Source organism: Gastrolobium bilobum, unplaced genomic scaffold, assembly GCF_033153095.1.
Source record: "Gastrolobium bilobum isolate Gb01-03AN ecotype WA unplaced genomic scaffold, APGP_CSIRO_Gbil_v1 utg12365, whole genome shotgun sequence".
Classification (NCBI taxonomy): domain Eukaryota; kingdom Viridiplantae; phylum Streptophyta; class Magnoliopsida; order Fabales; family Fabaceae; genus Gastrolobium; species Gastrolobium bilobum.
Genome location: NW_026896861.1, coordinates 159967 through 232055, shown reverse-complemented (window position 1 = coordinate 232055; position 72089 = coordinate 159967). Strand labels below are relative to the sequence as shown.

The 72089-nt window shown below is 32.1% G+C and overlaps 4 protein-coding genes across 4 annotated transcripts; 2 read left to right on the top strand and 2 right to left on the bottom strand.

The window, feature by feature from the left end:
* Nucleotides 1-4670: 4670 nt before the first annotated feature.
* On the top strand, nt 4671-12497 carry LOC133302444 (CDPK-related kinase 4-like). The gene is made up of 11 exons (XM_061502217.1): nt 4671-5382; nt 6952-7082; nt 7336-7377; nt 7511-7619; nt 7761-7839; nt 10155-10451; nt 10594-10703; nt 10836-10940; nt 11180-11242; nt 11831-11998; nt 12092-12497. Exons 1-11 carry the CDS (start codon nt 4849-4851, stop codon nt 12236-12238), a joined length of 1785 nt encoding a protein of 594 aa, XP_061358201.1. The 5' UTR covers nt 4671-4848; the 3' UTR covers nt 12239-12497.
* Nucleotides 12498-14505: 2008 nt separating this feature from the next.
* On the bottom strand, nt 14506-15375 carry LOC133302438 (auxin-responsive protein SAUR32-like). The gene is made up of 2 exons (XM_061502208.1): nt 15193-15375; nt 14506-15057 (listed from the first exon to the last, which is right to left on the bottom strand). Exons 1-2 carry the CDS (start codon nt 15267-15269, stop codon nt 14700-14702), a joined length of 435 nt encoding a protein of 144 aa, XP_061358192.1. The 5' UTR covers nt 15270-15375; the 3' UTR covers nt 14506-14699.
* A 32841-nt stretch (nt 15376-48216) lies between these two features.
* LOC133302426 (zinc finger BED domain-containing protein RICESLEEPER 2-like) lies at nt 48217-54613 on the bottom strand. The gene is made up of 6 exons (XM_061502192.1): nt 54370-54613; nt 50016-50023; nt 49686-49819; nt 49187-49600; nt 48372-48913; nt 48217-48269 (listed from the first exon to the last, which is right to left on the bottom strand). The coding sequence occupies exons 1-6, from the start codon at nt 54611-54613 to the stop codon at nt 48217-48219; spliced, it is 1395 nt and encodes a 464-aa protein (XP_061358176.1).
* A 15696-nt stretch (nt 54614-70309) lies between these two features.
* On the top strand, nt 70310-71697 carry LOC133302442 (homeobox-leucine zipper protein ATHB-12-like). The gene is made up of 2 exons (XM_061502213.1): nt 70310-70740; nt 70832-71697. The coding sequence occupies exons 1-2, from the start codon at nt 70366-70368 to the stop codon at nt 71189-71191; spliced, it is 735 nt and encodes a 244-aa protein (XP_061358197.1). The 5' UTR covers nt 70310-70365; the 3' UTR covers nt 71192-71697.
* The last annotated feature ends 392 nt before the right edge of the window (nt 71698-72089 follow it).

The following is a 72089-nucleotide window of genomic DNA, read 5'->3' as shown; positions in this document are numbered from 1 at the left end:
TTGCAATTAGAAGCAAGGCGTAGACTTCAAAGAAATATTTTCTCTTGTGGTAAAGATGACATCCGTTTGCACTATCCCGGGTATAGCAGCCTCAAAGGATCTTGAAATAAAGTAGATAGAATATAAAGACAACATTCCTTGATAATGACCTGGAAGAAGAAATATACGTGGAGCAACCTAAAGGGTTTCATGCTCCGGATAAAGAAATTTTGGTCTGCGTTTGAGAAAGAGCCTTTACGACTTTAAACAAGCAGTTCGACAATTATATAAGAAATTTGAATCATTCTTGATAAAGCTCAAGTTCATAAAGACAAAGGGAGACTATTGCGTATACATTAAAAGGTATGAGGGCAGAGATTTACTAATTTTGCTTTAATGACTTGATTGTATGCTAATTGTATCGCAAGACGAAATGAAGACAATCATCTTCCTTGGCGATGAGGGACCTCGACCTTGCAAACACTCTCTATTAATGAAAAGTTTATTGAAAAAGATGAAAAATTTGTCCCATCTATAAATTGGGACGAGACTCATTTGTAAAGTATTAACTTGTTAGGTAGTGCGTTTGCAGAAAATACCTCTATTAGAGACGTTTGAGAAAATACCTCTTTCAGAGAATAGTCTTTGTATTTCCATCCTTTTAAGGTGAAAAAACTAAGTGTACCTCTAGTGCTTATCATGGAAAAACCTTTTTTAACCACATTATTCATGTAGTGGAATATTTTATTGGAGTAGGTTCCATTGTTTTTACTCTTCTACATTAAGGATTATTTATTTATCTCATTATCCATCATTTTTGCTTTTATGAAAATTTGCTACTCATATTGGGCTGACCTAATAAACCAAATTCCAAATACCGAGTTTCATAACTCGACTTAAAACTTACTCATTTTCGTCGAAACTAGAAGACTTGAAACATTGTAGGTACAAAAATGTGAAATGTTTAAAATTTGTGTGTTAAAAAACTATATAAACAAGAAAGAAACAATTATAAATAGAGTACTATCTTATGAAATATTAAAGCATGAATCTTTAAAAGGAAACAAATATATATAACATTAACATTTAAAACCAATTTCTTAATTTTGTTCATAATTGTTCTCTTAAAGAAAACATAAGATTCTCAAAAATTTATTGATGCTCAAAATTTTTAGTATAGAGAAAAATTATTTTAAAAATAATAAACTACGTCAAAATAAATATATTATAATTTCTATTAGTTTGAGAATAAATTAATTTATGTTCAAAGTTAGTTTAATATAATTACATTGAGAAAATATTATTGAAAGCATTTACATTCCGCAAACTAATACGTACATAATCTCATCCACTCCAACTCAAGTCAAATATTGCACCTCACATTGCAATACTTTGTTGGGTTTGCTCTTTTACTAAAGCCTAAATGGATTATTAGTATGAGAAGAGCCCAAGGAACCTAGAGCCCAATGAGCTAGGGTTTCTTGGAACCCATATAAATAGTACCTCTTAAGTCATCAGCCTCCTAGGTCTTCTTTGTGAGAAAGAGGCAAGCTCATAATCTAATCAGTGCCCACACACTTCCCCTTCCTCCTCGAGAGATAGTTTGGAAGATCTGCCACAGTCCAGCTTCAAGGAGGTTGTTCGTGCTGCGGCGCTGAGGTGAGCTGTTCGTGAAGAGGAATCCTACAAGGGAAGATTCTACACGAGACCTGCGCACCGAGAGGTAATTGTGAAACAAGGATGATTCGGTAAGCATACCAATGTACTAGGTCCTAAACCGCTTCCGCATAAATCTAAGATTTCCTACATACTCAACCACAATTTCGGCCTTTTTCCAAATTTCAGTCTAGAGAATCATGGGCGGATCGAGGGAGGGGTTACCATTGGAGGCTACTCCTCCTTAATTTTTTTTTCTTCTATTAGTTTATGTATAAAATAATATTTTTTAATAATAATAGATTACTATTAAGTACTTATAGTTAGTCTCTTTGTCCAAAATATTTATAATAATTAGTATCTCGTACTAGTTTTAATAATTCTTATAATTTTAAATTTTTATTCCCCTCATTATAATTTTTTTTGGATCCACCGCTATAGAAAATGGAATATAATTTAAATTTATAATTTTTTTATTATAATTCAAAACTAATTATTCTTTATTCTCCCACCACAATTTTAATGGCTTATCTTTACAATGTAAAATCTTAACTAATTGAAAAAATAAACAGAATTAAATAAGTGATTCAGTATTACTCTATGCTAAAAAAACTAAAATTACAGCATCAACTAACATTATAGTTTAAACTAGTATTTTTTTAGTATCATTTTTGGTAGGAGATTAAAATCTTATTTTTGAACCCATCCCGAATAGGATCGTCTTCAATGGAAGATACCTGTGGTCTATTCAAAAATAAATTAGTATTTTTCTATTAACAACTGGTCTTTAATTATATAAACAAAAAATTTAATATCTCTCATGTTATAGAAAATAATTTTATCCCTTATATAAAAGTGCGGAGTTAATATTTTCTTTTTCTTCTCTTCAGGCACGTTACCCCAAAAGTCCACTTAGGAGGTAAATTTATCTTCTATTGAACCCATAATCAAAGCATATTAAATTTCAATGATTTGAAATGTTTTATTATAATGAATCTCATTATAATTTTCATAACAAACCATTACTATTGACTATTTGACTCACAACTCACGCCCAATAGTAGATTTTTTTATTTTATTTTTATTTTTTTGGGACTGTAGAAAAAAGTAACTAATAGTTATTTAAAAGTTTGCTTGAACGAAGTTAGTTTTTCATTTATACTGCATCATGCTTACGTTTCCACGTTGTTTTATTCCACCGAAATCGCGTTTTTTATTCCCAAACGCGTTTTTCCCCTGAGCGTAGTGTTGGTACATAATAAATAAATTAAATAACGTAATTAGGATATTTGCGGTATTTGGTCGAATTTCCTTTTATTGATTATTGCCTATTCAATATAGTTTATACTAAAAAGAAAATTGTTAAGTTTTAGTAATGTTCAACTCGTATACGAGTCAACTCACTTCTCTTGCGCTGCCCATATGTCCTATGTCTTCTGAGTTCTTTCTAATTATTGATTGCCGAGTCTCAGACTTCATTTCCTCACTAACAACTACACCATCTACTAAATTAAAATTTGTATTTATTGAATTTTAATCCCGTTAATTAAAATTGTCAATGCAATTGATAAATGGAGAAAAAAGGTAAATCTCTTTCCTATCTTACTTATGATCAAATTCATATTTTCGTCCTTGTCTTATTTATGGCAAGGAACATGTTTATAACCTTTTTTTTTAAGTATAGTTATAACCTGTTTTTTAAAAGCAGTTTTTATAGTCTTTTATAGTTTATATACCTTTTCCACAAGCATACAATATATAGGAATATAAGTTCCTACAAATTTACAATACATAGAGAAGAAAACTTTCTTTAATAACAAAAAATAAATACTTTTTTATAAAAATAAATAAAAACTTATACTTGTAAAATGAAAAAAAAGGGGGTCCAATGATAGGATGACTGGGTAATTTCGAGGGATGTTTTAGTCAACTAGGAAGCACGGTGATATTATTTTGTGTTTTAGAAAAAAAAAAAAAAAAAAAAACTTGTCTCTCGTCAACCCGTAGACTTAGTAGAGATAAGGAAAAGTACGCACACGCAAACCATTTGCGAAATTGAATAATATATATATGTTTCACATAAAGCGTATGTGCTTACTGCTTAAGTTAACTTTAAAAAATGGTTAAAATTTGATGGAAAAATTTGAAAATTGTAATATTAAATGGTACGTTACTTATAACATTTATCAAAATTTTCAGTTTTTAGCTTAAACCGTAAATCCATGTGTCCTAAAATATATTGCAAACACAATTGTATCCAAGTGTTTTCCTCCCTCTTGAATAATGTAATAAATGTAGTTCAACAACATCAAACCCCAATTTGAATGCTTCACTATCATCATTTATTTGTTGAAAGAGCCGCTACAAGACGAAAGACCAAAAAAAAAAAAGAGCAACCACAAAAAGTTCACGACACACACGAAATGTCAAACGTTCATGTGATGCCGTTCCTTGATCAACGAAAAAATTTTCAACACCAAAGAATAAGAGTTGATGTTAAGCAACGAGATTTTGTTTCCTGGCAAAATCCTCGTATATTCGTCTGTCCTCCAAGGTCATTGGTAACTATCTCGTTTAGCTTTATTTGACAACAAAAACGTATTTAACTGCACATTGTTTCCCAGTTACATATGTGATATATGTATATTTTTCAATACATGGTATAAAAATAGAGAAATAATTATCTCATGCAATAGAGACAAAGTAGTAGGGTCTACATAACTTTTTATTTTTTTTTACAAATAGTAGACCTTATTATCTTATTTATGTTGCATGAGATAACATGAGATTAATAGATCTCATAAAAATATTAACAAATAAGCAAAAGTAGATAACACAGCATTTTTATTATCATTTACAAAAAAACATGTGATAAAAAAAACATATTTTCAAATTAAGAAAAAAAAAAAAAGACAACAACGAAGGTGCATGAAAGATCCAACCAACGTAGGACGCAATTTACTTTCACACATAAATGAATACAGTTGGACTGTGTCGTATTAAGCTTAAATTAAATCTCTCTTTTCCTCTCTGACCTTCCAAATTTAACTCTTTCTTTCTTCTTCTTCTGTTCTTCTGTTTCTGCTTTTACTTCTTCACCTCTCTGTCTATATCTCTACAGTGTCTTCTCAATTTCTCCGGCGACGTTTTCTTTCTCTTGTCGGAGCCTTTGACTTTCTCCGATCACCGTCTTTGCAGCCTACCTAGGCGGACATGGGCCATTGCTGCAGCAAAAACGTTGCCGTCAACAACGAAACAGTCTCCGCTGATCACGGCGGCCTGAAACCGCCTCATCATGCGGCGTCTCCGCCGCCTTCCGGCCACTCAGTCTCCGGCGCCAGCGATGCGACCCCCGGCAGGCACACTCCGGCGACCTCCTTCTCCACCAGCCCCTTCAACAGCCCTCTCCCGGCCGGCGTGGCTCCGTCGCCGGCTAAGACTCCGGGCAGGAAGTTCCGGTGGCCTCTTCCGCCACCGTCCCCGGCGAAGCCAATCATGTCGGCGTTGCTGCGGCGGCAGGGGAAGGCGAAACCGAAAGACGGGCCGATACCGGAGGAGCAAGGGGAAGGTGGTGAGGGAGAGAGGTCACTGGATAAGAGCTTTGGATATGGCAAGAATTTTGGGGCAAAGTTCGAGATTGGGAAGGAAGTGGGTCGTGGACATTTTGGTCACACTTGTTGGGCCAAAGGAAAAAAAGGAGAGCTCAAGGGACAATCAGTTGCTGTGAAAATCATATCCAAAGCTAAGGTCAGAGGGTTCATAATTGTTTATATAAATTTTGCATTTGATGATCCCCTAAAAAATAGAGCTTCTGTTGAAATATAAACTGTCAATTGTGAACATTATTTGATATGTTTTTATTTTGGTGTTGGAGATGATATACGTTGACTCTTGGTCAATTCAGGATCAATTCCTGACTTTCATGATTGTTTCGGCACTGGAATTTCATGTTACATTGATAATTTGTAGTGGTAATTGTAACATATGATTAGTGATTACTTATTTTTTGAATTTCTAAATTCAATTTAGTAGTCATGTCAGCTTCTTGGGAAAACTATGGTACCGATTTCGCTTTTGTTTCAACTTTGGTTCATATGTTCTGTATATGAATACCAATGTCATTATAGAACCTGGTGAGGTAGTAGTTTTGGACTGAAGTTCCAAATGGTTTTATTGGTGGGTTGCTTTGCGGTCTACAGTAACTGACCATTGTTATTGTCATTTTTCAAAGTTAATGTTAGTACCAGAAAGGAAAATGCCATGGAGACCTGTTCTTGAGGAAGAATATGCGTAAGTTCCAAAAAAATGGAATGCAAATCATATCAGGATTAATTATGTCGGATAACACTTCTTTTAAGGGGAAATTCTGGGAAAAAGCAACGATGATGAATGATTTTGGCTGCAACTGGTGCTTTATCTCTGGTTGTTTTCTTGGGAGCATTACAGAAAGCTCTTGAGAGTAGGTGGCAGAAATTCCCATAAGTTTTGGGACAAGTAAGCAAAAGGTGAAGTTTCAACATCTGTTGCAAGGGCAACTTATTGGAAAATGTGGCTTTTGCTGAAGTTTTTCTATATGTCAAGACTGGTTCATCAGAAGATGTATACATTAGTTCTATCAACGGCCAATTAGTTGTGATCCAAACGGTAGAGGCTCCTTTGTTTGAGTTGTGAAGCTCAGTGGTTATATCCCCTTGTTGCCAAAGCACAATGGTAGAGAGTGGGAAGTTTGCACAAGACCATTCAAGTTACTTGTTTGTTTGATAAAAGCTGTTTTATGCTCCTCAGTTAGATCATTAGTGAGATTGTTTGTGCTTTATTGTTGATTGAAGAATGCATATGGCGAACCTGGGTGTTTATTGTTTTGCATTCTCCATTATGAGCTAAATTGAAGGATTGTACATACCCTTAAAAAAAAGATGAAGAAGAAAATTTATATTGTGGAGAAAGGGAACAAACAGCAAATTTCTTATGGACTAATGATGAATGTTTTAAGAACTGTCTCTTTATTGCAAGCCCTATGGGCATCAGTTAATGTAAAACTTTCATTTTACTTGACCTCTGATGGCTGATGTTTCTGGGAAGAGTAGTTGGCAAAAGCTGACTCTATACTTCTGCACCTTTTCAAATTGGAGCATGAGAGAAAAAGTTAATTTTGGTGTGGGGATTACGTATTGTATTGTTGTGGTTGTAGCTTCCATAGTTTGTTTTGACGTACATCAACATGAATTGAACTTTGATTTTCAAGTTGTTGTAAATCTCACCTTATAATGTTTGCTTGATACTGGTTATTGTAATTAACTGATTTTTATACGGCAGATGACTTCAGCAATAGCAATTGAAGATGTACGGAGGGAGGTGAAAATGTTGAAGGCCTTATCTGGACACAAGAATTTGGTCAAGTTTTATGATGCATTTGAGGATGTCAATAATGTCTACATAGTGATGGAGTATGTGTAGAAACAATTATTTCAGAAAATTACTTTCAGTCCTGCTAGGATTGTATCGTATTTTTATTTACTGGTTGATTTGTATGCATATCTCTTTTAAAGTTATTGGGTATAAATGAATTCATCATACGTTCATGTTTCCAAGAATATTCATACTATGGGCAGAATTTATAGCTGGGTAGTACAGGCATATACATTAATTGTTGAAATAGACATTTATTCTAGAGTAATGAGATATTCTTGTTCTTGTCAGGTTGTGCGAGGGTGGAGAACTACTTGACAGGATTCTAGATAGGTAGAATTGAAAGGCTATTTTTCATTTGTACTATCTTTTAACTTTTGTGTACCTCCATAATTTTCTTACAGAAGTTTGGTATTGAATAACGTGATTATAATAGGAATTTTTTTATATTAATTATTTGTTAAAGAGGTGGAAGATACCCAGAGGATGACGCGAAAGCTATTCTTGTACAAATTCTAGATGTAGTTGCCTTTTGTCATCTTCAAGGAGTTGTTCATCGCGATCTAAAACCAGAGGTATGGCATTCTGAAGATTGAACAACTTAGAATAATTTGGTCATGCCTTTCAATGAATAAGCAAATTTTTTTTTTGGTATAATTACCTCTCTAGTCTCTAATCTATAACTTGTCACGCTGAATGCTTTGCCTGCTTTGCAGAATTTTCTTTTTGTCTCAAAAGATGAGGATGCTGTGATGAAAGTTATTGATTTTGGTCTATCTGATTTTGTTAGACCAGGTAATATGATTGAATAAACCTATTATAGTCAGTACCAAGCAGTATAATAAAGTTTCTAACTTTCTCGTATTTAGTATCGTAGTTTTAGTTCTGGTATATAGTGCACTGGCTTGGCTGAATTCACGTTCAAACTGCGGGAAAATAACCAAGGAATCAAACATCATGTGGTTTTCTGCAACATGGTTGACACTTTCAGATTTTTTGATACGGATGCAGCAAAATTGGTGAATAGTGATATTTTATAATATCACAATTCATCAATCATCAATTTGGTTATAGACATCTAAAATTTAATTGTAGCAGTTGAAATTAAGAACTCAACATGCTTAAGATTTTTTAAAAATATTTTTCATCTGCTTGAAATATCTCATACATATCTTAATTTTAATATTGATAATTTGATATGATATCTTGATGCAATTTATAGTTCCTTGAGAGTAACATTTTTAAATGCCTTTTTTAAGCAGAATTTTAAATGCTTTTGTTTCCTGTAGACATCTTGTACGAAATTTAGTTTTCTCCCTAAGTAAGGTTTTTCTGGAAACTAAATCGAGATCATATATTTAGAGATACATGTAGTACTTTTCTTGAAAAGGAAGATCTTATTTATTATATGTCACTTATTCCTCTAAAGCCTTTGGTTGTATTCATTTTCCAAATTTATGACCATGTTCTTTACAAAGCTAGCTTTTCTCATAACTTCTGCAATTTTGATGCTTGACTACTATAGTTTACCATTGCCTCAAATATTACTGGCTTATTTGATATAACACCCGTTTACTACCAAGTGTTTATTTGGATTAGATTTCAGTGGAATCGGTGTTAAATAGTTAATTTGTGTTTGGGAATGATATTTTAAAACTTGGTTTAGAAGAACTGATGTTTGGAAAAGTAAATAAAATTACTTTTACATAACCAAATTACCAGCAAAGCCACTATATTATTTTAGTTTTGAAAAACATATAGATATGAGGGTTATTTGAGTAACCATACCCTTTTGGTTTACTTCTTTTTGGAATTGTTTCTTGTAAAAGCTAACTTATACTCCTTCCAAAATAATCAACTATTCTTACCTGCTGGGTGAGTTTAGAACAATTAAAAGAGAAGCCAAACATTTTTTTAATTTTGTTAAACAGTGATAATCCCCACAATCTTCGTGACACTTCAAAATCTAAAACAATTGTTGCTCATGGGGTAACCATGTATATGTGTATATGGCTATATGACTTCTGATTTTTATAATTTTATTCAGATGCCTAGGGTGAACTTCTATCTATAAATTTCTAACTAAATGGAGCTCCACATGCAATTATATCTCTTATTTTTTGAGAATGAAAATTTAATATTATGATCATTGAATTTGTAAGAAAGCAATTTCTTGTTAAATGTTTGGATGATCAAATTATTGATTGTTATAGAAGAAAGGCAGCTAGTAAATAATCCTCAAGTTTGAATGCATAAACTTATATAGCTAGTGAAAAGGGGTGGTTAAAAACAGAGAAATGAAAATGAGGGATGTGTCTAAACTTATATTGCCTCAAAGTGCCTTGTCAATTTTCACTCCTACGTTTCTTACTGTTGAGATATATAAAACCATTAATATAGCTTCACCCAACAGCTTAAGCTTTTGGGTTGAATTGGTTCTTTACGTGGTATCAGAGCCTCGTGTCCCGGGTTCGATCCTCACTGCCTCCCACTTTCTTTTTAGTGAAATTTTTTTCTTCGCACAGGTAGGTGGGCCTGTGCATTGTTCACCCTTCAAGCCCAGTGGGCTTTCGTGTGAGGGACCCAACAGCTTAAGCTTTTGGGTTGAATTGGTTCTTTACACTTACGTTCCCATTTTCTACCTTCTCATTTTCACCCTTACCCTGGACGTCCTTAATTCTCCATTTAAAATCAAATATTTTGCCCCTTCCCTTTTATATTCTTCCAGACTGTATCGATTGTAGTCTGGCAAATACACTAGGGGAATATTTATTGGAAAAGTTTGCTGATATCCATATTACTAATCAAGTGATGTTATTCTCTACTTTGGTCAAAATCATGGAGATATATTAACAATACCTTGTTTCTTTTTTACCCTCACTTAGAAATTTCCTTGTTCCAAGCTCTGCTATAATTATATAGGTTTGCTTGTCAAATGCTTTTCACTAATTTACTGGTTTAAATGAATCTCAGGACTTGCATTAATTCGTGGTTTAGGATTGCCTCCATTGTTCAAAAATAAATATTTATCATTTATTCTGTCCTACGATCATTCCCCATCCTCTTTTTGATTTTTGCACTGCTAGCACTGACTTCTAATAAACATGCAGATCAACGCCTCAATGATATTGTTGGCAGTGCCTACTACGTTGCACCTGAAGTACTCCATAGATCTTACAGTGTTGAAGGAGACTTATGGAGTATTGGAGTCATATCCTACATATTGTTATGCGGAAGTAGACCATTTTGGGCACGCACTGAATCAGGAATCTTCCGGTCTGTGTTAAGAGCAAATCCTAACTTTGATGATTCACCTTGGCCATCAATATCACCGGAAGCTAAAGACTTTGTTAAGAGACTTTTGAACAAGGATCACAGGAAAAGGATGACTGCTGCTCAAGCTCTAGGTATATTTCACTTGAATGTTTTACTCAGATCCTGTTTAACTTAACAATTGATTGCTTGTAATAGAAATTCTCTCTCACACACTTGCACTCCTAAATCTTTTTTATGATCCTTTCTAATGAAGAGTTACCTCCATATTTGCAGCTCATCCATGGTTGAGAAACGAAAAAATTGCGATTCCTTTAGATATTTTGATTTACAAGTTAGTCAAGTCATATGTGCGTGCCTCACCTTTGAAACGTGAGGCATTAAAGGTAGTCATCTGCTACTTTGCCATTAAAAAAAATGCATCTTATATCCTCCCCTCCTTTCCCCCTGTGATGGGGGCAGGGAACAACAGAACAAGAGTAATGTTTTCTGTTTTGCTTTTCTTTTCATTAATGCAGGCTCTCTCGAAAGCATTGACAGAAGATGAGCTTGTCTACCTTAGAGCACAGTTTAGCCTCTTGGAACCTAAAGATGGATACATTTGGCTTGAGAATTTTAGAGTAGTAAGTGCACGGTTTTTGCAATTTTATTCCCTCTGTGACTTTAAGATGCGTTCTTAAATGAACATACTATATTATTATCTGTTAACTATTAAATTTATATAGTGTAAATATGTTATACTCATCTGCTGCCTTCATTAAATTAATCTGTATTAGGTTAGTCTTTTATAATTTAAACTTTGTACTTGATTTTATTTGCTGTTTTTTCCACAATCTCTAAACTGATATTTGAAGAAATTCAGGCTCTCATGAAAAATGCAACTGAGGCCATGAAGGAATCAAGGGTTCTTGACATTTTAAATTTGGTGAGTCATCTTTGATTTGAGTTTAGAAGCATTTATTTTTCTTCAACCTCTCTCTCCATTCTGATATTTTAGTAGCCCTTTTGCTCCCAAACTATCATGTACCATGTCTTGATTGGTAATCATATAGTAAACAGTGACACTAAGTGTGAGGTGACTTAAATGCTGTAACTCGTAAGTCCTGCACATTTCCTTGACACCAGCATTTAATGAAAATAGGTGTCAGGAAGGAATAATTATTTGTTTATACTTTATAGTAAAAATGAAGGGCAGCCTTGGTACAACGGTTGATTGTCGCCATGTAATTCGGAGGTCACAAGATTGAATCATATAGTCAGCCTCCTACAAATAAATGTAAGGTCCTATAGACCTACACAATGGGTGTGACCCTTCCCCTCTAGACCCTGCACATAGCGGGAGCTTTATAACACCAGATTTCCCTCATTATTTTTTATATGTGCAAAAGCTTACACTGTTTATCAGTGCCTAAATTGTTATATAATTTTAGTTATTTTCTTTATGAAAGTGCATTGTTTTCTTTGAATGCGTTTACTATACTGAAAATCTGAAATGCATATTTCTTGAAATAAGTTGGAGCCACTCTCCTATAAAAAGATGGACTTCGAAGAGTTTTGCGCTGCCGCAATCAGTGTATACCAGCTGGAAGTTCATCAAGAATGGGACAAAATTTCTACCACAGCTTTCGAGTATTTTGAGGAGACAGGAAACCGAATCATTACAGTTGAGGAGTTGGCACAGGTTTGCACATTCTTTCAAGGGCACACCTACTAATGTTAACTTTGTCTTAAAAGGTCATTAAATAACCCACTAACTTTTGGATAATGTTTTCAGGAGATGAGTTTGGGTCCTTCAGCTTATTCTTTAATGGGAGATTGGATCAGAAAATCTGATGGAAAACTCAGCTTGGTCGGATATACAAAGTTTTTGCATGGTGTCACAATGCGCAGTTCTAATACAAGGCAACGACAGCTAGTATGACAAAAGGGATATTTTATTATTATTATTGTTATAGTATTTGTGGAAATTAGTTCGTGTCTTTTTTTTTTTGTTCTTTTTTAATTTGAATTCAAAAGAAAATGGTACAGATGGGTCTAAGCAATTTTTTTTGGGGTTTTGGGGATTGGATCGTGGAAAATCAGAACTAACATATTGTTTTGTTACTCATGTGATTTGCGGTGCAAAGTAAAGTTCTCTTATCTTGCTTGTGAGCACAAGATGCCACTTGCTTTTTTTGTAAGATTTCGTGTGAAGATTAAAGACGCTTCTGTTTGCGTCAACTTCATCTTATGGTAACAATGTCGCACTTTGTTTTGTTACAAAAGAAGATTAAGGTCCAGAAATGCAACGGTGAACATGGTCAAGTTATTCCATGGCTTAATGAATTCTGGGTATTTGGTCTAAATCCTCGTTTAACACGATGCACGTTTTTTCTTCTTAGTAATTGGTCAAAGGACGAGTCGTGTTCGTAAATGGTTACGGGATCACTTAACATTTTATTTTTTCCTTAAAAGTAGCATTGAATCACATTTGCATTTCCATGTTTTCCCATTATTCTCACTCGAATAAAACATAAGCTAGGAAACAAAGAGAATATAGAAAGCAAAATGCAAGTTAGGAACTCCGTGAAGATAGAGATGCACATTAAATAATTGGAAGTTATTTATCTAAAAAATTAATAAAATAATTGGAAGTTAGACAAACACTTACCCAATTTAACTTTGTCCATATTCCGATTTCGAAAGGGTCTGGGTCCTGATGACTAAGTACGTTACGTCATCATTTATAAGAAGAGTTTAAAATGAAATATTCGTCAAAATATGCCAAGTTGACGGGGGAGGAGTGATTGACCGTTAGATGAAGTAAAAAGCTGCTAACTGCAGTAAAGGATCAAAACTAGATCGGAATTGGCCAACAAAATTGCATAAATGTTCACGAGATAAGACAGACCTAAGTAATTTGGGTAGGTTTATCTAGTGCCAATCATAAATGGTGGAGTGCCCCAAATTTCTGTTGAGTTTTTTAAACATATAATGAGCGTATATAAGAATTTTATTCGTAAGTGTGAACGACACAAAGCGAAGATGTTTTCCTAGAAAACAGCAAATTAAGTGAAAGAAAATGTCATGACACTACAAATAAAATACTAGTCCACCATAAATTATTGAATTACGTAACATTTTTTTATGTTGCTAGCAGGACTAAAACATTTGTAATATTTATGGATCGAATAATGTAACATTTATTATATATATATATATATATATTTTGTATTTAACCAGATTTTGTAACCTGATTTAGTAAATGATAAATTTTCTAAGATTTATGTTATAGTTTGAGATTTTTTTTGTCTGGTGGTAGTTATATTATTTTTAAAATGGAACATAATATAACTATTTTTATAATATGCTCGCGCTTACTTTTTAACAAATCAAATGTGATGATTTTTGAAAGCAATAGGTGACCGCCCACAACCATAAAACGCGAGTATTTTTTAATTTTAGCACATTATTTTAACATTAAAAATGGATAAAGAAAATAGATCGCAAAGTCAAGATCGCGCATATTCAGAGGAAAATGTGATCGCCGCTGTGTTTGTTTTGTTGACCTCAATCTGTGCTTGATTTTGTTTGACAGTTTATAACATGTGCAAAACTTTGCTTCATGAAACCATATAATCTGAACTTGTTAATAGATTCATTAATAAATTGCTTAATAAGAGTTCCTTGAGGAAATTATGAACGAGTCCTTAAAGTTTTTTATTCCATGCTTAGCTTCAACTTTCTGGGAGCATATATAAAGGACAAACGTGATGAACTAATGATCGACTTATACACGCCAAGTCTTTCCTTGGTCCACAACCATTAATTCCACCAAACTCGCTATGAATTTCCTAATCATATATAACCATATAAATCCCCACCACTAAGAAATGCTTCATTTCTAAGTTAATCTTTCTCTTGTGTAATCCAAACTTAAGGGCAAAAAAACAATTAAAGAAGGAAAACAAAAAAGTCCACGCTTATCTTTATTCTAAATTCCAACCGTGTCTTTCTCACTTGCAACTTCCAACAAATTAACAGCTATCTCATATCTACAATCTTTTTTCTTTTTAATTATGAAAACGAATCTACTTTAATTCGTACACACTAAACAAAAGATTGAAATAACAAAGAGAGAGAAAGAAAATAAAAAGATAACAAATAATACAACATGGATCAGATCACAATATGATTCTCATTTCATATCTCACCGATCAAACAATTATACCCCAAAAATAATACAAATTAGGATCCAACTTTTTCGTCATTATTATCATCATATCAACACCACATTCTGGTTGTTGAGGAAAATTGAAAAAATAGAAAATAAAAATAAAACATATATGACATGTACACATATATATATATAACTTTAATTTGCTTGAGTAATTCATGAATATTCAAACTTTAAAGCACCAAGCATGATGATGATGATGGTGGTGATGGTGAGATTTCTCCCTATCAATCATGCCTTGGACGGTGTGGAACTCTTCCACGTGGCAGGGAATGGTAATGGGGCCTTTCTGATCGAACCCGTATTCTTCTTCAGCTTCTTTCAACAACTGCATGAACAGTGGATGGTTCATGTACATCACAGGGATCACAAACCTCTGTTGCTCTTCACCTTGTCCCACCAAGATTGCCAAACACCCTTTTGGGATGTCCTTCAGATCTTTCTTCTCATGGTGGTGATGAAAGTGAAGGTGAGGAATGTGTAGATGAAAGCTCATGTTATGGTGCTTCTGATTATGATGATTACTAGCAATCCCCATATTCAGAAAACTAAAAGAGCCAAAGAGAAGAAGAAAAAATGAAAAACAAGGTCCAAACCTTGTGTATATAGTTGAAACAAGAATTTTAGTTAAGGGTTATAAGAAAACAAGAGAGAAAGGCCAGGGATCAGAGGCTGATATGGCAAGGTTGAAGAGAGTTAGGGAAGAGTCGGTGAGAGATCTTGGGATATTGCTCATGATAAATTGAAACTAGAGAATACCTACATAACAATTAACGTTGACAAAAAAATAAGAATGAGGAGGATTTACAAAGGGTGAGATAGAGTTGTTTATATAGGGGCAGGGTCGGTTGTGTAACAATATATTGATATTAATGTGAATGTGAATGTGAATGTGAATGTGAAGGAGAGTGTGGTGTGGTCATGACGCTTCTAGGGTTTACTTACTTTTTACACAAAGATTGGTTGTGGAGAAAAAAGAGAGAGATCCCAAAACCTAGAACAGTCATGTATCTTTCTTATTTTTAAGACGATGAGAAGGGTGATCGTGTCTTAGTTTTATTGGATGGTCATCTAAGAATATATTCTCTGCGTAATTAAAGTAAAAGAAAAGCTAATTGTTTTTGAATTTTGATTCACAGCTGGACATTTGAATTTGGTATAGGAAAGGCAGCATGAATTGGCAAGGTAAATGGATGCAAGAATCGTAACTTGAATTAAATAACATTCAAAATACACGATTGTTCCGTTTCTATAGACTTGTTTTTTTTTTAGGGGAAGACTTTGCTTAAAAATTAAAATTATTATGTATTACGGCTCACTCTATCCACACGTCACCATCGTTGTCCTTGCGTAATAGTGACGCGGGCTCTTATTAATGTTGGAATTAAGGAACCCTTCTTTAGTTTCGTTTTTTTTAATAATATTTTTAGTAAAATAAATATTTTATTAATATTTTATCATATATATCTTTTTTAATTTTTCATTTCGATTATTCAATTAAACCTACTCAAATTGAGAAGAACACTAGACAAAACTCTTCATATCGATCCTGGTTGATTAGAGATTGGAGGGTTTGCTTTCAACATACCCTTAAAGAAGCTAATACCTGTGCTTATTATCCAAGATGCTGTTTCTTTTGTTTTCGTGGCGTTTAGCCCTCGTACTGTATTAAAACAAAAAAACTCTTCATATCACATTTGTTTTTTATACTTTGAATATATTATATTACTTTTCAATAAAACTATGCATGAAACTGAAAAAAAAAGACGATCAGAATTAATTTGTAGTGTTTGTGTGTGTTTCAATGACATGTTTATTTGATTTTCATTTTTTATGTTACCTATTTGTTGTTTAATTCGTTTTCCTTTCTTTTTCTTTTTCTTCTACCGTGACTTAATTAAAGTTCGTGACCTTTCAATTTTTGTGCAGTAATTTTTTTAATAAATGTGGATCCCATCTAATGTGTTTGCAATAGGAGATAACTATCTACTGAAAATCGAAACCATATATATATATATATATATATAATCTCGAAATGAAATTTTTAATTAATTAATGTAATAAAGTTTAAGTAGACTCTTCCACTTTAGAAAAAATGATTTTTTTTATCATTGATCAAAAGGAGAATGTCATATATGTTTGGACGAACTTATTTTATATTTAAAATAAGGGTTCGTTTTTTCTGCCGTTAGTGCAGATAAGTTATCTGAAGTAAGCTCAATACGACGTCGTTTTGGGGCGAAAATCATGATATTTTTGTTATTTTAATTTATTTCAGAATTATAATAGACTTTATATTTATAATTTTTTAAGATTTCAATACCAAAACGACGTCGTTTTGAGAATAAATGCAGATGATTTATCTGTATTAACTGCAGAAACATTTTTCCCTTAAAATAATTTATAATTAATACATTTTAGAGAATGCTTTTAAAAAAGGTGATTTTACTCCCAAAAACAATGCAATGTTTTTTCTTATATGAGAAAACCAATAAAATTTTCTATTAATATAAAATATTAACTATAAATTTTCTCAAATAAAATTCTCCACTTTTTTATTAAATTAAACAAGTCACGTCACGCAAATAAATTCAATAAAAACTTATTTAGAAAAACAATTGCCCATATTTTTTTTAATAATGTGTTGTTATGCATGTGTTGATGATCAAAAATATTATGGAAATCAAAATAGAACGAATAATATGTGTCATGTGCACTCCTAATTTTTTTTAAAAAAATATACTACAAAATGTTTTCCATGAAAAACTGAAATGACTTTTTTCACTTCGAAAAAAAGGTAATTAATTATTTTCATAAGATAAAAACATAATGCAAAGTGGAAAAATATTTTCTTGTAATGTAAACCATAATTGAAGTTTGAAGTTTTGGTTAAGTGCTGAATATACATATAGTACGGTAAAAGTGCAGCGAGTTTCATTGTGAAGTTTTCTAGAAACTGCAAATATGATTATAGGCTTTAGTTTTTCTACGTAGATAAATTATTTATATTTATTCCAAAATAATGTTATTTTAGGTTGAAAAATAAAAAATTATAATGAAATAAACTATTATAATTCTGAAATAAATTGTAATTATAAAAATACATTGATTTTCGTCTTGAAACGACGTCGTTTTAGACTCAATATAAATAAGTTATCTACATTGACTGTAGAAAAAGCAAATCCATGATTATATATATATATATATATAGGCTTTCATGTTTCTATAGTGAATGTAGATAAATTATCTACATTCATTCCCAAAACGACGTCGTTTTGGGTTAGAAAATTAAAAAATTATAATTAAAAAGACTATTATAATCCTTAAATAAATTATAATTACAAAAATATCTTGATTTCAGTCTTAAAACGACATTGTTTTAGACTCAATGTAGATAAATTATCTACATTGACTATAGAAAAAGTGAACCCATATATATATTTAAATTATATTGTTATATATTATTAAAAAAATATAATAAAATTATTAATGTGACATTTGCCCACCAATTTTAGTTGCTAGGTTGAATTTGTTACTTTAAATAATATATATCAAAGAATTTTATCCTATCCTCACCACTCTCCTTTAATAAATAATTAAATATTATGAAAATTTTAATTTTATCATATTCTAATGAACTCTAATATAAGAAGACATATTAAAAAAAAATATAATATAAAACTACTAATATCACCTTTACTTATCAACTTAAGTTATTGATTAATCGAGTTAAATTGTTTGCTAAACTAATACATTTTTTTTTTATCGATCTGAGTAATCTAAAGTTTACATGCTTCTAATAAATAAATAAATTAAAATAAATTTCACTGGATCCAACACCACCGTGGGATAAACCAGCTTCGTAGTAAGCTAAGAATTCACAACTGCGGCCATGACAGCAGATTTCCAACAATCAATGCGAATCACGGGGGGAAACGAGTTTTGAAAATATCAAACTCAGGTGACACAACAAATTTTTTTACACACATAATATTTTGTAGGGTTTACATTTTTTGAAGAAAAAAGAAAAAAAAATACGACACGCAAAACGAATCTCTATAACATTACACAATCACTTTTTCTACAACATAACTTTTATCAAACCTAATATCAAATACTAACTAAATATATTTTTAAGGAAATAGTGTTTGTATAATTTATTATTTCACTCTCACAAAGAGATGAAACTCACACCTTTGTATTTTCTTGTCCACTCTCTCATCCTTTATCTATCTATTTCTCTCACTTAAAATAACACAACTTTACATCATTTAAAATGATACACATTTTTTCCTATTTTTAAATTATATGAAGAATAACATTCTTTTTTTTTGGAGTTACCCAACCCTAATTATCTCTTTGAGACGAGTTGGCTCCTTCCGGTATCCCCACGAGCTTCGACTCTTTGAGCCGGCTATGAGACTAATCCGGAGTGCGGGGGAACAGTGATGGCTAAAGGTTCAGCCCCCTCCCCAAGAATGCATTCAGCGGGAATCGAACACATATCCAACCCCACTAACTCAGCGCCAAGTTACCAACTGAGCTGCACCAATTGGGTGAAGAATAACATTCTTCTTTAAAATGTTCTTGTAAATATTCTAATCGCGTATGCAAATAATATATATATATATATATATATATATATATATATATATGAAAAAATATTTTTCTGATAATTTGAGATAAATTTATCTTCGGTCACTCTAGAACTACGTTGTTTTGTTTATTTATTTTCTTATATTAATTGATTCATCTTTAAATGATATAATTTCCTTTTTCTCTTTTTTCATTTATCATCATTGATTCATCTTTGTATGATTATGATTTAGTAGCCAAAGATAGAATTATCTCACGTATCTTGAGAAACGGTAAGCCCTATATATATATGAGTTCGCTTTTTCTGCAGTTACTGCAGATAAATTATCTGTATTTATCTGTAGTAAGCCTAATACGACGTCGTCTTGGAGCGAAAATCATGATATTTTTGTAATTTTAATTTATTTCAGGGTTATTATAGTCTTTATAATTATAATCTTTTAATATTTCAATCCCAAACGACGTCGTTTTGAAAGTAAATGCAGATAACTTATTTGTATTAACTGCAGAAATATTTTTCTGATATATATATATATATATATATATATATATATAGAGTTATATTTATCTTATGTTATAGGAAAATGATTGTCTCATGTTATAGAAATAAAATTACAAATGAGATCCACAAGTAAGAGGAGAGAGAAAAAATAAATGTGGGACCCACCTCCACTTTGTGTGTGTAGGAAGCTTGTTTATGTTATGCAACATAAGATAAATATACTCATATCATAGAAACAAACTTGTGGGCTCCACCATCTGAAAAGAAAAAGAAAAATGTGACACAATTATCGAAGGGTGTGTAAGAGAAAAAACTTATCTGATATAAATTGAGAATAGTTTTTTTCATATATATATTTATTGTGAAACAAATACTTCTTAATATTCTCGTAAGATATTAATATTTTTCTAGCCAATGAGGTTTGGCATCAATCTGATTACAGATTATTTCCATAGTTTTTTATTTGTATTATTATTTAATCAACTTTAAGCAATATTTTGGGAGAATAATTTTGTTTTAGGGAAAACAAATTTATAATAAAACTTGGAAGAATATTTTTGGAGAACAAAACTTGGAATAATAATTCATAATAAAATCACAAAAAAAAAAATGTTCATGAAAACAATTTATTTAAGAGAAATATATTTATTATTATTAGAGATATATAAAACCATTAATGTAGCCTCATTCAATAGAGCCTTGGTGTCCCGGGTTCGATCTCGTCATCCCTAATTTTTTTTGTGAAATTTCTTAGGATAGATAAGCTGGACCTGATATATTATCCATCTTTCAAGCTCAACGAGCTTTCTTGTGAGGAACGTGTTGGAAATATATAATTATATTAATATAGTCTCACCCAACAGTTTAAGCTTTTAGATTGAATTAGTCTTTAAATCATTTTTTTATTTCACTCTCTTCTACTTAATAAATTCTACCCACTTTTTTTATGTTATATAAATAATGGAAAAAGTATTTATCCAGTCACCACCGGAGATAAAGTTATTTCCAGTGAGCTTAAAACGATGTCGTTTTGGGGTTACGCAATTAAAAAATTATAATGATAAAGACTAATATAACCCTGCAATATATTATAATTATAAAATACCTTGATTTTTGTCCTAAAACGACGTCGTTTTAAACTTACCGGAGATAACTTATCTCCATTGACTGGAAAAATTATTTACCCATAAATAATTTATTTCATATAAATATATTTTCTTTTATTTAATTGCGTAAAAAATGCCCAAATTAGAGCACGGCGTGGTACCCTGAAAAACACGGCTAAGAAAAGAAAGCAGGTGGAGCCCGATTAACGAAACTGCCCTTGAATTTCAGGGCATATTCTCCAGATCATGGGACCCCTCTAACAGTAGTGCAGCTTGATCCAGATCCAAAGTCCAATTTAGGGGCGGAAGTGGTGCCACATTTTGTTGCATAATTGTTGTGTTGACAAACATTCTCAATTATTTTGTTTCATTGGCCAACATCTTCAATGGAATGGGCTCCATAGTTACTTGATTGCTTCATTTTATAGCTCTTTTTTATGTGGTTTCATTTTACGTTTGACAAAAAATTTATACGATTGAAATTTTATTTTTCCTTCAAAAGTTCTTTTTGATCTTCACTCCATCATTTGAGCTTTTATATTAAGGGAAAATTTTATCCATATAAAACTTTTGTCAAATAAGATACAACTCATGATTATATAATGGTATTCGTGTTATATCTATAACTCATGATTGAGGTAGCTTGACTTGTTTTGCTATCCCTAAACAGGAGACCTTTCCATGCTCTTTGAATATAGAATAATATTAGAGTATAATATAAATCATTAAAGAGACACTCACCTAACAGCTTAAGTTTTTGGATTGAATTAGTTATTTAATGGTGAGGGTCTCTTTAATAGTTTACATTATACTCTAACAGATAAGTTTGTTGGTTTAATGAAGTGATTCAAGTAGAGCTGTAAATGGATTAGGGGGGCCTATGGAGACTTATGATTTAGTCTATATTAGGTCATGATTGGCATATTACAAATAGAACAGGCCTAGAGTTTTTAAAAAAACCTATTTAAAAAATAGATCATAGGCTTTTTTATATATGTCGGGCCTATAAAGCTTACATGCCGACCTATATTATTTTAAATAAAATTATTTTTTTCATAATTTGAATAATAAAGTAATATTTTTTAGTTAGTTTTTTAATTATGAAATGTTTAATCGGAAAAGTGTGTGTCCTTTTAAAGGACACGCATTTAGGTCATTTTAGGAGAGAGGTAGACACAAAGAAGTATTGGTTCCACTGAAAAAATAATAAAAAATAATAGTAAAAGTGTGGGTCTCACCTCTTTATGTCTACCTCACTCCTAAAATGACCTAAGTGTGTGTCTTTTTTAAGGACACATACTTTTTTCATGTTTAATAGGCTTAAACAAGTTAACAGACTTAGGTAAATATATATATATTTTTTAATTAAAAGTCGGCCAGACTTGTAATTTGAATCTACACAGGCTAATAGGTCATCTAAGATTTTTTTTTAACACAAACCTAACTTATTTAAATCAAAACCTAACCTATTTACACCACTAGTTTTCAAGTGACCATCACATTACAAATTAAGACCGGCAATGAGATGGATATAACTTGACCCAATATTTTAATCTGTCCAGTTAATAGATCAGATTAAGTCATGATTTGATCAATGTCTGGCTTGAAATTCGACCTAATTGGTATTTAAACAAAAATTAAAAGTTATGCCAAGCCATGAAATTTTAGGAGTAAAAAACTAAAACTAAAGGGCTTTTGGTAGATGAATTTTTTTTATTCGAAAATCATGATTCTCAAAAATATGAATGGAAAATAAATTTTTTGGAAATATTACCAAAAAGTTATTTGGTAGGTCAAAATATTTCTGGATTGTTGGATTAATTTTTCTGATACTATATTTAATTATTTTTGTTTGAAAAATTAATCCATATTTTCTCTTCATCTGGTATTCCTGAAATATCATTCTCAGGTGGTATTTTGCTTTAGAAAATATACACAAAACGGAATCCCGAGAAAATAATTTTCTCGGAAAAAATTTCTCCAATATAGTACCTAATATGGGATTCTAAGAAATCCATCATCACTTTCTCATCATCTAAAAATAATCCTCCTACTAAACACCTCTAATGATATTGAGATGAATTTAATCTGATCCAGTATTTTGTTCCGTCTAATTATTAAACCTGTCTAGTCATGATTTGACCAACGACCGACTTGAAATTGGACCGATTTGATATTTTAACAAAGGGATATGCTATTCTGCCTACTTTTATTTTACCTACTTTGCCTATCCCTTTTAATACCGTTAGATTACAATCCCATCCAATGGTTGAGATTTACTATATAAAATAAACTTTTTTACTCATTTCTCTCTCCCACCGCCTCTCATTCTTTCTCTCTCCTCCCATTTCTCTCTCTTCAATGACACTTCAACATCAGAAAAATTTACAAGCTTTTTTCTCAATTCATCCCACCTAGCCATTGTTATGAGTATTTACATAAAAAATTAAAAAAAGGGTGTCAAGAAAAAACAAACCGAAGTTGGGATGGGTCTCTTTTTTTTTTGAACCTATTTCAAACAATCCCAAGTTGGGATGGGTCTTGAATATCTTTATTGTAAGTGTTAACGCTTGCCCCCTTAAAATTTAATTTATCAACTATGTCACATCTTGTGGTTAACTTTAATGTTTATTTCGGCTCGGATCTGTTAAGCATGTGGTCCTTAATTAGGTCCTAAGATTTATGTCTATACAAAAAATAATTAAAAGAAAATTGGATTCAATAAAATTATTTTTTTGACATTGCAAGTGGGAAAATACTCTAGGAAATGTCAGATGGAACATAAAAAGCACATTTTTCTAACAAAAATTATCTTGTTAAGTTAAATAATGTTGTCATTGATATTATAAAAAAGCTTAAAGCATCTTACTATACTACCTTGATAGTTAAACATGGGAAACAAATTATACTACGTAATAATGAGTATACTATAGTACGATTGTTTTAAATTAGATTGAAATATAAAAGAGTAAATATTAAAAGAAATATGATGTTTTCTTAAAATAACTTAACTAAAAGAGTTATGATATATATAAGGGGTTTGATTTTCTCATGTTGCAAGAGAATTCAATTCTCATGTTGTGACTCAACTAGTGGTGGGTCTCACATTTATTAAAAAATAAAAAATTAAAGAAAAGCTTTGCACGTAAATCGAAGGGTCACCCACATGAGAATTGAATTCTCAATTTCTCATGCAACATGAGAAAATGTTTTTCCTATATATAATAGAGAAAAATGTGTATCATTTTAAAGTATGTAAAATTGTGTCATTTTAAGTGAGAGAAAAAGATAGATAAAGGAGAAGAAAGAGTGGATAAAAAAATATAAAGATGTGGGTCTCACCTCTTTATGAGAGTGGAAGGATATAAGTTGTGTCATTTAAAAGGACAAACACTTTTTCCTATATAATAAGGGTAAAACTAATCTTATGTTACATAAAATAGTGTATCTCATGTTGTGAAACAAAATCAAGATGGATCTCATCTTTATTTTTTTTATTTTTTATTTTTTAGTGGGTCCCACCTTGATTTTGTTTCACAACATGAGATACACTATCTTATGCAACATAAGATTAATTTTACCCATATAATAAAGGAAAATATTTTTCTTATGTTGTAGGAAAATAGTTATCTCATGTTGTAGAAATAAAATTATACGTGGGGCCCATAGGTAAGAAAAGAGAGAAAAAAGAGTGGTGAGACTCAATCTTTTTTTGTGTATGTAAAAAAATTATTTATCTCATGTAAAATGATATAAAAATAACCCTATAATAAAAGTGCACCCTTTCAAATCTTACAATGCATTTTATCTCCGTTTTCATCCCTTTTTTACTTGTACTTCCTCATGACCTATTTTACTGATGAGTCCTCACCTAAATAAAAAAAAAGGATATTTGTTTGAAACAAAAAATGAGGACATGCATTATAAGGTTGAAAGATAATTTGTAATTTTAAAGAAAGCTACTATTAATAAAAATGTTCAAATTTAATAAATAAATATTTACTTGATTTTTTTTAGCAGAAAGCAAGTGAGATTACACGCAATTTCTTAAGCTCTTTTTGATTATTATTTTTTCCATGTATAGGAGATTCCACACGACTTGATCGAGAAGTTAAAAGGTATTTTGCATATTGTATTGTAGAAGTTTCCCCCGTCGGCTAGTGTTAGCTAAGGCATATGAAAAATTCTTAACTTGTTTTATGGTTGGGATCAAACATCCCAAACAATGGGAATAACAATATTAGATTGTAACATGAGGGATCGATTCGCCTAAAAAAAAATAAAAAATTAGGATTAGTATAATTCTTTTTTTTTCCTGTGAGAAATAAAAGTAACCATTGGATGACCCAATGTTGAAAGCACTAGTGACGTTTGATATAGGAATTTTTTTTTTTACTGGAAACAAAAATTTGTTCAGAATATGTTGGGAAGAATTTTTTGCCGGATAAGTTAAAAAAAATGTTTGGTAGGTTAAAATTTTTTCGAAAAAATTAAATGAATTTTATTGATGTTATGTGTAAAATTTTACCACCGCGAAGGTAAATTTTTTTCCACCAAATCCATGGTAAAATTATAATCTTGTTCCATGTATAAAAATTTAGATGAGAAACAATTGTGACCAGACCACTAAACATGGCCATATATTTTTCTCTACTCTCTTTTTTCAGATAATTTTTTTTTCCATCCTACCAAACACCCCCCTTGATTTCAGGTTTCGAATGCTTCCCAGTTTTTTGTCATAAGCATTAAGCAAAATGATTATAGCTAAGAATAGGTTTGGATAATGCCGCTGAGCGAACTTTCGTTTTTATCCTTCTTTTTTGTCCCACCTACTTCCAGATGGGGCATCTTTTTCCACAAATTTGGTGATTTTAGAATCTGATTAAAAAAATGAAGTTTCGCTTGGGCTTTTGATTTGACAGGGAAATATCACCTCTTTTTTAATTACACATTTTTTTGTTGGGAAAAGAGTGAAAGTACGTGTATGTAATGTAAAAGGGTTTAAAGTTATAATATTTTAAGAATTAAAATTATTTTCTATACATGTAAAAATGCGTTTATCTATTTTATTATTAAAAAAAGTGGTGTTAATTAGAATTATTTTAATGAAAATAAAAACTCATTGCAAAATTATATACATCTCTACTTAAGCTTTGATACCATGTTAAGAACCATTTCAACCTAAAATATTAAAGTATTGGGTGAGGACCTTTTTAATGATTTATATATTCTCTAACACTCCCCCTCATGCAAGAGCCCTTTGGGCTAGAAGCGTGGATATTGTACAGGTCCAATTTTTGGTTTACCTTTTGTTGCTTTTTATTTTAATTCCACTTTAAAGTGAGGGCGGTGAGATCGAACTTGTGACCTTATACTCACTCAAACTTTGATACCATGTAAAGAATCAACTCAACCAAAAATCTTAAAGTATTGAGTGAGGACCTCTTTAATGATTTATATTATTATCTAACAATAATCGGCTTATAGTAATTTATAACAAAAGGATACAAAAACTACCAAGTCTCATCCTTGTAATAAAAAAGACACGACCCTTATCCATTAAATTCATGTTCTCATAGAAAAAGTTTCACAAAGTTCTAAAAACACAACTTCTTAAAGGAGAAGGCTACTGGTAAAAACACAAACTATAACTTCTGTTCTGGATACAACTTACATGAGGCCCACCAGATGGGCCCAACCTCTCAAAGCCCACCTTCTAGAAGGCATCATAGGATGCCCCCTCTTCCCATGCACACCAGCTGCCCCTGCACAAGGGCAGGGGTTCAGCATGCCTAGCCTGAAAAGGCTAGGCTGGCTAGGTAGGCTAGGGCTCTTGCTCTAAATACCTCCCTCTCACATTGAGGGAGAGGCTCTTCTTCTCCACTCAGCCTCTACAGCTGTGACCATGGAGAGCCACCTTAGCTACTTCCACACACACCCCCCCTTTATGCACCATGGGAAGCTCTACTAGTGCTTGGTCTCTACCATTGTCACTATGGACATTCCCTATATCAATATACTTCACCCTCACGGGAGACATCTATGTACTACTACGAGTACAAGTTCTAAAAATTGGCTCGGTCTCTTGATCAATCGTTCAATCTCAATTCTGAAGTTAGTAGCGCAAATAGGTATTCTTGTTTTCATCGACAAAAAGACAATGAAAAACCAAATTACTCAAGACCGTGGTCAATTATGCGGGCCTTTGTACATGGTACACTTCTATTGTTCCCTATACCTCGAAACGAAGCAACTTCTTGCTCTTTACTTTTTTAAGGGGAGTTTTTCCATATAGCTTGACGAAGTCTTTTTTTATCTTCCGGGAAGTAGAGGAAAACTTTTTCTTCTTCTGAGAACATATTATAGCCATTGGATCAAAAGGTGACAGAGAAAAGTGGAATGAGAAAATAGTTAATGGTTAAGATTTGTCTTGGTCAAAGAATTTTCGTACTCTAGGATCATAAAATAATTTTTGCTCGCTTAAAAGGGTGAATGAATCGCTTAAAGAGCACCTAAGCTTTCGTGGAATCGTATGTACTAGTGCACTGCTCTTTCCATTCATTTCAAACATCTAAATGCGGTTGGGTTTGTTCTACTGTATCCAGTAAAATAGAATAAGTTCATACTTTTAAAAAAATTTGTTTAGGGCCTGTTTGGTGTGACGTGTAAGACATGATAGTATAAGCTTATATTATATGTTATGACATTTTTAGTTGTTTGGTGTGACCACCGTATAGTATAAGCTTATACAGCATAATCCCTTAATACATCAAAACGGTGTATAACTTAATCTGGCCTAAGGGTGAGGGATAAGACCTGATAAGAGATTGATGTATTAACATCGTTGACCAATGTAAATCTCAAAAAATAATATATTATTTTAATATTAATCTATTAAAATAAAAATTTATTTTTCAATATATTAATTTTTAAAATATTGAATATTTTTATTTTTATAAAAATTAATTTATATTTTGGACACACTGATCAATAAATTTTTATAAAAATTAATATCATATGACATTTTTTGAAGAATTATATAAATTCTTTATTAAATGATATTTTTATTAAAAATATTTTTTTTTATCATATATAGTATTATACAGTGCATTATCAAATACTAGATGTTATTATCTTATACAATGTATTATTTTATACAATACAGTTCCAAATGCTTGATAGTATTAAATTTCAATCAGGTCTTATACAATCAGGCCTTATACTATCAGGTCTTATACTATCAGGCCTTATCCTATACTATGCACCAAACATGCCCTTAGAAATAAGGTAAAAAACATTTTTTTATAAGGCTTGACCTATAAGGTTATAGGCTGATTTATTTCATATTATTTATTTTAAAATTATCATTTAAATAATTTTTAATAATAAAATAATATTATTTTAATTATATTTTTAATTCTTGAATGCTTAATAGACTTAAGTAGGTTAATAAACTTAAGTCAGACTTTTTATTTTTAAAATATAAATCAGACTAAATTTATGATTTGGCCTATACCAAGTTATAGGCCAGGCCAAGTTTAAAATATTTTATACAGATTTAATCTATTTAAGTCAAAGTTTGCTTTGCACAATCCATTTGCCTCCTAATTAGCAAGCCCTTATATTATCTAGAAAATAAAAATTAATAAAACAATAAAAACGTATGAAATAGCAGATATATTATTTTCTTTTTCTGTTTTTATTGTCAATCACGCTAAGTGGATATTACATTTACATAAAGCATTTCATATGGCCCAGCATAAATAGTAAACAAGTTTCGACCATAAAGATTAGAGGCCTGCACTAATTATAGTGAGTTTTCATTATTGGGCCAGACACCAAAAAAATAAAAACTTGTGATCTCCATTATTGGGCCATCAGCAAAATTCGTCAAAGTCCATTGAGAAACAAAATCATATACTCCTTTATGAAATTCCCTTTTGTCAAAGAAAGCCCATAAGTTTATGACCCGAAAAACTCCCATAATGCACGAGCTTATTTCCAAATTTCATGCTATCATATTAATTTGTACAATATGCGTCACTTAAAAAGCACTATAAACCTTGTAACCACAAAAGAAATAGAGAGAGAAAAAAAAAAAGACACCCAACGGTGACAAGAGATGAAAGAGAAAAATATTGAAATTCATGGTGGGAGAAATACTGATTTGCCCATGAAAGGATTCATATCCGTTAAAGATAGATACTTATTTTATTTAGGGATAGATTATTCTACCTATTATTTTTTCTGTCTATCTTTGCTTACCACCCTCCAACATCATTAGATCAGAATCTTAACTAACATTTATTTTTTTCTCTCTTCTTGAGATTCTGATCTAACAGTGTTGGAGAGTGACAGGCAACGGTAGACAGAAAAATGATAGGTAGAATAACCTATCCCTTTTATTTATCAGAATAATATTTCTGCAGTTACTGCAGATAAATTATCTGCATTTATTTCCAAAACAACGTCGCTTTGGGATTAAAAAATTATAATTATAAAGACTATAATAACCCTGAAATAAATTTAAATTACAAAAACATCATGATTTCCGCCCTAAAACGACGTCGTATTAGACTTACTGCAGATAACTTATCTGCAGTAACTGCAGAAAAAACGAGCCATTTATTTATTCACATATCTTTTCACGGGAAAAATAGAGGGTCTTTTGTTGAGACACAATAGGGGGATATGAATTCTTTCTTGTGTAATTTAACATAACGGTTATGTAAAAGAATTTTAATCATTTATAGACAAATTAACAATTGTCTTTTTCCCACCATGTATTCCAGCACTTTTTTTCTTTCATCTCTTATCAGAGTTGATTTATGTATTGATGATTAAACTTTTCTCACATAACCTAATCATGTTAATAACACATGAGATAATCTAATCTCATCTTTAACGATGATTATAACTAATTGTTAATTTTCAAATATTGTACTTATTTTGAATATTAGTCGTTTTAGAAGTATATAAATACGAGAAATAATAATATTTGCAATTACGAAAAAAATTCAAATAATCATTATATAGTTCTCAAAATGAGTACAAATAACAATAAAAGGATTTTTACCAAAAAAATAAAAAATAAAATAAAAGGATTAAACATTCGCCTACATTATTATGGAAGTTGAGCATCAATTTCCAATTGTACAATGTCTTTTGACATTAATTTTTTTTTTGAAGTTACCCAACCCTAATTATCTCTTTGAGACGAGTTGGCTCCCTCCGGTATCCCCACGAGCTTCGACTCTTTGAGCCGGCTATGAGACTAATCCGGAGTGCGGGGGAACAGTGATGGCTAAAGGTTCAGCCCCCTCCCCAAGAATGCATTCAGCGGGAATCAAACACATATCCAACCCCACAAAAAAAAAAGCTTTGCAATTTCTAAAATCTACATATTTGGATGGAAACTTTCGAACAAAAAATAAATAAATTAGGAAGTAAACTTTTTTTTTTAAATTAAGAAATTTATATAGTGTTTATAAAAATAAATAAATAAATAATTGTAAGTTTTCACATTATTTTAGATGAGTGAATTAGTTTTAAGCTGGGGCCCAATTCAATACTAGAAAATGCCATTTTTTGATGGAAAAATTCTGCTGAATATGGTGAAAATTCTGTCAAAAATTTTATTTTCAATGAAATCAAGTGATAAGTGCCAAAAATACTATTTTTTAATGTGAAAAATAATTCAAATAATAATTAATACAATTAAAAATATGGTGTTAATTGATATAATCTTAAAGAATATTAAAATGACAACAAATAAATAAGATTCTAATCTTTTCTCATTGTTTCAGGTTGTTTTATATTAGAAGAACAAACTACTACTAACTTGATAAGGAGAATCGGCCGAAGATAAATCAAAAAAATAAATAAAAATAAAATAATCGGTCAAGCTCACTTACTGCTTGCTTCAGCGAGCAAAGCAATTGAGCTCGCCCTTCAGCTCCCTACAGCGAGCAAAATGGCGAGGAGCTCGCTCCACTGCTCCCCACAGCGAGCAAGTAAGCGAGCAAAGCAATTGAGCTCGCCCTTCAGCTCCCCACAACGATCAAAATGGCGAGGAGCTCGCTCCGCTGCTCCCCACAACGAGCAAAATGGCGAAGAGCTCGCTCCACTGCTCCCCTCAGCGAGCAAGTGAGCGAGGAGGAGAAAAGTTCTCGCTAAGCAGCTCGCTTCAGCGAGCTCCTCAACGAGTGGCCCAAAAATAAAAAGCCCATTTTTCAGCCAAAAAATATAAAGCGACGAGGCCTTCAGAAAAACACATTTAGAAGACGAAAGAAAGGCGAACGCGGAGACGAACTCAGAGGCAGAAGGCAGAGGCGGAGGAGAAACTCCGGAGCAGGATTCCAGAGGAGGAGAAGGAGATCAAAAGCTTCACCATTGATCGTCTTTAATCCAAGTTTTATCATGAACTCTGTTTATTTTTCATTATTTAGTTACTCTGAATTTATGAACATGATAGGCTAGTTTACTTATGTAGTTAGGATTATCGATCTGATGTGAATCCTAGTTATAGTTTGATTTAATTTCTTTAATAAATTATTTCAGTATTTGTGTTTTACCTTGCACTCCTACAGGGATTTTAGGATTAGGGCTCGCAATAGACATATTGGGGTTTTAGTCTTGACAGGGGTAAAATACCAATTCTTGTATGATCTAGACATAGACTTGCTTGAGTTTTAGACTTCATAATTCATCGCGTTTAATGCTTATTCTAAGAGGAATTACTAAGACATTAGAATTCTAATTAGAGTAAAAGGTTAAAGTCACTAAGACATTAGGATTTAACCAACTATTTTTAGAAGATGAATTGTCTGAAATATCTGAGATAAATTATTGTTGAAATTAATTTAAATTACTCTAGGAGGATCTGAGGTGAAATAATTCCTAACTGCAGCTTTTGTTTATGATATTTTAGATAAATTCTCAATTCTTGCGTTCTTGATATTCTTGTTATTTACTGCAATTAATTTCAGCTTTATTTTAAATTCAAAAATTATTCTATTTTCCAAACCAATTCGAGTTTTCCAAATTAAGGGGACTAGTTATAATAGTATTTGGCGCATTAATCCTCGTGGGACGATATTCTTATTTCACTACTTTATTACTTGAAACGATCGGTATACTTGCCGCAATCGCAACATCAAGCCTCCAAATTTCTCTTCATCAATAATAAATTTTTCGACAGAATTAATTTATGTCGAAAGTTTGATTATTCCATAAAAAAATAACAGCTACAAATACTATTTATTTAATGAATTCCATCAAATATTTTCAAAGAAATACATATTCCATTGAAAATTTTCGTTGGAAAATCATTGAGATTCCATCGAAACTATTTTAAAGATTTTCGACAGTAAATGAATTCTGTCGAAAAAATTGGATGGAAAATGAATAAATTCCATAAAAAAATTGTAATGATAAGGGTGTGCATGGTCCCATTTTATTCATTCGCACTGTTTCTAAAAAAAAAACAATTTATTTCTATTTCTGTGCCTTGGAACAGTTTTTGAGAAAAAAAATGTGTTTGATAACATGTTCTATTTTTATTCTGAGAATGAGAACTGTGTTTGATAACATAATAAATAATATAATAAAAAATAATTCCTATTAAATATAAAAAAAAAAAAAATCGATCATTACTTTCCTTTCCATATGGTGTGGTTGCGACGGCAGTGGCTGCGGCGATTGCGGTGGTAATGGTAGCGGCGACGGTAGTGGTGGGGATGGTGGAGGTGGAGGTAATGACAGTGCCTACGACAATGGTAGTTGGTGGCGGCAACAATGGTAGCAGTGGCATGGTGGTGGTGGTTGTGATGGCATCATGGTGGTGATGGATGGTGGTCAGTGGTGGTGGCGATGGCGTGGTGTAATGGTGGCGATGATGACGATGGTTGTGGTTGTGACGATGATGGTGGTGGTGATGGTGGCGGCGGCGGTGATGGTGGTGCTGATGGTAGTGGCGGGGTGGTGTAATGGTGGCGGTGATGATGGTAGTGGCTGGGACGATGACGGTGGCGGTGGTGGTAGTGGTGGCGATGGTGTGCTGATGGTAGTGGCAAGAGTAGTGTAATGGTGGCGATGGTGGTGGTGGTGATGATAGTGGCTGTAACGATGGTGGTGGTGGTTGGTGGCAGCGGTGACGGTAGTGGCTGCGACAATGGTAGTAGTGGTTGGTGACAGTGGTGGTGATGGTAGCGATGGCGTTGTGGTGGTGGTAGTGGTGGCGGTGGTGGTGGTGGTGGCGTAGTGATGGCGATTGTGGCGATGACAGCAGTGGTTGCGATAATGGCGGTGGTGGTGATGATGGTGGCGGCGGTGGCATGGTGGTAGTGATGGGTGGAGGTGGTGGTGATGTTGGCGGTGGCATCGTGGTGGTGGAGGGTGTAAATGGGCTGGGCTGGGCTAGGCTTTGGCCATCCTGGCCCAAGCCTACGTTAAAAAAAATTCAGCCTATCTGGCCTACTGGTCTATTAAAGGCTTTATTTGTAGGCCAAGTCCGGCCCATTTTCAAATATAAGAAAGCCTGACATGGCCTACAGGTCTTGTAGGCCTCCCACTATATATACTAAGCAAAAAAAATAATTGTATAGAGCAAAGAAAGTTTCATTCATGCATGCACTAGTACTTCTCATAAGAAAAAAAATGACAAACAAGAAAGAGTCAACATAATAACTCAGCTCTAGAATGTATATCATAGAGGAATAGAGTCAAAGAAATGGGAAAAATAAGAAAAATACAATTACTGGATGCTGAAATAAAGTCTATAAGAGAATGTCATTCATCTAAAAATCTTTAAACCACCATCAAGACAAGGGAAAGAAGAGTATTATTGAAAGATCTTCATCAGTAACATCATAATCCAGCAAGGTACCCATTGCTCCATGGTATTAAGCTGCAACAACATGTAAAATTTGGAGACATTAGACAAGTTTTTCTTTCATAAAAAAAAATAGCACAAAAAGTAAGAGATATTGGTATTTGGTACTTTGTGTCTTTGTCACATAAAATAAATATTATTTTATTTTAATAAATTAAATAGGTCATCCTACAAGGCTGTAGGCCGGGCTTGACAAAATTGGCCTATGGCCTATTTATTAAAAAAGCTTTTTTATAAGCCTAAGCCTACTCTACTTTTCTGAAAGGTCGAGCCTGGGCTGGGCTCAATGTAGGCCATGTCGTAGGCTGGGCTGGGCCAGCCTTTCCCATTTACACCCCTAGTGGTGACGACGCCCCTAGTGGTACGACGCCGGCGGCGGAGATGGTGGCAGTAGTCGTGTCGGGATGATGGTGATGGTGGTAGAGGTGGAGAGTGATTGAGAGAGATAAATGTTTCTCCTTTTGTGCCTGGAAACAAAAAAGCAGAAATTTTCTGATTCTTTTTTCTGTTCCTCAGCACAAAAATTAAACCAGTTCATCTCGGGAACAAAAAAATAAACCAATTTTAACAAACGAGTTTTCTATCCATTTCTGTTCCCTGGAACAGTTCCCTGGAACAGAAATTAAAAAAAAATGATTCCGGGAAAGTTGTCATGCACACCCTAATCGATGGAAAATGGATTTCGTAAAAAATTATTGATGGAAAATCCATCAAAAGTTATGTTGTCTCAATTTTTGACGGAATACCTGATCCATTGAAAAATTTAGAATATTTTTCTAAAATTTCTCTCTACAAAATTAATACCAATTTTTGTATTGCATTGATAAACAAATAGTAAACAACATATCAAATACAAATCACCTTAATTAATACAATTAAATGTACAAAAGTTTATTACTAATCAAATACATCCAAACAATATTAACAAAATTAATGCAACTGGATGATCTTCACGATAATGGTTATCACTTAGGTCTTGAGACATGGGCTGAGTCTTCCTTGTCATCCCCAAGATCTAACAATGCCCCATTACAATGCTCTTATCAACATTCATCAATGCACATTGGGGAAACATTTTCATTGCACTGAAAATATAAAAGCTTGGCAATTAAGTACGGAACATTTTCCATTTGCGTACTGCAATCTTCTTGATTGAAGCGTTGGAGTTCTTATAGAGTTTCTCCATCCCCCTTCTGCCCATTAAAACACATAGAAGAGCCTCTTCAACAATTTTCCACCACCATCAAGAAGATCAAATGGTAATTTTATCCCATTCCATTTTAATCTTAATTAAATATCTACAAATATCCAATTTTGATTTCACCTTATTTCGATTCCTGGCAGTGTGTATGGAAAATGATTTGTTGGGAGATATTTACCCACTTAATGTCATCTCCCGCCTCGAAAAGATTAATCTTTGGCTGTCGGTCGGAGGATACCTTGGAAAACAAAAAAAAACACACATAGAAGAATATCTTCAACGATTACCGATCACTGTAAGAACCCGCACCGTAAATTAAGGAAGTTAATTAATTAATTGTGTGAAATTTGGAAATAATTCCATAATTGACCCTAATAATTATGAGAAGGCTTAAATAAATATAGAAAGTGATTAATAATGTTGAAAGTCGCTTTTCTGACGAAAAATGCAGATACCGGTTCTGCTACTCGGTATAAATGCGTATCGATGAAGTATCCCGGAAAATTAAAATAAGTGCATGAATATTCCTAGAATAATATGTAGGACTGTGATTTCAAGTTTCAAGTTAAAATAATGAGAACCGGTGTCAGATCTGATACTGGCTATGGAAAAGTGCGTGCCGAAAAGGTGCTGCAAAAAATAAAATAAAAATGTGAAAAATATTGGAAAAATAAGTAGGTTCAGATTCCAAAGTTTGAGATTAAAATGCTATGCGTAGCTATTAATATTAATACTGTGTGATTCAGACTTAAGTGGGCTATATAAGCACCCTTGCACGTGATCCTAGGTCATTGTAACTGCCTTATGCGTGGAAATTTCTGAAGCTTGTAGTCATCCCCTTGCCACCTTCACCTTCCCTCACTATCTTGAGCCAAAGGTGCCATTTTTACTCATGGTTTCTCTACCAAAACACCATTGCGTTGTGTGAGTTGGTCTTGTGAGGTTGTGGGCTGCTTCATTGCTGAGTTGTAACCCCTGGTTGTGTGTGTGGAGGTGCTGAGTTTGAGTGTTGGGTTGAGGAAGCTTGGTTCTATCATTTTGAGGCTTCAAGGAGCCATCTTGTGAAGTAAAAGACCAACCTTGAAGCCATTTTCGTGTTGTTGAGAGGTCAGTACCTTGGGGGCTGATTGGTGAGCTCCAAGAGCCTTTATTGCTCTATTTTAAGCTTGGGTAAGTGTCACCAACCTTGAGCATGAGTTTTCTTAGTTAAAAATGGAGTCTTGATGCATGTAATGAGCAAAAGATAATAACTTAAGGTTGGGTAAGGTTAAACACACCTAGAAATGCATGTTTAAGCTTCTAAAATCGTGAAAAGAACCACCTTTGTGAAGGATATCTCGCGAAATATCCGAATATGGGGTTTTGTGATATCCGAATATGGATATCCAGATATGGTGTCCGGATATGGTATCCAGATATGGGATATCCGGATATGGCCCCGACAAATATTCAGATATTTTGGGTTTGCGTGAACAGTAACGATACTGTTCATACAGAACTGAGTTATGGGTTTGTGGACCCTAGATTGTGGAAGTTGAACTTCTGTAATGGTTAAGTTAAGTCAGAATCAAGGGATTAATGGCTTGGGGCTTTGTGAGAAGTCTTAAGACTTGAAACGCAAAGGAAAGACATTGTCTTTATATCGTATGCTTGTTGAGTATGAATATTGATATTATTGTTGGTCCAAACAGATTGTGATTGTGCTGCCTGTGGACTTTGAGCTAGTGTGGACTCTTGGCATTGGATAGTTAGCTTGTAAGGTAAGCTTTCGTGTCCTCGGTTTAGCCATTATATGTTCCACCATGTCCCATGGAGGGATGGTTTATATGCATGATGTGTTTTCATGTACTATTTTATTGAAATGCTATGGAGCTGTTAAGTGAAAAATGCTTATGATATGTATGTGGTGTTTCGCCTATCCAGGAAGCTATGGGGCGGTCCTGGGGACGGGTACAGCATGGGCGTGTACTGTGTGGGTAATATACGTATTCCTGCACTTCTCTGTTCAGTAGAATAGCTATAACACACATGACATGATTATCTGCTGCATTGCACTGATTTTAGAACTGATATTGAATTACTGCTTTTGGAACTTATATTGCACATGTAAGTGAGCTTGGGGTGGAAGATCCTTAAGGACCCCTTGTCTTACTGAGATTTCTGTTTATAGATCTCACCCCAAGTTTGGTGCACATATTTCAGGTTCAGGTAATGCAGGGGTTGAGACCTCTAGCGGCAGGAGGTCAGAGCTTAGCTGATTGCATGCTATTATGATGATTTTGCTGGATGCTGACATTGCTTTATCTTTACTGTCATATTATTTGATTTGAGACTGCTGTTGGGCGTTGTTGCATTATTTGGTGAGCATGGGGGTTGTCTATGCCACATTGACTTGACTTTATGTTTTTAGTTGTTTCAAGTTGTATAATTGTATAAGGATTATTTCCGGACTACGTGTTGTAGATCCGTGACTTAGATACTCACTTATTTATTTATGAGGTATTTCAGTTAGCTGTCTATTTGAAATTTATATACAGGCAATGTTTTGAAAACGAATTAGGTAATTCAACTTGGTAATGATAATGACGTCAAATATTTAATTAAACGTGGTTTAATACGATGACATGTTAACAAACCGGATTAACACGGGATGTTACAAGCACCATCAAGAAGATCAAATGGTAATTTTATTTCATTCCGTATATCTAAAAATAACGTAAAAAATTGATTTAATACTTAATAAAACATATTTAAATAAACCTTGTGATATGTAGTTGATATATTCCATTACTATATATTTAAAGGGAAAATATTTTTCTAGTCACTGGAGATATAGTTATCTCCAGTAAATTCAAAACGACGTCGTTTTGGATTGTAAGATTAAAAAATTATAATGATAAAGACTAATATAACTCTGCAATAAATTAGAATTACAAAAACACTTTAATCTTTGTCACAAAATGACGTAGTGTTGGGCTCACTGGAGATAATTTATCTCCATTGTCTGAAGAAATCCTTTACCCATATTTAAATTAGGGTAAAGGATTTCTCCAGTCACCAGAGATAAAGTTATCTCCAGTGAACTCAAAACGATGTCGTCTTGAGGTGGAAATCAAGGTGTTTTTGTAATTATAATATATTGCAGGGTTATATTAGTCTTTGTCATTATAATTTTTTAATCTTATAACCCAAAACGACATCGTTTTGAGTTCACTGGAGATAAATTTATCTCCGGTGACTGAAGAAATACTTTTCCCTTTAAATTATTAGTTTTATTAATTTTTTGAGCCAATAAACTTTGTGCCCATATATATTGTATTGCTTAAGTTTTGAAATTCTATCAGCACATAAAATAAAGGGAAAAATGTTTATCCTTTTAAACGACACAACTTATATCATTTCACTCTCACAAAGAGGTGAGACCCACAATTTTACTTTTTTTGTCAACTATCTCTCCTCCTTTATCTATCTCTTTCTCTCTCTTAAAATGACACAACTTTACATCTCTTAAAATGACACACTTTTCCCAAAAACAAAATAGGTTAACTTTCATACAACGTGAATTTTAGTGATCTCTCGATAACCTGTTGGGTTTAGTGTGTGTTTGGTTTTTTGTTTGAAAAGTCTCAAATTATGGTTTAGATAAAAATTCATTTTTAGTTTAAATCATGGTTTTAGAATTGCATACAGCAAATGAATTAAACATGCCATTAGTGATCCGTAGTAGGGGTATGCTGAAAATCTAAATGAACTGAATTGAATTGTAAACTAATCCAAATGTAATAATAGAATTACATTTTGTTATCAAAAAAAAAAAAAAAAATTACATTTTGTTGAACTGGTTGAACCATTGTGTTTGAATTGGTTAAGAATGAAATTACTTTATCAATTCAAGACAGTGTAGGCTAAAAATCAAACCAAACCAAAGCATACCCAATTTTAGGGGTACAAAAAAATTAAATGAATCAAACTAAACTACAAATTAAATCAAATCGCATCATATTTTTCTGAGTTGATTTAAGAATAAATTATTTTCTCCAAATTAATTCAAGAATCAAACTATTTTTTAAAATTTATTCGGTTTGTTGAAACCTAACCAATTTTTTCAATTCGGTTTGATTATATAAAGAATTAATTTAATCCAAACATTTAAGTTGTTGGGTAAGAGTTTTTTAACGATTTATATTATTTTTTAACACACTGTATCATGCAAGAGCTTTTTGAGCTTGAAGTGTAAATATTGTATAGACCCAATATTTGGTTTACTTATGTTTTACTTAATTTTACCAGAAAATAGAAGACAATGAGAATTGAACTCTTGACCTCGTAATTATCTAATAGGCATGTAAAAAATTAATTTAATCAAAAATTTAAACTATTAAATGATAATCTTTTTAATAATTTATATTATTCTCTATTAAAAAAAAAAACAATCGGAAGGGAAGCATGCACTTTGGAGATCTCGACTTGCATAATGACTTTGTCATCAACTGCAATAGAAAAGTGAATTAGGCAAACTGCATTGTTGAGGAAATCTGTTTCGGTTCACTAGCCAGCTACGTCCTCTGTCCTCTCATTGTTCTCATCATTTGTAGATAAATACTATCGATCACCTCGAGATTGCAGAAATTATGGTTGTTTCTTAAATGGGAAATATACTTACAAGATATTTTTTACAGCAAATAAAAATTATGGATAAGATATAGTTAAAAGAGAAAGGTTATTTTTACAATTTATTTTGGTTTATAATCTCTTAATTACAATCACATTTTAATAATTGATTTCCTTAGATCAATGATTATTTATTTTCACAAATCGAACTAATTAATTAATAATGATAATTATTGATTGATAAAAATTAACTGTCAAAATATAGTTATAAGAAGTTGTAAATAAAAATAGGTTATAAATATTTCATTTTTCTAGTTATAATTTTAATCAGGAGACTGTCGGCTAACGTGACAAAGAGAAAAAATAATTTTAATATTATAATTATATTTTTTTTTTGGGTTACCCAACCCTAATTATCTCTTTGAGACGAGTTGGCTCCCTCCGGTATCCCCACGAGCTTCGACTTTTTGAGTCGGCTATGTGACTAATCCGGAGTACGGGGGAACAGTGATGGCTAAAGGTTCAGCCCCCTCCCCAAGAATGCATTCAGCGGGAATCGAACACATATCCAACCCCACTAACTCAGCGCCAAATTACCAACTGAGCTGCACCCATTGGGTAATATTATAATTATATCTTATTGATAAGACACAATTTTTTTATTAATCAGACATAATTGTTTTTGATTAGTGAAAAAAAAAATCTCTTCTCCTTTAGTTGAGGACCCTTCTTAAATACAAATAACAATAAATTAAAGTGCCCTCTTTCGGGTAAATTTTTTGTATCGTTTATGGGATTTATTAATTTCATTCAATAAGAGAGAGGTCCTTTTATATTATAAATACAATTATATATGAGACCTATCTATTTATATATATATAAAAATAATACAAAAATTAATGTATGAGAAAAATATTCTCAAAAAATATGAGAATATATTTTCCTATAGTTTATTAACTTATTATTGGGGTTTTGTTAGTGTTGAATCCAACGAGGTACAGCATATCCATATCCCAATGACTGACTCAGACAATTCAAGCCCTGAATAACGTTGATTGTCTATTGCATATGTATTTTGTATAGATCATGTCAGTCTCATTTTTAACGATAAAGTTAATTGGTCTTAAATATTCTTAGTAGAAGCCTGCACTCACCTTTGTTTGAGGTAATTATTATGTTAATTAAATTCTTTTTAATAATTTTACAAGAAAAATGCTAGACTTTGATTTGATTCGTCAAAATTTATTTCGCATGCTTCTTGATATTTGAATGAATTATTGGTTTTGATTTTATCACTTCATTTTATTCATCACCATTAATTTGGTAAATTCATAGCAAAATTCGGACATTTTATAGTTGTATAGCAATATACAATAAAAAAAGCAAATGACAATATACATTAGAAAACAAGAGTATTTGTTGGCAAATGGAAATGATCTAAAGTCGTGAACCTTATTTATTTTCCTACATATCTTTGTTTTTTGAAATTCATATTTTTATAGATGAAAATTCAAAGTCTATATATGATGTAAAAATTATTTTCATATAACTGACACATGCCCACACATTACTATTTTTTTTTATCATAAAATCAAAACAACGTTTATGACTTATATGAATCGAAAGTTTCAAAGCCTTCATTGATATTTTCTTTGACATAATAAATAAAATCGATTTGGAAATGATAAATAATTTTATTAGACTTTGTGAAATATTTAGCATAAATGTAGAGAATAGTAATATTATTATAAACCTAACACTAGTAAAAGTTTGCACGTCACCACTTTAGTATTTCAACCATTACCTATAATTTCAAATTGAGAAAAGATCCGTTTATAATTTCTTTTTTATAAATTATATTAAATATGAGAGGAATTTGATACAATGCACGTATATTTATTTATCTGTATTATGGAATTTGATACTATAGAGAGGAAGAGAATAGAAACAATAATAAAACCAAAAAATTTAGATACATAAATCATTACTAATAAAAATAAAAATTTATCAAAAATAAAAATAAAAACACGTTTGCCCCAAAAATAATATGAGTACTTGCTTTAACGAACTTTACATTATCCCGTGCACTGCACGTGCAATAATAAGCAAAATCTTGCATCCGAGATGACCCAAAAATCCCCCTCAACAGGTCGAAATTACGACTCTACCCTCCCCACTAAACGTTCTCTTCCCCGACGGTGGCGACATGATCCTCCGCCGCCGGCAGATCCTTGCGGCGGCGGTCAGCATAATGGGGTGTCCAATGATAACAAATATTCCCTCCGGCGTCCAACGCGTCCGAAATCGGCTTAATGACGAGAATACCCTCTCCGACGGCGGCACAACAGAAAGCGCCGAGAAACACGAGGAGCGAAACGACGCCGTACATCTCCTGTTGAGGGCTCAAGAGAACGGTGAAACCGAGGGACACAACCTGAAGCGGAAGAGCCAAAAGAACAGCAGAGGCCAACCCGTAAATCCTGGCCCTGATACCCTTATTGATCACAAGCGAAAGCACCCTCCAACACGAGAACAAGAACCATGCCGAGTACGCAGCACCAAATGCTGCGAAAACAATGCTGTTGAGAAAAGGGTACGTGCAGAGCACCGTCTCGCCGCCGGACTCGTTGCCGAGAAACACCGACGTCTGCCGGAACAGCCCCGGCACGCGGTTCTCCAACGGGTTGAAGAAGATGAGAAAGCCTTGGAGGATCGCGATGGGTAGGCACGTGAGGAGCACGAACGAGATCGCCCACGCGTCGTTCGGTGTCTTGTTTTTAATTGATGCATTGAGGAGGAAGATGAGGGTGACGAGGAAAGCGGGTTCGAAGAATCCGAGGTTGAGGACGATGTGGACTTTGCAGAGGTTGGCTTGTTGGGAGGGCAAAAGAGGGTAAAGGTATTTCTGTCGGAAGAAGGGTAACCGGAGGAGTTCTGTTATGGCCCAAAGGAATATGAAAAACACCAAAAGGAACCGTACGGTCCAGAGCGAGTTGAAACCCTGTAAATATGTCAAGGATTTGGATTTGAAGCGTAGGTGGAAGATGAAGCACAAAGATAGCACCGATAGGATTATGAGCCCCGAGATGAAGGTTACGGTGGTGACGTCGAAAACTGAATTTACGAGTGGTAATGCAGGCATGAACAACATGGATCACTATATCTTTCGTATATATCTCTATAAATTGATTACCCCACCAAATTTTTCAACCGGAGATGATGGGGTTGCTGTCGGCGGCACTGACGGTGGAGAGAGAGTGAGATTAAGCATGGAAGGTTGGGGATTGATGGTTTAGGTTGTAAAGGCATAATATATATAGGGTGGTGCTTTGGTTTGATTGTTTTGGCCGGAAGGGACAGTGGGGGGAATTTAAGTTTTCTTCTTGTTGTCTCTCTCTCTCTTCTCTCTCTCCCCCACTATTCCCAACCTATGGAGAACAGCTGCAAAAGATTTGGGTTTTGAAAGGGATAGAGAGTATCAGATAGAGAGAGAGCTGATTTTTATTTTCTTTCCTTTTTGTTGTTGGTAAAGGGAGGGGGTGGCTTTGAAGTGTAATGAGAAGGATCCTTTAATTTCGGTCCTGTACGGTTATGGAGGACACCCTTGCCTTCTAATTATATTAATTATTATAAAGGGTCCTGTAACCTTATATTGGCTAATAGTATATATGGTGTGATATTATGATATTGATTTGGCTTATAATTGGTTTGTGTTGTTCTATTTTGTCCTTTTATATATGAAGATGAGATTTGATTGGTTTTCATTATTAAATGTTGTTGTCATCCTAATTGTGCCAATTTTTGCCACGCGTGGGCAGGGGGTATTTGTTTGTGTAATTACAGTTGTTATTTTTTTTTAATACCTTATTTATGATTTGGCAGGTTAATTTCAGTGGGTGTATGTATAGTAGTTAAAATCTCGATTTAAATCTGCGATTTTACGATTTTATGATTTTTTTCAATCAAAACGATTTTATCAAAATTTTAAATGCTTTTATGTTTTTATGATTTTTTTACGTTGAAATTTTATATTGTACGATTTTTTATCTTCTTTTCAATTTTAGATAGAATCCCGATTTTAATTAGGATGGTGTATGGTACGTGGGTTCTTTTGATTTGTTGTCTTAAATGAATTACAAAACGGATCTGAGGAGAAGATGAGGAAGGAAAATGAAATGACAACAATGCATGCTCTGTCTGGTTGTGTTGTGTCTGTCTCTAATCTCTATGCACAAAAGCTAATAATCAGATTCCGGAAGTTTACGAGAATATTAATTTGGACAGTGGAAAGTGAGTTGGATGTGCACCTGGAAAATTTCTTATGGTTTATAGCCTATATATGGAAAGGTTACCCTTACGTTGTGGAGAAAGTTTTGCATACACGGTATATACCATGCGGTTTTCAGTTAAAAAAAAAAACACAAATATAATTATTTAATAAAATTGTTCCGTAATTCTTAATAAAATGAAAGGAAAAGCACTACTTTTTTTTTTTAAAATTAAACCAACTCCATTAGATATTAACTTCACAAACACCTAATACTCATAAAAAGAAAAAAAGAAAAAGAAAACCTAACCAGCAGTTATTTTAATTCAAGCATAGTTTTTTGTTGAAACTTAGGGCCAATACTTAAAAAAATTGGTTAATTAATTAATATAAATATTTCAAATTGAGTGGCTGTCCGTCTTAAAAATTGCTGATCAATGGACTCAATTTCAATGTATATTAACCTTATGTGATGCAATTGGGTGTTTATGTCTTACAAAATTTTATTCATAAAATTTGTGTTAATTTTTACCAGATAAACAAATTATGTCTTCATGAAAAAATATTTTCTCAAAAAGGAGAATACTCGTTATCACACCTATATTTCAAAATAGAAACATTAAAAAACAAAAAACTGATTTAAAAATTACCAAATCGAAACATTATGAGTCCACTTTTGAAGTTCAAGTCATGATTATAACGCTACTTGTAAAATACATATATCACTATTAGAAAAGTTTTAATTTTCGATGAAAAATATTCCGTAAAAAATTAACAGCTTCAATATTGATGAAAAATGTATTCCATCGAAATTTTTGACGACAATTATATTCCGTTGAAAACTTTCGAAGGAAAATGAATTCCGTTAAAAACTTTTTAAAAAATATATGTTAAAAGAAATTATATTTGTGAATCTTTCAACAATAATCAAATTTCGTCGAAATTTTTTTACATAATTTTTTTTTTGTCAAAAATCTTATAAAAAAGAAATAATATTTATGAACTTTTCAATGGAAAACGAATTCCGTCGAAAATTTTTGCTTAAAATTCCTATTTATTTATTGAATCAAAATCTATATGAAAGATATTTTTTTTAAAAAATCAATTCAAATATTTTTGGTGAAATTTAACAAATTCTTTTAAAAACTAATTCAAATTTTTTGAAGGAAAACAAATTCTGACAAAGATTTTCCACGAAAAATATTCCGTTGAAGATTTTCAACAAAACAATTTTCGTATAATATTTTCAACGAAAAGAAATTCCGTCGAAATCAATTTCCGTTGAAAATTTTCCATGAAAATTAATTCTGTCGAAAAATAGATTATTAACGAAGAAAAATTCGACGACCTGAATTTCGTTGATAATATATGGTGAAGTTATATGAGACACAACTACTGTGAATGTAGGTACTATTAAGGTTTTTTTATTTTAATGGCTATCAGATGTTGTTAGTGATGAATTCTCTTGGTACTCCGGCCCCGTCACTCATCCAAGAGCACTTAATTTCATAAAAAAATTGAGGGTGGAGAGATTTGAACCCATAATGAGTGGCAAAGCAACTTCTAGGTCAGCTGGTGCCAAGGCACGAGCTAATTTTAAAAAATGGTATAGATTTTCTTTAAAAATTATAGTATAGCCTTAATACTGGTAGAGTTTTTAAAAATAATATAACATTGGCACTGGCTGAATTTTATCCGATGGATCTTTTGGCAGTGGCTGAGTTTTTCTTCTGGCTTCGCCACTGCCCATGATCCTTCGTCATGGAGGTTTAAATATTATGTAAAGTATCAATTCAACCCAAAAGCTTAAGTTGTTAAGTAGTGAACGCTATTAAGTAAAGGCTCATCAATAATTGTATGTTGTTATATATTTCTAACAAAATAAATGGTGATGTTACTTATATCGGACTCTAGTGTGTAAATTAATGAGTAATCAAGGGAAAACATTCCATATGAAAAAATGTATACTTGATGAAGTGTCTCTTGTATGTATAAATAAATATGTGATTTTGAAGTATTCAAGATTATGATTATGGAGAGGATTTTGACTAAAATTGTGTAATTAGTTCTGATCCTAATTATCCTAATGTAGAATATGTATATCATTGTTGGTAGACTGGTAGTTAAGATGCTCTCAAGGTTTATCGTGGGTCTAATATTTGAAAGGTGGGTTTTGATAATTTATTTGAAATTGTAAGTTTATACTCCAATTTTATAACGGGAACTTTTTTTTATGTATATTTTCTTGGAGTTTATCGTTTCTTCATCAAATTGAGATAAAATTATCTCTAACAATCTCAAAATTACATGGATTTGGGAGTTGAGGGAATTAATGAAGGATATTTTAAAAATTTTGTGTTTTTCTTGTTATATGAATTTTTACCAAAATATCATTTATTAATTCCTCTAATCCTAACACGACGTAGTTTTAGGTTGATGGAGATATGGCAGGGAGTAGGAGTAGGGGCGGTAAATAAACCAAAACCTGGCTCATGAAGGCCTAAGTTTACATGTCTAATATTGATTGTTAGAATCAGACTTGGACTTGTATAAAAGCTTGTTTAACAAAAAAGCCTTAGGCTCTAATTCAAAAGCTCGGCCTTAGAGTCTCTTAGGTTGACCTAGTTTACTAACTTTTTATTTTATTTAATATTTTTTATACTACTCATAATAGCCTCACTCTCTTCTCAACCCGTTTCACTCCATTTTATTGGTTAAACATATTTTTTTTAAGGGAAAAATGTTTGTCATTTTAAATGACAGAAAATTATGTCATTTTAAGAGAGATACAGACACAAAATTTGAATTTTAAATTAAAAAAAATCACCCACTTTCTCTCTCCCATGATTTCCGTTTTTCTGTGTCTATCTCTCTCCTAAAATGACATAACTTATGTCATTTAAAATTACAAACACCAAACCCTTTTTTCAATGATTTTGTTTTATATTATGTTGTTTGGGTATATATTGAATTTATGAATCTTTGTAGAATTATTAGCATTGTTGATTGTATATTCTATTTGGATAAATTCTTGTTATCTTATTTTTTTAACAGGTTAAATCAGGTTTTTTTTTGTATATAAATCATGCCACATATCGATAATTATATTCATAATAGGTAACAGGCTAGACCAAACTGACATATTTAAATATAAACTTAACATTTTAAAACCAAAGCCCGTTCTGACTCAATCCCTTAACACCCCCAGGGAGAAATCATAAACTTATTTTTTTATTATAAAGGATTTCTCTGTCTAATGAGGTTTTGAAGGCGTTGAAGTCAGCTATAACAAATTGTAATACTGCTTATCAACAAAAAAATAATAAAATATATTCGTTTATTTTCCTGTCATTATTTTATTTCTTAGATTTTATCTGTATCAAATGAAGGATAGCGTGTTTTCTCTTTATTGTAACTTCTATTTTTTGAATTGCATTATTTCGCAGACATGTGGTGTTCATTTACACTTATTGCCCGATGTGCATGTCCAAATCAAATTAGAAGTTACCCAAAATAACCCTAACTAATTAGTTTGTTACATTAGTCCACCCGATAGGGATGTTCGCGGTCTGGATTGGATCGGTTTGAACCAAAAAATCATTTGATCCAATCTCATCGGTTTGAATTTTTTTTCAGATCCGATCCGATCCGATCCAATTTTTTTCGATTTGGATTGGATTGATTTTCGGTTTTTTTAAAAAGCCTAAAACAGAATTTATAAAAATTATTTTTACCAAAAACAATTTTATCAAGGCCCTTAATTTTACCAAAATTGCCTCCACATGTAATATATAAGCAGAGCATACCTTAACAAAGTACAAAAAAGGCCCTTAGCTATGTGCTTAAATAAATATACCTGTCAGGCTCCAAGTAAGTTCAAAGTACAAAGAAGGCCAGTGACAAAATTACAAAACCTGACATTAACACAACATATTGTAACAAGTGAAGGGAATGACAAAGTCTGCATAAAAATACATCTAATTTTGACCAACAAAAAAGTAAACCCCCTTTTTTCCCTTAAAAGAATTTAACATATAGAATGACAGTTATAAATCTTGTGCTAATACTTGGGGTCCCCAATCCTTTGAGATAGAGCAATAAATTGTAGTTGTTCAGTGCCAAAATCTGCTACAATACTTTCACCCTTGGGAAAAAAAGAAGACAAAAAGGAATTAGAGACTTTAAAATGAAGTTTATCTAGAAATTATGACCAATGAAGCCAGAGTCATGAATGCAAAAATAATGCTCAAGTGAAAATCAATTAATCAAAAACCCAATAGAACTAGCACATAAAGTCTCTGATCTAAAATCAAATGTGTAAATGGCCTTTGCAATCCATAAGGTAATGAGGTACCAAGCTAATTTTGATATTACATAGAGGCCATTTCAACACAACAAAAGCACTTCAATATCCAGCTTTTGTTACTGTTAATTTGTAAGACAAGTCCTAAATGGCAGATTATAATGACACATTGACATATAACCTCATCAACTTACATCATCAACTTTTAATCAGAATCCTCACCAGAATCATCATCAACTTCAATATTTGGAGAAATATCTAAAATAATTATAATAAAATACTGTTAGTAACTTAGCAAGTAGAAAAATTAAAAAATTATACAAAATTAAAAAATTATACAAGTAGAATAAAATTAATTACCTATCTTCATCTTTATAAATTCTTCTATAAGCTCTTCTACATCATTGGAAAAAGGAGTGGACCGGAACCAATTTTGTGCACAAATTAATGCTTCAACTGTCTTTGGAGTAAGACTACTCCTGTAGTTGTTAAGAACTCTACCCCCAGTGCTGAATGCAGATTCTGAAGCAACTGTAGATACTAGCATAGCCAATACATCTTTAGCTACTAGACCAAGAGTAGGATATTTGCTAGAATTCACCTTCCACCAATTCAAGATATCAAATTTTTGAGTTCCTTTCTCTAGTGGTTCCATGAGATACAGGTCCACCTCATTTTTATTCAAGCTCTCACTCACAGTTATGTCCCTCTCAAATTCACTTGCAAATGAAGAGTTATCAAATGCTGCCAAATCAATGTCTTCTATCTCATGATCTTTGGTGGACAATCTAGAAAGATTATTTCCATGAAAATCTTTATAACTATGGAACATCTTGTTTAAAGTCTCCTTAACTCTAACACTTAAAAATTCTGCATTCTCCCTTTCATAAAGCTTCTCAAAACTCCATTCCACAAATCGTAATTTATATCAGGGATTAAGTATCACAACAATAAAAATCATCATGTTGATATTTCTAATGTTTCCCCAATATTTGTCATGCTTAGCTTTCATTTTTTCAGCCATGGGCCCAAGTAATAGATCCATACTCCTACTCCATGTCTTTAAGTTATTCAATATCATGCAAAACTCATGAAAATATTGAGAAGAAGTCACATATAAAGAACCAGACACTTTTTTAGTGACATCATGAAATTTTTTCAAAAATCTCACAAACACTCGAGCATTATCCCAATCCTCAGTATTTGGAATTCCACCTTGCATCATTGCATATTCAGCAACACGCTCTCCTAACCTTTTAAATGCCTTCTGAAACTTTAATGCACTTTCAAGCATAATATAAGTAGAGTTCCATCTAGTAGGAACATCTAATTGCACTATGCCACCCTCTTGTATCCTACAATCTTTTATACAAGTCTTGAATCTATCCATACGACTAGGGGAAGCACGCACAAATCTAACAGCATTTCTTATTTTAGTAATTGAAGCATGCAACTCTTTCAATCCATCATTGACAACAAGATTTAAAATATGAGCACAACATCTAACATGCAAATATTCACCTTTCAACGGATGTGCATTCCAATCCTCCATTCTAGCTTTCAAGTAAGCAATAGCAAGATCATTTGAGCTCGCATTGTCAACAATAATAGTGAAAACCTTCAAAATTCCCCAGCCTAGAAGACATTTCTCAATTTTTCTTCCAATAGTCTCACCCTTGTTTGTCCTTTTTTGGCTTCTCTGAAACTGGAACTGGAATGGTTTGACTTTGAGGCTCATTAGTTTCAGACGATGTCCTATTTATGGACTCAGAATCAGCATTTTCACTAATCACTCTATTGTTTTGTGCCTGCGCGTATATGAAATAAGATAATTAATAAACAGAGTTACACTAAAATTGAAAGATAAAACTTATGCTTTATAAGTAATTAAAACTTACTTCAAACATTGTTACTTGCTTCCTACTCAACAAAATAGCTTGCAACAGTGATGTAAATGACTAAATATTGTCAAATACCTGCATAATAATTAATAAGGATGAATACCTGGAAATCTAGACATTAAAAATTGCAAAAAGCAATGGGTAAAAAGATAAATATAAGCTAACAAATTTGCTAATATTCTTGCAGTAGTGTAGTAATTCAAAAGAGGATTGGTAATATAAGCTAACAAAGTTAATTCCAAAGTGCAAAGATCACCTTACGAAAAAGACCCTCAGACAGACTTCCTTCTTGTTGTTTGAGTCTTTCAATTTTCAACGCACACGAAGATTTGGATGGTACCAACAAGCAATCAGTTAAACATCCAGTGTCACTAAAGCTATTTACAATAGACTAAATGGGAAGATAGGCATCCCTAAAGCTATTTACAACTCAAAGCAACTTCATGCACGAGGAAGGAACAAAGTTCCCAACAAGCTTTCATTTGATAACATATCACCTAGTCTGGTTTCTTAACCTTTTTACAAGATCATCAGTATCATAAAATTATAAATCCATTCTAATTTAAACCAAAGGAAGGATCTTCTCATTTTAATTTCCAAGTTGTATTCATAGCACAGAAAACATTACATAGGCAAGGTCCCATCCATCAACAAGAAGCATCAAAATACTAACATCAAGGACCCAAACCAAAGACAATATGAAAAAGAATAAAAACAAAATCAAGTTGCATAGAGAAAAAATTATTTCAAAAAAATAAAATTTAAAAATAAAAAACTTGGGAAAAACATCCTCTGCGAAGCAAAAATTCGACAGTGGGAAGAACATCAAATCAGTCATGGAACCCGTCAAAAATCCGACACACGGAGCAAGAAAATAAAAATGACATTCGACAAAATCAAGCTGACATAGCGCAGTGAAATCATTGTTGGAAGAGAACATATAATAAGTGATATTTAAGAATAGACAAAGTTGCATACCCGTGGGAGAAGATAGCTTATGCTCACTTTCCTTTGCACAATTACAAACTGACCCGATCTTGAGCAACAGCAAACAACTACTTGTTAGATCTTGAGAACAAAACGGCAAAGAGAAGAATTAAAAAAAATAACAGAGAGATTTATCCATGTTAAAATGCAGTCAAAATCGTAAATAAATAAATAAAAGAGAGAATGAAATCTGTTTCCACGGGCTTGAAAAAAGCTGTTACGAAAACACGAAATTGCATGCTTTTATCAGTTGTTTCTATGTCCCCAGACTCCCCATATTGGGTCACACAAAAACAAACCCGTGAGACACAGAAAGTGAGACACAGGTTTTTTTTAAAAAAACTGTTATCAAAAAGTGACAGAAAATGGGAAAGAAAAAGATGGGCAGAGAAATGAGAAGCACGTACTGTGTTGTGGCGAGTGGCGAGTGGCGAGGAAAGGAAGGGATCGTCTACTCGTTCTCTGTGTCACAAGGAAGGAAGGAGTCGCCGACGGGCACTGGCGGAGGCAGGGCGGTACGAATCAGGGAAGGAGAAGGGGAAATATTGGATCGCAACTTTGCAAGACTGCAAGACCGATTGTCGATTAGGGATTTAGGGTGATTGCATATCAGTTGTTGACGGGTTAATGGGCCACCGGGTATTGATTTTATAATTTAAGAACAGGCCCAAGTATTGTGTAATACATTTATGTTATAAAAATATTGGATCGGTTTTCACCAATCACACCGAAAACCGATCCAATCCAGTCAAAAATTTTGGTTTTTTTTGGGTTTTTCGGTTCGATCACCGCGGATTGGATCGGTTGTTGAACACCCCTACCACCCGATGATCGATGGTACGATCATGCCTCCATATTACTGTAATTATTGAGGATCTACTACTATGCTCGTTATCAATCAAATCAAAGGAAAAAGTGTGTGTCATCTTAGAAGATGTAAAGTTGTGTCATTTAAAAAAAGAAAAAGAGATAGATAAAAGAGGAGAGAGAGTTGACAAAAAAAATAAATGTGTGGGTCCCACCTCTTTGTGAGAGTGAAAGGATATAAGTTGTGTCAGTTAAAAGGATAAACACTCTTCTCTGAATCAAATGTAGAATTTCGACAATGAGTGGTAATTAGAGGTGTGATCTGGATCATTTCACACGGGATTATAGGCCCAATTAGTGATTTAAATGATCCAAAAACTATTATTTAATAAGGAAGGAAATATGGTCATCTCGCATAATTTGGTCATTCTGCAACTACCTGACACACGGAGCTAGTTGCTCAGTCAATTGTTATTACCAACATTAACTGCTAAGGGCAACACCTCCCTCATGAGCCAATAACTCGACGATAGGTACCTACTTACCAATAAATCTACAAAGACTTAACTTAATTATAAGCATGCATCCCGTCCAAGAAATATCCTGTAACGACTACTACTGACCACCAATAGGAATAAATGCTGCCATAGCAAGAAGGTATAATTAGGATGATCATCTACTATAAATACAGAGATATTAAGCTTAGACATGATTATTTTCTCATCAATATTTGAACTCCTTGAATTCATTCAAAACTATTGAGCGTTGAAGTGACTTGCAGATATCTCACCATTCTCTCTTCAAGCTACCTCAAAGTACCAATCCTGGTGGGACAGTGGTCAAAGTGCCACTGTTGGAAAAAAAAAACAACAAAATGCCACGCCAACAGTAAATTTTGCCAAAATACCACATGGCATATTTCGTTACACTATGTAGCGAAATAAGTGTGCAAATATTTCACTACACGGTGTAGCGAAAGATGCCACGTCAGAACAAAAAATGCCACGTGTCAGACAGGGAGAATTTCGCTACACAGTGTAGCGAAATTCTCCCTGTCTGACACGTGGCATTTTTGGTTATGTGCATTCTGACGCGGCATATTTCGCTACACCGTGTAGCGAATTATTTGCACACATATTTCGCTACATAGTGTAGCGAAATATGTCACGTGGCATTTTGGCAAAATTTACTGTTGGCGTGGCATTTTGGTGTTTTTTTTCCAACAGTGGCACTGGCCACTGTTCCAATCCTGGCCTCAAACATCTCCCCAGCCAACTAGAAATTCAGCATCAACCCATCATCCAAAGTTCAACTCATTCATTCGAAATAGGCTGAATCAATACACCTTTCGTGAATTTGCATCTTTGGGACTTGAAATATGGTGTTATTTTTTTTGTTTTTTTAACAGGGTGGCGCAAATTCACATAGCTTTATGTGGAGTACACCTTTTACACATGACTAAAAAAATTAAAAATTCACGTGACCTAAATAATTCTATTTCAACAAATAGTTTTTTACATATTTTAATGAATCAATTATCTTTAAAAACTATTTTGGTCAAATGACCCTAAGAATTTTGTTACTTGAGAAAGATGATGTATTTCTCTTGTGATGTTGATTTGCAAGACTTATTAACTAATGAACAGGAATATAGGATATGAGAATGCGTTAATTAAGTTAATGATATATATAATGAATTGAAAAATACAATTAAAACAAAATGTCGGCAACCATGTTTTAAACACCCCAACCAAATCTTGCTAAAAAACAAAGTTAGATCTAGGGGTGTATTGGATTAAGATTTTTAAAGATTTTTTTGAAATACAAAATCTTATAGATTTTAAAAGACTATTTAGAATTCGAGGGACTTTAAAGACTTTTTTTAAAACAAAAAATTACAATCAAAATTTCATAAGATTAGATTTTAATAGAATTTATAAAATTTGAAAGGACAATATGGATTTTTAAGATTTTAAAAAAAATATATGAATTTTTAACAAACATTGAAAATTATAAGAGTCAACTAAAAAAACAAAGAAATGCAATGATATTAATAAAAAAAAGTAAAACATAATATAATTTTCTCAATCAGTAAAACCTAATATAATTTTTAACAAACATTCAAAATTACTAAGCAACAGCTCTCCACATATCTAAAGTTATACTAGTCCTCTACACATTAACATCTTTTCGTTTCTGCTCTTAGGTTGATTAATGGGTTAAAAATTATATTCTTCATTAACTGATGATACTGAAGATGAAGATGTATCTATTGATTCAATTGGAAATTCATCTGAACGACATTCTTTGTGAAGAAAGTTGTGTAATGCTACACATGATAACACAAGCTCTACTTGTGTTTTAAATGGAAATAGAGGTGCTGACTCAAAATTGTGAACCGTGATTTAGAAATGCCAAATATCCTCTTAATTACATTTTTCAATGATGCATGACGAAGATTGAACAATTCATTTACATTTTGAGAGTCATTACCAAGACATGTAAAATCTTGCAGATGATATCGTACACCTCAAAATGGAGCTAAAAATTGGCGTCGATTGGGAAATCCATTAGGAAATATTTACCTAATTATATATACAATACATATAAAATTAGCATGAAAAATAAAACAAATATTTGTTATTTAAAAAATAAATACTTGCCTTGAGGCACTTCAAGTCTATTCCTCCTTGTTAAAGCATCAGTTAGTAGTCTGGAATCATGAGCTGAACCCTCCCATCCACTAAGAACATACATGAATTCCAAATCAAAGTTACAAGCTGCTAATACATTTTGTGAAATCTTTCCATGACGATTATGATAAGTGCTTACATCATGTCCCTTCATCATTGCAGGAATATGTGTAACATCAATAGAACCAACCAATGCAATCCTAAAATTATTCATATATAACAATAATTATATTAATGAAAAATACGTATTATAATAATGACAATTATAATATAATATTGTTGTGATTAGATAATTATCATGTACCTTGAAATTAAATAAGATTCATAGTTCTCTTTCTCTTTGCCTTTTCCTTTCTTATTTCCTTGTTGTTAATCCCCCATTTACTATAATAAAATTAAAACTAGACAATAATTAAAAAATTTAAATTAGATTAATATCAACACAATTTAAAAACAGGTTTATCCAAATGAGTAAAGCAAACAATGTTAGATAGTTCAATCAAGTTTACCAAAAAAAAAAAGTTGAATTAACAAACAAAAAAAGGATTGAATAAACTAATGATTATGTAGAAAAAAAAAACACATGCTTACAAAAACAGAGCACATATATTGTTGTCTCCAATTGAGATCAGATACATATACAAATTGCAAACGATGCTCGTTAAATATATATATATATATATATATATATATATATATATATGTTATCAAAAAAAATATATATATATATATATATATTATATATATATATAGGCTTATTGTTTATCAAGCTGCTTGAGATAATCTTATCTCCGGCTACTAAATCAAAACCGTACAAAGATGGATCAATGGTGATAAATGAAGAGAGAAAAAGGAAATCATAACCACTCAAAGGTGAATCAATTAATATAAGGAAATAAATAAATAAAATGACGTAGTTTTGAGGTAACCGGAGATAAACTTATCTCAAGCTGCTTGAGAAATATTTTTCCACACACACACACACACACATATATATATATATAGGCAGGATATTCTTACACTGGTGTAAGAGTTATAAGTCTTACACTCAATCTTGATCATTGATCCACTTGTATCCAATGGCTCGCGTTACTAAAAAATTAGAGCCCTTAGATATAATTGGGATCAACGGTCACGATTGAGAGTGTAACTTACACTAGTGTAAAATAATCCTAACCCTGTTATCAAAAAAAAAAAAAAAAAAAAATCCTAACCCTATATACTAGGAAGCACCGACACTTCAATAACTTTGGCGTGTCGTGTCCGACACTTTCCGACACTCCTCGACACTTCAACACGCGTTATAGAAATTCAAAAAATGTTCAAAGGTTGCGTTACGTTAAGTTTTTAGTTCCAACTATTAGATTCGTTGGATTACGATTATCATTTTATTGAGTTTAATATAAATATATGGAATATCTTATGTTTCTTTGCAAAATTGATGAATATTAGAAGTTTAGTTTTATTTTTTATTAAATTATTGAATATTAAATATAATATACACTACATAAATTAAAAATATTATTTAATATCAAAACGTGTCCTAACGTGTCCCGTGTCGGTGTCGGTGCTACATAGCCTATATATATATAGGTAGGATCCTTTGACACCAGTGTCAAATTTGAAATTTGACACCGCATCTGAGAGCCATTAGATCAAAAAAGATCAATGACTCTGATTTGTAAGCATGTGACATCATTGATCTTTTTTGATCTAATGGCTCTCAGATGAGGTGTCAAATGATCCTACCTCATATATATATGATAGAGCTTGCCATCGGAATATTAGGATTTTTAATATGTATCATTGACAAACACGAAAAAATATTAGGATTTTCTGCTCACTATAATTCAAACAATCTTCTATATATATATAAAGGAGAGTTCACTGCTGGAAATTTTTGCCAAGTGTCACTCCCTGGTTAATTCTACAATTTGGTTATATAAAAACTTTCTTTATTGGGTAAACTGGAAAAAAAAACTTTTTTAAAAATTGAATTTTAATTTTTAATCGAATAATAGTTGCAAACAAGGCATTGAATGTCCCACTGCCCATCACATTGGTATCCAAAAAAAAATCAGCTGTTTTAATTGCTTTTTATGTTGGAATTGGTCATCTCATCTGAAATTCGAAATTTTAAATGGTTTATCAATTAAATTTCGAAATTATGTATTTATTTTGCACAATCTGAAATTCGAAATTTTAAATTCAATAAAAAGAAAACTCTTTTCACGGACATGCATTCACGATCTCTATTCATGGAGATCAATAGAAACAAAAACAAATTTCACAATTGTTGAAGACCTGATCGTCATTCAATTCACAATTTCGTTATGGTTATTTTTTTAAAAAAACTCTTTTAAAAATTGAATTTTAATTTTTAAATCGAATAATAGTTGCAGACAAGGCATTGATTGTCCCACTGCCCATAACATTGGTATCCAAAAAGAAATCAGCTGTTTTAATTGCTTTTTATGTTGAAATTGGTCATCTGATCTAATTTTCGAAATTTAAAATGGTTTAAAATTTTGAATTTAAATATGGATGGTTGGAAAAGAATTTCTTTTAAAAATCAAATTTTAATTTTTAAATCGAATAATTAAATGACCATTTGTGGTGGCAGACATAAAAGAATAATTAATTAATAAATATGGTTTTGAAATTCGAAATTTAATTGGATAATCAGGTGTTTTAATTGCTTTTTATGTTGGAATTGGTTGTCTGATCTAAAATTCGAAATTTGAAATGGTTTAAAATTTTTAATTTAAATATGGATGATGGGAAAAGAATATCTTTTAAAAATCGAATTTTAATCTTTAAATCGAATAATTTAATGACCATTTGTGGTGGCAGTCAAGGTATTTAATGTCCCACTACCCATCACATTGGTATCCAAAAAGAAAACAGCTGTTTTAATTGCTTCTTACGTTGGAATTGATCATCTCATCTGAAATTCGAAATTTTAAATGGTTTATCAATTAAATTTCGAAATTATGTATTTATTTTGCACAATCTGAAATTCGAAATTTTAAATTCAATAAAAAGAAAAACTCTTTTTTTTTTTTTTTTGATAACAGAAAAACTCTTTTCACGGACATGCATTCACGATCTCTATTCATGGAGATCAATAGAAACAAAAACAAATTTCACAATTGTTGAAGACCTGATTGTCATTCAATTCACAATTTCGTATGGTTATTTTTTAAATAATATATACACAATAATGATATAACAAAGACATTATCTTTGTTATATATTTGATTCAAATATCATAACAATCAAGAGAGCTGACAGACAAAATAAATTAGATAATCAGGTGTTTTAATTGCTTTTTATATTGGAATTGGTCGTCTGATCTGAAATTCGAAATTTGAAATGGTTTAAAATTTTGAATTTAAATATAGATGGTGGGAAAAGAATTTCTTTTAAAAATTGAATTTTAATTTTTAAATTGAATAATTAAATGACCGTTTGTGGTGGCAGATATAAAAGAATATAAAATTAATAAATATGATTTTGAAATTCGAAATTTTAATTGGATAATCAAGTGTTTTAATTGTTTTTTATGTTGGAATTGGTCGTCTGATCTGAAATTCAAAATTTGAAATGGTTTAAAATTTTGAATTTAAATATGGATGGTGGGAAAAGAAATTCTTTTAAAAATCGAATTTTATGTTATCCAAAAAAAAAAATTCGAATTTTAATCTTTAAATCGAATAATTAAAAGTTACACGTTTATGTCATACGAACAAACCGATTTTCTTATTAATTCGTTTACGGGACAAACAAATCGATTTTTTTTTTCTCCGTGCATCGCACGGGTAATCAACTAGTATACAAAACAAGAAGGTTGATGAAGAATGTATGTGGTAAGCTCATTAGTTCAATTTCAAATTGAAGACACATACATGTTTATCGTCAACTCTATAGTCTATACAACTCTAGTAAAAAATAATAATGAAGCACATAATTAATCATGAAGGAGGAATTTCAAAACCTGAGAAAATATATGAGAGTAAAAAAAAACATACCTTGCCTTTGGGAAAATGCTAGAGTAGATTGTGAGACACTGCAATAGAGAAATCTCAATAAATTCTAGGGGTTAGGGTGAGATTGTGAAAGAGACATCTTATTTATATTTTTTACTAAAAAATCTTACCAAATCTACACTAATAGAAAATCTATTAAAATCTTCAGATTTTTGAATACACAAGATTGTTTTTTCTTTATTTAAAATTCTGATTGAATACCAATGGATTTGGACGGACTCTAAAATAATCTTTTAAAATCCTAATCGTATACACCCTGACTTTTTTTTTCAATATTTTAGAATCCTAATTGAATACCAATAAAATTTTTTATCTAATTAAAATCTTTTGAAATCACAGTTGAATACCTCCCGGGGGGGGATAAGGGAAAGTGAAATCGCGGTATGATTCTGCCAACAACTTAACAGGCAATGGACATATAACCTACATTTCCAGTGATCACTTTCTGCTCCACCCATTAACATATACAATTTTTTCTTAAATTTCTTCTTTTCCTTTGTCCGTGTATTGCGCACCTGCATCCCACTAGTGATAATAAAAATATTGATAATTTTTGTTTTTTAGTCCTTCCTAACTATCATGCACTGTGGTCCAAGTCGAAGGAAGTAAATAATGAAAAAGTTAATTATGTAACTTCCACTCTTCCAATAAAAATTTCCCATTTTTCTTAAAAAAAAAAAGGAGAGAGATTAACATAAATTCGCCATCTCGCTGGACTTGAAAATATATTTTATCTAATTTAAATGTTTTACTGAATTTGGAAATCAAGAATAAGTTTATTAAAATGACGCTATAGTTTGATTTCTGAAAGCTAGTTTAAAAGCAAACACGAATTGGGTAAACAAAGTAATTGCTTCATTTGCTTGTTTGGGCTGGGGAATGTAAGAGATCAAAGAAAGAGTATCTTTATGCAGATAAGAGAAATAAAAGAACGGCTTTTGGGACCTCACATTGAGCTTCTTCTTACTACTAGAAAAAACTAGTATAGCGACGGAATTGCTATGGAAATTCCGTCGTTATACAGGTTTTTTCTAGTAGTAATTATACATGGCTATGGGGCTTTTTCTTAATAACTAAGGAAGCAATCAGCTTCTTTATTCAGGTTTGGATGCAGTGTACAGCCGCAGCAGCATGATCTTATTTTGAGGAAGAGCTGAGAATGCAGAAAAGCAACTAAAGGGAGAAAGAACGGTCAAAGGGATTGTCACAAATCAGAAAGTTATTTTTCTTTACATTACATAGATACACAATAGAATTAGTTATAAAATGAAAACCTGTATCTCAATTAGCTGATCGATGGAGTAAAAGTTACTTGTTACTGGTCTTATATGCACGTGTTAAATCAAAAGTTTGATTTTTTTTTTTAAGAAATATTATTTCTTATATTATCTGAGATAATTTGTTTGTGTGGGTAAGACTCACTTATTATTTTCTCTCATTTTTTCTTAGTGAATTCTATCAATTTTTTTGTGTGTTGCATGAGATAAATTATCTAATGCAATATGAGAATGAGAAACAGTATTCCCTTTTTTTTCATATATAATATATGCATGGTACAATATCTTTTAACCTAACATTCCCGAATTTCACAAACCACGTTAACGTGAGTCAAATTGAGTGGATTCACTTAGAGAGTCAAGAATAAACTCCTCTTTTTTCTTGTTTTACAATAATCGAGTTTCAAACGCTACTTTAATAAATTGAGTTTTTGTTTAATGTAAAGAACCAATTCAACCCAAAAGCTTAAGTTATTGGGTGAGGCTACATTAATGATTTTATATATCTCAACACGCCCCCTCACACGAGAGCCCACTGGGCTTGAAGGGTGGACACTGTACAGACCCATCTATCCGTGCAAAGAAAGAAATTCCACTAGAAATAAAGTGAGGGGCGGCGAGATTCAAACCCGGGACACGAGGCTCTAATACCATGTAAAGAACCAATTCAACCCAAAAGCTTAAGCTATTGGGTGAGGCTACATTAATGATATTATATATCTCAACATTTACAAAAAATATATATTTAAATTGAGTTCTTTTATCATTCAAAACAACGAGCATTGGTTGAATGTTGCAATTTAAACTAAGATTTAAATAATAAGATATTGATTATTATATTTTCTCATATTTAGATTGTGATCCCTAATATCTTCATGGGTTTTATACATATCATGTTGCATGACATTCTTAGTGTCATGTTACTCTCATATGACAAATGAGACCCGCCTTGTTTTTTTTTCTTTTTGAGTGAGACCCATATCAAATGTATTAGAGTAACATGGTGCTAAAAATGTCCTACAACATAACATATATAAAACCTTATCTTAATAAGTAAATATTATAGATATCAATCCTTTTGTATAAATCAGAGAAACTATTGAAACTAAAATTTAAATAAATAAAAAATATAGGAAATGATATTTTACCGCTAAGGTCAAAATTAAAATAAGTAAAAATATAATGACCAACTAATATCAAAAGAAAAGAAAAAAACTATATGTTAATTAAACAGTGTAGGGAACCAACTTTTGAATGTACATGCCACAGAGTCATCGCTAAGTAACTCCCTAACAGTGCTTACTCAAACCATGAAGAAAACTTTCTCTTTAGGATAACCTGAATTCGCGCTGATAATCTTTCTTCTTTTGCAACACTTTCCTTGTAAAAAAGTTTCTTTGTTTGGTGAAATGACCCGACATATTGAAGTTGCCTTTCGTTTTTCATTTTCTTCATATTTTATAATTAATATGTCTCTGTGTCCTGACAATATATATGACATGTTTGGAAAATAATTGCTATATATATATCTATATTTACTGCTGAAAGATAATTAAGTTCATATCAATGTAAGGCTCTGATTAACTTAATTAGATGTATAACTTAGAATCAAATATATTCAAAATTAACAAGAATTAATTTGGCATGAGCCAAAGGGAATATATTTAGTAGAAGATAAAATATACATAAAGAAAGACATAAAGAGAGATTCAAAAGAAGGATTTTCAAAAGACAGCAGAAAGACGTCTCCTTTTATAAAGAAAGAAAAGATAGCAATAAAATAGAATCTATTCTACAGAATAATTTGTCACACTATATGCTCCAACTTACTATCCTTCTCCATCAATGTCTTCCACTCAAAAGGAACTTATTACTGAAAATGATGAAATTAAAAAATTGAAAGAGATCATGACAAAGAACAATAATTGAATAATTGGTAAAGCTGAGACGACGGTGGAGATCCACAAGGCATGCAGGTCTGGAACATAAATCTACCCACACCCCACAAACAAAAGAAGCAAAATTTGAAAATCAACAGATTATCATACAGTATTTGATTTTATGTGTTGGAGATTATTTTAAAAGAAATTTTCCATTTCGATAGATCACTTTTCTTTGATCTATACATATATCAAGGGGAGAAGAGCTATCATGTATAGGTGCATATGCTCACTATTCTACACATACCTTAAAAGTCTAAACCCTAAGAAACTAGGGTAAAGGATGATGAACAGATCCTATATATATATATATATAGACATATAGGAAATCCTGAAACCCATCATTTGAAATTCAGATCCAATGATGGAACACAGCCAACAATAGAAGGATACATGGTACACTGAAACTGAAACAACAAATGATAACTACCTTTTTTCACCTCTGCTGAAGACAAAGGGCATGTGCTGTCAAATATTTTCATCATTACACGGATCAACAACTAAATCACACACCATATATCACCACAACACTAAAAAGGGAAGAAAATAAATAATATAATTATGATAACTAACCTCAGAGAGAAGAGAAGTCAGAAGAGCACCTATTTGATGAGTTGGTTTAGATGGAAGCTGTGATTGAGGGGAATGAAGCCTGGTCCGAGGAGACACTAAATTAACTCATGAACAGAAAGACAATAATAATATTATTAAATCTGAATCTGATGATGTTTTGTAAATATGGGGTTTCTTGTGAAGTAACATCTTCTTGGACCAGACAGCATTCCCCACAAAAGATGAAAGCTTCCCGATCTTTGTTCAAATCAGTCTGATCTGACCTTGCGATGGATTCTGTTCTCAACAAAATAAGATGGTTATGGTTTTGGGTTTGTGTTGGTTCAATAATTCTGATCTCAAAAGAAGGCAACATCTTCCTTTGAGGAATGAAACGAAAATTGGGTTTCGCGGTATATGAGGAAGTGCAATGATGAAGATAATCATTTGGTTTTACTAGAAAGTAAAAGTAACACAGAGAGAGAGAGAGAGAGAATAGGGAATGGGGAATGGGGTCTGGCGGTCATGGTCATTTCTGGAACCCAGCTGTAGTTGTTGGGAGAGAGTTAAAGCTGCCTCTCCTCTTATTACGTGTCTGTTTCATTTATTTATGTTTTAGGAGGGGGAGAGAGAGTCATACAATACAATGGAAGCAGTAGGATTCTCATTAGATTCATGTTTTAAATCGTTAAAAGTAAAACTTATTAAATATGACTGTTATATGTTAATTATGTCATCTTGGATAATACAATAATCAATGCGGAATGGTGGTGTGTGCATGTAACATTTTATGTTGATAACTTGATATTACCCAAAGAAAAGTGACGTGTATAAATATAGGATAAATAATTTTACTTATTTTTTATTTTTTCATGTCTACCTTACCTGTCAATTTCTAACATATTTAGATTCTAATCTAACGATGTTAGAGAGTAGTAGACAAAGTAGGCATGAAAAAAAAGTAGATAGAATAACATATCCTTATGAATATATACAAAAGCAAAAAAATCTTTATCATTTCAAAAGATATAATTTTATGTTATTTTAAATAAAATTACCATATTTTTATATATATTTGTTGATGTTTTTATTTTTCTCTTTTACAGAATTAGGAGGTGAGTAAAAGAAAGAATATAATGGATAAAAGAAAATGTAAAAATTCAATAAATATTCATCAAAACATTGTTATTTCGCTTAAAATGATATAATGTTGTGTCCTTTAAAATAACAAATATTTTTTTTTATATTATATATATATATATATATATATGAAGTAGGATCATTTGATATCAGTGTCAAATTTTAAATTTGACACCTCATCTGAGAGCCGTTAGATCAAAAAAGATCAACGGTGTCACATGCTTGCAAATTAGAGTCGTTGATCTTTTTTGATCTAACGGCTCTCAGATGAGGTGTCAAATCTGAAATTTGACACTGGTGTCAAAGAATCCTACCTATATATATATATATATATATATATATATGGGGCATGATATTCTTACACTAGTGTAAGAGTTAGAAGTCTTACACTCAATCTTGACCATTGATTTACTTGTATCCAATGACTCATATTACTAAAAAATTTGAGCCCTTAGATATAAGTGGGATCAGTGGACAAGATTAAAAGTGTAACTAACACTGGTATAAAATGATCCTGACCTTATATATATATATATATATATATATATATATATATATATATATATATATATATATATATATATATATATATATATATATATATATATATATCTATACATTATGAGGTCCTAGTTTGATACCAATTTATTAATTTTCGAGCTCAAATTGCTTGACAAGTTGACAACTTTACTTATATTTCAATAAAAAATGTATTCAAATATTATACCCTCTATCTTATAAAAATAACATAAGATCAAGGGACGTGTACTATCTAATTTTCATAAAACAATATTACTCTGATATACACAAAAAAAAAAAAAACAATATTACTCTCAAAGCATCAATCAATGGTACAAAAATAATAATAAAGAATGCGCAAATCAGTGGATAAACATGCAAATATTAACTTGTTAGCTTTATCAATCATCCAATGACCTACACAAGTTGTTTTAGGCATTACTTTTTTTATTAATACTACTTATATATGCCATATAATATTTATTCTGTTTTACATTATAAATTTATTAAAAAGGACTTTAAATGTTTTACATTGTTTATATGTAATATAACTGAATAATTCTGCATGCTGGTATGTTTCTTTCAAATTTTTAATAAATTATTTATAAGATTAATATTTCTCATATTGCAAAAGATAAAACTATCTTCTACACATACATAAAATCTCACATATTTTCATGTGTAAATTCTCTTTTATAATATGAAAAACACTAATTTCATTATTTATTATATTAAAAGGTTGTAATAATGCTCTTGATTTCTTGCATGCCCTCGTTAGAGGCTTTGCTCGGTTTACTGGCTAACGGGGAACCTTCAAACTCTTGTAACTTCCTTGTACTAAAAAAAAAAAAACTCTTGTAACTTCCAACAGTGCCAAGTAAGATTAAGCTGTTTATTTCGAAGTATGTGCATCATCGATTGCAAATAGAGTTCATTTGAAATAATGTAGTAAAAAATTAATTTAACTCAAAAATTTAAGTATATTATACGAGAGCCTATTAAATTTAAAAGATGAATGATACATTAGACTCAACTTATCTGTATTAAGAAATTTTATAATATTTAATTATTTTTACTAGTAAAGTAGGGCGGTGATAATTAAATTTGTGACCATTTAATTATTGAGACTTTTTTTATATAAGTGAAAATTGAACACATAACTAAATACAAACTTCTTAAATCTCTTACCACTAAACTAATTCAAGTGGCTTAGTGATGGATACATATAAATAATCAATTTAATTCAAAAATTTAAGCTGATAAATAAAGTTACATCAATAATTTTATATTATGTTTCTCTTTACAAATGTATTCTACTTATTGATGTCCAATTTTTGGTTCAGCGGATGCTGAGCCTTTCGCTACAAGAAAAAAAAAAAAAAAAAAACTTTGGAATAAAAAAATTGCATCAGAAATTTTGTTTGAAATTCTGTCACGATTTTATTGTACGATAAAATTTACAACAAAAATATTCTATCACGATTTTATCCTCATGTATCAAAAAAATAAAAAATCATATCAACCTCGTTCATTGTTGCATAAAATAAAAGTTTACAAAGTTTTAAAAAATGAAAAAAAAAATACATAATAACTAAAATTAATACATAATCGAAGCAAGCAGACCCTTGGTGAAGACCCAAAAGCCATATGCCATATTTTGTGCCCCCTTAAAAGAGCCCCTAAACCTAAACAACGTTCTTGTATTTATAGTGCAAGCCCACTAGTTTCAGGTTAATCCAATTTCTTTATATAAGTTGTTATGAGCCTAGCCAGTCATAAAGGAACATCAAATCATTGGCCCATTATTGGTACTGTAGCCCACAAAGAAGACCAATTATTGGTGTTGGTTTCTTATGACAATAACCCCATCGATGTTCCAGAAAGGCGGAATCATTGAAAATGCCGAATCATAGAAGGATCATTTAAGATCCAAGCAAAAATATTATTAGGGTTTAATATTTCTTCTATCGTAAACATAAGATAATTTTATCTGTTACATATATATAAAAGTGAAATTCATTTTTTGTTTCTCTTCTTTTTACATGATTCCACTCACTCTCATGTATTATATAGAAAATAAAATTATCTTATCTTTATATGAGAAATATTACTCCCATTTTTTAAAAATTAGTTTGGATCATCCTCTATCCATGAATGACTATATTTAATTCCGACACATAAATAAGCAAATAACGAAAACATCAGAAGAAAAAAAAAATGCAAATAACTAAATTTTGAAATTCATGATAGTAAATCACTTAATATAATAATTATAAAAAAATATCATCTAAATGTAATTCAAATGATTGAGTTTGGATTTCAATATTAAACATTATATATTTAAATAGTGGTAATAACTCTTTAAAATAAAAAAATAAAAATTCACAAAGTTGTTTTGTATCAACGATAATGCGACAAATTAAAATCACTTGTTCTTATATGATACCAAAACGGAAGTTCTTTAAGCAAATGATTCTGATAAACTTACTTTTGTTAGCGTTAATGCCTTTAACTTTGATCATCTCATCGTTAATAGCTTACAAGTGTTCATTCATGGTTGTATGCTCAACACCAAATCACCAATTAGACATTGACTCAAATAATTTGTTTATTAGGTATCTCTAACAGTATTTACGAGAAATTAATTCTTTAAAAAATTGTTACGACAGGTTACTTATTAGGATATCCTCCTAACAACAACTATCTCTAGCATTCAAATTTTGGATGATTTATTTATTGTTGTTCCCAACCCTCATAGACTTAATTAGTCTAAAACAAGTTTATAAGTGTTTACCCATTGAACTACCTAGTTTAAAAAGGAACCAACTAGTTATCACTAATAGCTAATGACGATGAGAAACATCACAATTTCAAGTTGGCCTGCTACTGAGACGACAGAGATGGCCTGTCAAGAACGTAGAGGAGGTAGGATGGACAGTTGGTCAGATCTAGTATGGATCGTACATGGACGGTAGTTGGAATCGGTGGCTCTCCTAACATATCACATGTGATTCCTACGCCAATCTTAATTTTCTCGGTTAACTTTGATAAAGATGTGCAAAATAACCAAAAAATTAAACTGAATTGTGAATTGAATTGAATTGAACTGAATTAAAAATAATTAGTTTTTAAAGAATCAGTTCATGAACTGAACTAGTTTTTAAAGACAGTTCAAGAACCAAATTACTTTCGAACCGAACCAATTTTTATTATTTTATTTCTTTAATTTTTTAATTTTTCTTTTCTTTTTAAAATAGGATCGTTCCGAACCAGTTCCAAACTGAACCGAACCGTTCTAACCGAATCGATTTTGAATTGAACTGAATTATTTAAATCAATTCAATTCAATTTTTCAAAAATTTCAGTTCAATTCAACCGATACATACTCCTCAACCTTGATTCTTTTAACAATCATTAGACGAATCTAACTCAACCTACTAATGATTGGAAGACCAATCACTTCATTTTGGACTTTGAGGCACCTAATACCTAACTTTGCTTATGAATTGGTTTGAGGCCCACCCAATTGGCACAAATGGCTCCTTGACACCTATCATGTTCTCAAAAGCATGAGAACCCCATAGCCGTAAAGATTTCAATAGCTTGACGTTTACAAGAAGACCAACTTGTGGGATAATTCATACTTACCCAAACGGAAAGCAAGGCTAATCATGGCCGTTTGAAGACAAAAATGGTGTCATTTTCACTAAGAAATAAAAGTTGGCATGGATGTGGGGAATGCTTCTCTCCCCCACGTGTTTCCTAGCAGAAATATATATATATATAAGTGCATTAGGATGCCCAGATTCCTGGACTTAGACTAGATACAATTGTACTCTTCCCTTTGCCATTTGGTATTCTTTAGCTATGGTCACATTACATAATTTGTGTTTTGATTTTTTGACCATATAACTCCCTTACATGTGTTCTTTGGACACTTCAATCTATTCCCATGTTAAAGTGTTAATCCCCTTCTCCAAGACATTGGCATTCTTGGACTTTCCGAGATGCAAAGAATGAGTAGGCTTTCCTGATCTGGAATTGCTTCTCAAAATGTTCCAAGAGTAAAACACTCTCACTTTGAGTGCAATTATGACCTCTAGTATTGGGGCATCTCAACTTTTTGATCCAAGAGTTTTGCTTTGCTTGTATGCACGAGACACTTCACCAAACATCAACCCAAACATAGACAAGCCAATCTGCAATTGCCAGTAGTAGTGGACAGAGCTTAATCAAGCCAACCTAAAACATGCTAAAGCTTAATCTGATAAGGACTTGTAGACTTATTTTTGCTATAAAACAAAACCAGGAATTAAGTGGTTTTCATATGGCCAACTAGTATGATTGGCAACAAATGTAAAAACTCTCTTTATGTGATTTAACTCCATGATGTGGCAATATTTTGTCTGTATTAGGCGACATCTTTTGACCCTTATCTTGTGTGTGATGGAAGCTCTACAGTATTAAATGATTCCCATCTCATCTTATCTTCTTATCTAACTGAGTGACTGACAGAAATGAGAAAATTGATTACAGCATATATAGCTTATTCACTGCTTTTATTGCTAATAGTAGTGGTATAGCTAACTGCCTCCATTTTTTTACATATAAAAAAGGTTGCTAATACTGCTACAATCATCGAATCTGAACTAGCATTTTAAAGGAGAACAAATATATTTTTTTGAGTCTTGTCTAACTAAGCTCTTAAACTTTGTGGACTTATTATACATATTTATGATAAGGAATTGAAGCCATTTTTCTACCTTTCTCTTCTCTACGTTAATATAGCTCATGAACTACGAAAAACAATTCCTTCATTTGCCTTCAAGCACTTGTATAGATTAGCATTTGAATAGGCCATCAATTGTGTTAAGCAGTTGCCCTTTTACTAATTACCTTTGCCATCAACTGTGTCAATCAAACAAATTATATTTCTGGTCACAGTTTGTATGAATTCTGTGATCTTCAGCTAACCAACCAACTTCAGAAAGCAACCTAAAGAATAATGACATGGGATAAGAAATTCTTGTCAACAGATCCAAACAACAACGGAGAAATAGGTCCACTATTGACAGAAACATCAGTCCTTCAATAACAATCAAATAATGTAACATCCTATTTCTGCTACGGTCGATTTTTGTCAGCCATTTAGTGAAAGTAACTGAGTTGAATTATCATACTGATGTGCCTTCCAAGTTGTTGTTTTTCTCCCTTTTTCTTCTATTAACTTTCAAGGAAATAATTAGCCTCAAACGTATTGCATATCCATGTGGACCTTGATTGCGTCAGTTTCTAAGTTGTTGACTATTCTCTCTATTCTTGTCAGTTTTATTTCTTGAGCTCTACAACATTATAACCAAAGCTTTTAAATATATGAATGTTTATAGTTATTTTAGATGATTACTTGACTAACTTTTATTTTAATTTTTGAAAAAGTAAGTTCACATGCTTATACAAGCAAGACGACATCATTAAATGTTAATAGATGCCAGTGTATCAACAAGGTACCAATGTTATGCCAAAAGTTGAAAAAAGTTAAAATTCCAAGTAATGACAAAGCCATATAATTAGAAAGACTACTTGTTGTAAAGAATCACTTCAACCCAAAACTTTAAAGTGTTGGGTGAAGACTTTTTTAATGATTTATATTATTCTCTAACACACACCCTCACGCAAGAGTCATTTCGACTAAAAGCGTGGATATTGCACAGGTCCAATTTTTGCTTTATCTTTTGTGCTTTTTATTTTAATTCCACTTTAAAGTGAAGAGCGGTGAGGATCGAACTTGTGACCTTATAATCACTCAAGCTCTGATACCATGTAAAGAATCACTTTAACTCAAAACCTTAAGGTGTTGGGTGAGGGCCTTTTTAATGATTTATATTATTATCTAACACTTATCAATTTTATTCTTCTCTGAATCCTATAGATTTTCCAGAAAGATATAGAGTTAGTATAAAGATGGATGTTAGTATTTAAGTTCCTAAAATGTATATTTCATTGATCAAATTAGTCCCTTTTATCTTTGAATATATATATTACAATAATTGATGTAGTAAATTCTTACGTCTACCTTATATTTTTAAGGATTAACTTCCTTCACTTATACTAAAGCAACAGAGACGTGTGCTTATGAGAGTGACAACTGACAAGTAGACGGTTCCTTCTACAAACAAATTAGTGTATAGGGGATGACAGATAGCCCACAAGTAAACGACCAAAGATAATATCTTCCTAAAGAGAAAAAGATGGTAAGTGCCACACGGCATCTAATCCCACAGGTTACAATGATTCTTCTATTACAAGTCCAAATGACGTGATAGAAATGGCCTTGAGATATTTTCCTTGTGGCTAGCTATATATTTTGCGGCCAATTCCCCCTCACCAGACTTTAAAATCATATAATTTTTTTTATTTTTTTTTAACTTTGTCTATTCAATTCCGAATTCACCCATATGCTGTGAAATCCTCTCTTTCTCACAAACCAAAATGATGGAAGGAGATGAGAATATTCAAGCCTCAAAAGGAAAAAATGTTGAAAGCCTCACCTGCTTAGAGGAACCTCAAAATCCAAGGAAGAAAAGCAAGAAGTTAGAAAAAAAGAGAAGGTTTAGTGATGAACAGATTCGATCACTAGAATGCATATTTGAGTCAGAGTCAAAGCTGGAGCCAAGGAAGAAGATAAAACTTGCAAGAGATCTTGGGTTGCAGCCTCGCCAAGTTGCTATATGGTTCCAAAACAGAAGGGCAAGGTGGAAATCAAAACGGATAGAGCAAGAATACAGGAAACTCAAAGATGAATATGATAGTTTGGCATCTCAGTTTGATTCACTAAAGGAAGAGAATGAGTCTTTGCAATTAGAGGTAAATTTCTGGTTATTCTAATAACACTTCTTACTGCAAAAACACAACAAAACATTAGGCCTAAAACGTGTTATGTGTTTTTTTCAAACAGTTGCAGAAGCTAAGTGATTTGATGGAAACATCTCATGATGGTGGAAGGGAAGGCAAGGTTGCCAAGGAAAACAGCACAGAAGATGGTGGTTCAGGTAGTGGATATAGCAATTGGAGGGCTGAAGCAAAGCCAAGGTTTTCAAATGAGGGTTTGGAGGACAAAGTAGTTGTGTGTTCAGATGATCAAAATGAAAAGAGCAGAAGGATTGAAAAATCTGAGGACAGAGGACACCAACTTGTGAGAATGGATAATCATGCAGAGATTCCATTGGCATCACTTGAAAAATGGTACAGTGTGGACCCGAGTGGTATCTTAGACCAGTCATGTAGCGGTTCTCAATGGTTAGATTTCTGGACTTGAAAAGTGCGCCACAATTTATGTTGCATGTTTGATGTTTCCTCAAAGAAGGAACAAAGACTGGTTGGCTCCTATGTAGCCAGCAGGTCAAAAATCAAAACATGCCAGCCCAAGCAGGATGTTCGAAACTTTATGTTGGATAGACCAAGAAGCTCAAAGATGAAGTTTTGTAGGCTTGACTTGATAGGGAGAGAATTAAGATAGCCTCGCTCACTTCAATTGTTTAGAGATTATTTGGAAGAAGAAATAATGTGCAATGTCTCTGTTTGTCCATTCTTGCATGCCTTTCCAATCTGTTTGCATGTGTGTCTGTGAGTGTGTGTGTGTGTGTGTTTTTCCATTTATGGTTTTCAAGGGGTTTGAATCTAAAACCTCTTTTATCCCTTTAGGCTTTAGCTACATCCATATTAACATGTATGGTCTTTAGGACATGACCAGGACACGTAAGTACAAAATGTTGAGTGAATGACATATTGCTTGACTTCATGAAGCAGTCAATATGCTAATTTCTTAGCTTGTCTTACAAAACCATTTCCATTTTATACCATGTATGGAATAAATGCAGCTCATAATCCTCCTTATTTGATCAACTTTGTTTAGCAGGAATTTATTTCAGTAATATGGAAATATGTCCCCAAATAAACTGCTTAAACTAAATCCCGCAATATTTACTAATTAAGCAAGATAATATGGCAAATATACAAGTCCAGAAAAGGAATTGTTTCAGTTCATCTGATTTTTATTTACTAGAATCTCTGTAAAGAGGAGTATGGTTCAAAGCAACTGTGAATATAAACAGAGAATATAGATTCTTTGAAAAGATAGTATGTTTCAAATAGCATAGAGATCACAGTCTTCAATTTTTCCTGTAAAATAAACAGAGAATATAAAGCATCTGTGA

Coding starts and splice junctions, on each gene's coding strand:
- LOC133302442 (XM_061502213.1), top strand. CDS start 70,366: ATGATGGAAGGAGATGAGAATATTCAAGCCTCAAAAGGAAAAAATGTT. Junction 70,741..70,831: donor ATGAGTCTTTGCAATTAGAG/GTAAATTTCTGG, acceptor TTTTTCAAACAG/TTGCAGAAGCTAAGTGATTT.
- LOC133302426 (XM_061502192.1), bottom strand. CDS start 54,613: ATGAATAATTTTAGGATTGCATTGGTTGGTTCTATTGATGTTACACAT. Junction 49,601..49,685: donor CCAAAAAAGGACAAACAAGG/GTGAGACTATTG, acceptor TGACAATGCGAG/CTCAAATGATCTTGCTATTG. Junction 48,270..48,371: donor ATTTATAAAGATGAAGATAG/GTAATTAATTTT, acceptor TAATTATTTTAG/ATATTTCTCCAAATATTGAA.
- LOC133302438 (XM_061502208.1), bottom strand. CDS start 15,269: ATGAGCAATATCCCAAGATCTCTCACCGACTCTTCCCTAACTCTCTTC. Junction 15,058..15,192: donor ATATCAGCCTCTGATCCCTG/GCCTTTCTCTCT, acceptor GGGGATTGCTAG/TAATCATCATAATCAGAAGC.
- LOC133302444 (XM_061502217.1), top strand. CDS start 4,849: ATGGGCCATTGCTGCAGCAAAAACGTTGCCGTCAACAACGAAACAGTC. Junction 7,083..7,335: donor AATGTCTACATAGTGATGGA/GTATGTGTAGAA, acceptor TGTTCTTGTCAG/GTTGTGCGAGGGTGGAGAAC. Junction 7,840..10,154: donor ATCTGATTTTGTTAGACCAG/GTAATATGATTG, acceptor ATAAACATGCAG/ATCAACGCCTCAATGATATT.